The 69,851-nt window shown below is 52.3% G+C and overlaps 2 protein-coding genes across 6 annotated transcripts; both read left to right on the top strand.

Annotated features, from left to right (window-relative positions):
• Positions 1-27,701: 27,701 nt before the first annotated feature.
• On the top strand, positions 27,702-46,395 carry LOC120502261 (potassium voltage-gated channel subfamily A member 3-like). The gene is made up of 2 exons (XM_039709518.1): positions 27,702-31,047; positions 40,543-46,395. Exon 1 carries the CDS (start codon positions 27,766-27,768, stop codon positions 29,518-29,520), a length of 1,755 nt encoding a protein of 584 aa, XP_039565452.1. The 5' UTR covers positions 27,702-27,765; the 3' UTR covers positions 29,521-31,047; positions 40,543-46,395.
• Positions 46,396-55,323: 8,928 nt separating this feature from the next.
• KCNA2 (potassium voltage-gated channel subfamily A member 2) lies at positions 55,324-60,698 on the top strand. Of its 5 annotated transcripts, none has more exons than XM_039709514.1 (4): positions 55,324-55,414; positions 56,300-56,544; positions 57,258-57,645; positions 58,400-60,698. In XM_039709514.1, the coding sequence occupies exon 4, from the start codon at positions 58,482-58,484 to the stop codon at positions 59,979-59,981; it is 1,500 nt and encodes a 499-aa protein (XP_039565448.1). In that variant the 5' UTR covers positions 55,324-55,414; positions 56,300-56,544; positions 57,258-57,645; positions 58,400-58,481; the 3' UTR covers positions 59,982-60,698. The 5 variants fall into 5 exon arrangements, with proteins under 5 accessions (XP_039565448.1, XP_039565445.1, XP_039565444.1 ...); XM_039709511.1 differs by having other exon boundaries at positions 58,289-60,698; XM_039709510.1 differs by having other exon boundaries at positions 58,286-60,698.
• Positions 60,699-69,851: the final 9,153 nt, after the last annotated feature.

Raw genomic sequence — 69,851 nt, 5'->3', positions numbered from 1 at the left:
TATTTATGAGGGAGAAAAATGCATTTTGCTATGAATATTTAATGAAGCATCCCACTCCCCCCTGTTCAATTTTTCCTGCTTGGTTCAGCCAAGTTCAAATGGGCTTCTGGGCAGAAGGAGCCAAACTCACTGCTGTGCCATCTGAAAAAACAGCCCTGACTTACGACCTCCCCTGTCTCAGGGGCTTCACACTTCCCTCAGTGGCTCTTAATTCTTTGATTTTTATTACTGGCACTGTGCAAAGTGTCAGAGCTCCCAGTCTGGTGTGAGAATTCCCTCATCCTGCTCCTGATGCTGCCTCCACATGGTGCTCAGGCACTGTGAGACTGTACAAAATCTCTTTATTCCTGCAGAGACTGAAAATAACTGTTTGAAATCCCATTCCCAGCCTGAGTTTCTGTATCAGTTGGAGCAGGATTGTGGCAACAAGGCCAACAAAAAAGTGGGTCGAGATGCCTTCTACAAGAAGAGGTTCAGCTGGCCCTGGGTGAACCCCAGATTTGCTTCTCTTTTCAATGCCAGGAGAGATTGGAAACCAGCACTCCCTAAACAATTTTTAGTCGAAATGCCTCGAGAAACAATTCTTCTCTTCCTTCCTCCAGACTTTGATTTTTATCCCTTTGGATTTCTGGTGGTGGGTGGAGAAAGCCGCAAGAAATGTCAGGGCAACCCCGCTTGGCTGGAGGCACATCTGGACATTTTGGGATGACAGTGGCCTTTCCTAAGATCCGCTGGCAAAGCAGAGGCGGAGCAGAGCTCCTTGCTTTCCTTCACCCCTGGCAGCCTGGCCTCTGCCACCTGACATCGCAGCAGCCTGGCACTCGGGGGGCATCGGGCTGCTGGGTGCTGATCCAAGCGGAATCAGACCTTGGCCAACGCGGTGGCGGCTCCTTCCTCTGTTTTCCTTTGGCTCCCAAACAAAAGAGAAGAAGCCAGAGGCTGCTGGCAGTCCCAGCCATCAGGGCTGTTCTCCTGCTTCAGTGACAATGTGTTAATTGCCTGCCTGGCCAGTGGCTCTGCTGGCTGGCTGCTGCTGGGGCTCTTTTGTTCTTCCTTTTGGAAATAAAAAATAAATATCTGCAAAGAGCCCTGTGCTTTGCCCCATCCTTCCCAGTGAGAAATGCGGTGTATCAGCTTTGTGCCCAGAGACCAGGAGAACAACTCAGCCCCCTGCACTCCTTCTCTGTGCAACTTGGGGGAGCAGAGGACACAAATTCCCTTTTTGCCAGCTCTCAGGATGCTTCCTTCCCTAGCATCCCCATCTCCCCTTGCTTAACCCTGCAGAACAAACAGGGGCTGGCGCCTCAAGCAGAGTCTTGTAGAAGAGGGATTTTGACTCTGCTGGGCATCTCTTGGTGCACTGAACAGCACAGAGGAGCTCTCTGTGCAACTTGGGGGAGCAGAGGACACAAATTCCCTTTTTGCCAGCTCTGAGGATGCTTCCTTCCCTAGCATCCCCATCTCCCCTTGCTTAACCCTGCAGAACAAACAGGGGCTGGTGCCTCAAGCAGAGTCTTGCAGAAGAGGGATTTGGACTCTGCTGGGCATCTCTTGGTGCACTGAACAGCACTGAGGAGTTCTGAGGAGCAATGAGAAGCACTGAGGAGCATTGAGGAGCAATGAGGAGCATGGAGCAGCACTGAGGAGCAATGTGGAGTACTGAGGAGCAATGTGAAGTACTGAGGAGCAATGAGGAGCACTGAGGAGCACTGAGGAACAATGAGGAGCAATGAGGAGCAGTAAGGAGGGTGGAGCAGCACTGAGGAGCACTGAGGAGCACCAAGGAGCAATGAGGAGCAATGAGAAGTACTGAGGAGCACTGAGGAGCATGGAGCAGCACTGAGGAGCACTGAGCAGCACTCAGTAGCACTGAGGAATGCTGAGGAGCATGGCACGGCACTGAGGAGCACTGAGGAACAATGAGAAGCACTGAGGAGCATGGAGCAGCACTGAGGAGCACTGAGGAGCAATGAGGAGCACTGAGGAGCACTGAGGAATGCTGAGGAGCATGGCACAGCACTGAGGAGCACTGAGCAGCAATGAACAGCTCTGAGCAGCAATGGGCAGCACTGAGGAGCACTGAGCAGCACTCAGTAGCACTGAGGAATGCTGAGGAGCATGGCACAGCACTGAGGAGCACTGAGCAGCAATGAACAGCTCTGAGCAGCAATGGAGCACTGAGGAGCAATGAGGAACAATGAGAAGCAATGAGGAGCATGGAGCAGCAGTGAGGAGCACTGAGGAGCACTGAGGAGCACTGAGGAGCAATGAGGAGCAATGAGGAGCAATAAGGAGGGTGGAGCAGCACTGAGGAGCACTGAGCAGCACTCAGTAGCAGTGAGGAATGCTGAGGAGCATGGCACGGCACTGAGGAGTACTGAGCAGCAATGAACAGCTCTGAGCAGCAATGGGCAGCACTGAGGAGCACTGAGCAGCACTGAGCTCTGTGACTGCATCCCCATGCTGATGCAATGGCCCAGAGCTGGAGCTGTCTCGCCAACCCAGCCAAGCAGGGCCGGCCCTGTGCTCCTGCCTTGGGTGACTGTCACACACAGCAGGCAAGGTTATTACGGGTGACAGCCTTGTCACCCCTCTGAGAAATCACGCACTAGCACAGTATCGGTTGCACTTAAATTCACTGAAACTATAAATGAACCATCTCTCTATTTAGGGTGGGGTGTTTTAATACAGAGAATGGTGTTGCTGTGCAAAATCCTGCCTTGGGAGAGCCTCCTGGCTCCCGAAGCCAGCAGTATCCGGCAGTTTCTCCTCACCTCGGCTGGCAGCATATTTTCCTGCTGCCCTGGAGCCACGGTGAGGCTGGTGGGTGGCTGTGCTCAGCGCTGTGCGGAGGTGGCAGAGCCCTGCTTTGCCCGCAGGCAGCTCTGATGAGGTTTGGCAGCCCAGAAGAGCAGCCTTGACTCCTTGCCAAACATTTCTCTTTCTGCTTCACGTGGTTTGGCTGGATTGTAACCCCAGAGGTGGGGGCAGACTGAGAATGCTTTCAGAGATGGGAGCAAGTGGGGACAGTCTGGGTGTCTCTTCACTCCCGTGTCTCATTTGTGGCTGCACTAAGGTTTAATTTGGCCCTCCAGAGAGGAATTTCCTTTCCCTGTGGCCCTTCCCAAGTGGTGCAAATGACTGCTATTTACTCCTGACATGGGGTTTGGGGTCAGATTCTCATAAAGTGTGGCAGTTCCTGAAATCTAGGGGGAATAATGATGCTCCTTTGGCTGGTCTGAACTCAGAGATTCTCTGTTGCAATGGTTTCTTGTGGGTTTGCAAACCCAGGCACTGTCTGAGGCACAGGAGGACTGTGAGGCAGAAGGCTGAGATCACACCCAAAGCCCACAAAAACCATCAGCTCTTTTCCTGCAGACTCTAATCAGGCAATACCTTTTTGACCCATTTATAGCCTAGTCTAACAGTGAAAACCACCCACCAGGAAGTGGAGGTTCCCAGCCAAAGGGTGTTGAAATTCACCTCTATCAAGGATGGACAAACTTGCTGGAAGAACCTCACTTATAACAGCACCCACCCCAAGCAAGATGAGGTGCTTTTCCAGGTAGTTCTTACCTCCAGGCACCCTATAGATTTCCATAGGGAACACTTGTGTAGCTGTTATTAAAAGGCTGACAAATGTGAGTATGTGAAAGGATGGAAGCCCTCAGTTCCTAGACTTGGATGGGTCTGGATGCTGGACCATGAATTTGAGGATAAATCCTGTATATTCATCCTGGAGAAGAAAACGCTTTGGGGTGACCTAATGGTGGCCTTTCAGTACCTGAAGGGAGCCTGCAAGAAACATGGAGAGAGACTATTTACAGGTGTCTGGAGTGGCAGGCCAAGGGGGAATGGTTTCAAACTGACAGTGAGTATGGTCAGATTAGATATTAGAAAAAATTTTTCCATGTGAGAATGATGAGGCCCTGGCACAGGTTGCCCAGAGAAGCTGTGGCTGAACATTTCACATCCTTGGAAATGTTCAAGACCAGGTTGGATGGGGCTTGGAGCCACCTGGGACAGTGGAAGGTGTCCCTGCCCATGTCAGGAGGTGGGACTGGATGATCTTTAAGTCCCTTCTAACTCAAACCATTCCATGATTCCATGACACTTGTTGTACCAGGGCTTCTACCAGCCTTCCTGAAGCTGACCATAAGTGGTGAGAGGGGCTGTGCAGAATGTGGCTCCATTCCACACCCCACTGGAGTGACCTTCTCCTGTGCCTCTTGATGTGTGACAACGAAGTCCCCAGCAGGAGGAGATGCATTATGGTGTCAAAGCTGAAATGCCAACCTGCTTGGTGCTCCCGTCCTTGTCAGCACTGGCTGCAGGACATGGGGAGACCCCTCCTCCCTCCACCTCCTGTGAGTATGCACTGGGAAGGGTTTCACGTGGCAAATAGAGCAGAAGGAATTGAGCAGAGCATGTGCTCCTTCTAAAGATAGCACGCTGGGGTTTGCATCAAGGATGCTGCCACGCTCGGCATCCACAGCGGCTCTGTCGCCCTCCCTCACGACAGGTCCCCCGGCGCGCTGGAAGCACGCCAGACCCGGAGTTCCTGGGACTTCCCTGCCCTGCTGCAGTGGACTAGAAAACGTACACACAGAGCGTGGAAAGGGGGAGGGGGTGCCTCTGGTGCTCCTGGTGCTGCAGGTGTGGTTTGGGGTCTGCAGCTGCTGCTGTGAGGTGGGGTAGGGCTGTACAGCCACACCTGAGCCCAGCTGTGTCCCCCGCATGACACGGAGCCTCTGCCAGCAGGGAGCAGCAGCCCAGCCCTGTTTTATGGCCTTGACGTTGGCTGGTGGCTCCACACGTCACTTACATCACCTCCAAGGCTACCAGAGTACATCCCCAAGGTGCTCTTACAGGAATTGTGTGATTTCCTGTTTCCTCTCTCCACGCTGGGTATCGGTGTCAGGCCGGGATTCCCCACACGCAGGGAACCCCGCGGAGGCTCCAGCTCCAGGCACTGCTGGGCTGTGGGAGCAGATGTAGGATCTGGGCCCAGGATTTCTATGGGATTGTTCAGCACGTTCAATCCAAGCGTGCTTGCTCGCCTGAAGCTCCTCCATCTGGCACTCTGAGCCTGAGCTCACAGGCTGCTGCTGCTCAGAAGGGGATGGGAGCTGGGAGAGGTGTTTCTGCTCACAGGAAATCTCAGGCCGTGCAGATCTTGGGTTGCAGGTAACTCTGCACCTCTGCAGTGACAACAGTGAGTGCCACAGGGTCCCCTGCAGCCACCCTGCATCCTGGTTTACATTAAAATCTGGAGGGTCTGGGGGTTTTGGTGGATATAATTGTTATTCATGGTGTCCTTAGGATCTGTGGAAATACATAGTCCTCATGACTGGCCCTGTAGTCCTCATACACTGGCCCTATGGGAAAGGTGGGAGCCAGGGCCTGACCCCCTTTTTGCAACTAAAAGGAAGAAATCAGCATCTCATATGTAATTCCTCCTCCCCCACCCCGGTATTGCAGGGCATCCCTTCCAAACATTAGCCCCTTCTGTGAAACAGGATGAGGCTGACAGCATCACAGCCATCAAAAACCAGGAAGAGAGTGGAAAAGACACAACAGTGTACCTGGGGAAAGAAATAACCCTGACAAGTCCCATTAAAGCAAGAGAATCAGCTGCTGCAGGGCTGAGTGGAAAGCACTGTCTGGTGAGGTCTCGTGGGGTTTGACACACGTCCAGCCGTGCCTGCAGAAGGGATTCGTGTTCTCCATGTGGCTGTGGCAGTCCTGGGTGGTGTCAGGCTCTTTCCAGTTTGAGATCTGCAGCATTCTGATGGGAAGGAATGTCCCTGGCTGTGGGTTTCCCTATGGGGGAAGCGCAGGTTGGGATATGGCAGAAAGCAGAGGTGATGGAGGGGACTGGAGACTTCCCTGGGGTCCCTGGTGCATTGGACAAGTTCTTGAATTCCTGCTCAGCAGCAGCAGCTACTGAGCCCTGCTGGATGTCCCCATCCAAGTTTTCCATGTAGGGGTGGGGAAACCCCTTGCTGTATGGCACAGCCTTATCTGAACATATTTCTGGTAGGATTTGGGGCCAGCCCGAGCCAAAACTAAGCCCTCAGACCCTTTTCTCTTTCCATAGAAGGGTGTCAGGGAGTTGAGCATTAAATCACAGCCAATGTAAAAGCAGGAACCCTGGAACCTTCCCTCAACTGCTTCCACTGACCATTAATTCTCCCCTGGGCTCAGTTTTTCTGTTTCCATCAATTGCTGGATTTTAGTGTTTACCATTCCCTGCCCTCCCTGTTGGGATCCAAATATCCTCAACTCTGCTTTTTGTCCAGCTTTTTATGTTTGGTTGTTTTCTCAATCCAAACATGGTGCAGCAAAACTGCACTTATCAGGGATTAGTTGATCTAATCCCATAAATGTGGTTTTACCTGGCAGTCAGGGGCAGGTCAGTGTGCAGGGCTTTCTCCACTGCTGTAGTGGGCCATTTGTAGTTCCCTCCCTGTCAGGAAGACAAGCTTTTCCTTGTTTTTAGGATTATTTTGATGAGGGTTAGGAAAACAGTGGAGATGGCTGCCTGGCCTTGCAGGTTCAATATCCCCTTTTTTCACTTCCCTGTCTCTGGAACCTCAAAAATCACTTCAGGTGTAATGGAGGAATTGTTATTAAAAATAAATACAAGCCCGCTTAACAGCCTGGCGTCAGCCACCGCTGGGCTCAAGGCCCTGTGGACGGGATTTTGGAGTTTCCTGAAGCAGCACTGAAGGTTTATTGTCTGCTTCGCTTTGCCTCTGTACCAATAACCCTCCCAAATTCCAGAGACAAGTATCTGCCAGCCAGGAGGAGCTGGGCACAATGTGTCTGTTCATGGCAGGCTGGCAGGGGCACGTCACTGCCCTCCACGATCCAGCTGCACCTCTGGGTGTGGAACTGGGAAGGGTGGGCAGGAGGACAAACTGGAATGGGGGTGGGAGCTGTCACCTCTGAGCTGGGCACTGGGATCTGCTCTGGCCTGGCACGTGGTGCTCCACATGGGAGTGCTGGAAGTCCCTGTCACCACACACAGGTGACACAGAGAGGGGATGGAGGTTGGCTCCATACTGGGCACTCAAATGTCTCAGCCCTGGGACATCATCAGCTCCCCCATCCCAACCTCTGCTCCACACCATGGGCACCATGGGATGGGATGGGATGGGATGGGATGGGATGGGATGGGATGGGATGGGATGGGATGGGATGGGGTGGATGGGAAGGGAAGGTTGCTTTCTCCCCGTTTCAGTGGTGACGCAGATGAAGATGAGAGCACTGCTCCTACTGCACAGCTGAGTGCGTGGCTGGAGGAACTGTCCCCACCTTCTCCCTGACACTGCGTTCACACCACTGAGCTTCGGGAGAAACAGAGAAACAGCAGTCTCACAGCAGCACCTTAAAATAGAGGTCACACCTCCCTCATCACCTCCCACCTGGTGAGAGGTGTTGGCCCGGCGCTGGGAACTGGGAATAGATCCTGCTGCAGGATGAGCGATGGAAATGGGGAGAACTCCACCATCCCTGTGCTGAGGAAACCGGAATGGGTTGTGGGTCAGGTCCCAGCAGCCTTGTGTGTCTTGTGGGGCTGTGGTTTAGTGGTCACTGAGGGACACTGTGGGAGATCTGGTTGTAGTTTCTGAGCTGCAGGAAACCCTGTGCCTCCCTTTCCCATGTCTGCAGCAAGGTCAGCACTTCCAGCTGGAGCTTTTTGGAACAAAAGTGGCATTTCAGTAGGTGTGTAGGCAGGACCTGACACAGGAGGTGGCAGAGCCTGGTGGGGCTTTTGGATGTCGAGTAGGAGACGCTCTCCTGTTGGGGATCACCAGCATCAACCCACAGATTTGTCCCATTGTGTGCAGGAGTGATGAAAGGCCCACAGGTGTCTCCCAGGGACACACGCTGGATGCTGGAGGTGATGCAGTGCATTCCAGGCTCTCCAGGAAAGCTTCCAGCAGTTATGAGCACCTCTTGTGCTCAGCAGGACACATGGCAAAGGGGGACAGCCTCTCCTTGGTGTGGGATCCATGGCAGGAGCTTGGGATATCTGCTGGAGTCGGTTTGTGCCCTTCAGGGCCTGTCTCCATCCCGGTGCCGGACTCTGCTGAGGGTTGCAGGGTGGGTTGGTTTGTTTGTTTGCTGCCCTTCCATTTCCAGCACTTTCTGGAGAGTTTGCAGGATGTTCTGTGAGTCTGGGAAGGGGTGATTTGGTTTGGGTGGAGACTCTGCCACAGCCAGAGCCTGACGTTGCCTGAGTGTCACAGACACATCGCAGCTGTGGGGAGCAGATCTGAGGCTCGACCTGGGTTTCTGTGTCAGGGCTCTTCAGCTGCATTGCTGAACTTTGCACAAAGGGTTTTCCTCAAAAAAAAAAAAAAAAAGAGCCTGGATCTGTCAGGCTTTTGGGAATGTCAGTTTGAGGCAAGCAGGGCTGGTAATCAACGGTGCCAGATTCAGTTCATTCAACTTGCTTAATGGAATTTCTAATCAATTTTCTTAACAGCCCCGAGTCTGAATGGCCTCCTAAGGACTTAAATTCTGGAAGTGCCAATTCTCCAAGCACCCTAGGAAGAACAAAGGCTTGTCATTCTCCTAGCAGCTTCCTTTGCAAAGCAAAAAACAAACCTCCTTCTCCCAGCTGTGACTATAAAATGAACAAAAAAAACCAAGGTGCAAAACATTTTGTCCTAAATCTTGTTGTTAATGATGTTGGTGGAAATGACAGGCTTTGAATAGATAGAAAAGTGGGTTGTTAGGGTTGGAAGGATGCAGCTGGTGCTTGTACAATGGCAAATGAGCCGGCTGGCAGCGGGCTGGCCGTGGGGTTACCGAGGAGAAATGAAAGATGCTATCAGCTTCCTTCAGTGTTTCCCTATCAGCTGCTGCACAGGGACATGTGCAGTTTAACCAGCTCTAGATAGCACGGAGGTTAAATAGACATTTCTCTTAGATGAGAGCATTCCTCAAATTGCAATTATGCCTGGGAAAGAACAAAGGCTTGTAACTGTCGAATATTTCTGCACTGGAGAGATTTGCATCTGATTTTAATACACACAGCTCTCTGAGAGTCTGGCTGGCAGCTGAAGGTGTCTGGGGGAAGACTTGGTGAAACCTGGGAGGTTTTCTGCCCTATGGAAAACACCTCCATGCTTGTCACCCCTTTCCAGCACGTGAACAGGAGCTGAGTGGTGGTGGGGGTCTGGATGTGGCTCAGGAGGAGGAGGAGGAGGGGCTGTGTGTGGGTGTCTGAGTGCAGGTGAAGGGAGGAGGCTGGGTGTGCTTTCCCAGCCTCCCCAGGGACAGAATTCCCGTTCAGTGAGGCAGAGAGCCAGATCCTGCAGCATCTGTGTTACAGCAGAGCTAATAATCAAGGGCAGCAGGTTTTCTGGCTGAGCTTGTGATGCTTGGCTGAGCTCCAGGGACCTGCAAAGATTGCTCTTCGATCCTCAGTGTAAACCTTCCCACCCCCCAGCAATGGCTAAAAACTGCCTTTTTTCCTTATTATTTCATCCTCATATATTTATGGTTGGGTCAGGCTGAGATGAGGAGCAAAATGCCACCCAGGGGATCCTCAGCTCTTCAATCCTGGCATCGCTCCTGGGTGTCCACCTCTGCCCAGGGACTGGGAGCTGAGGGGACAGTTTTGCCCCCAAACCTCACAGCTCACACAACTGTCAGTCTCCAAAAACAGGAACAAAAGAAAGGAACAGATGAGATTGTGAATGTGAAGCCAGGTTTTTTAACACCTAACTTGCCACAACGGAAAAATTCACAACTTAATCCCAGCTTTCCTAGATGGGGAGAGCAGGAGATTCTGTCTAGCAGGTCAGCAGAGCAATATAAACAGAGAAACATATAGATTGTTAGGTAAAATTGAGAGATTGGGGGATTAGTGAAAGAACCAGAAAGGATTTGGTCACTGCTGAGCTTGCTCTGCTTGGATAATGCACAGAAGCTGCTCCCAAGAAGAGCAGCAGCAGCTTCATGGGATGTATCCAAAGTAATGGGCTCAGCATCCAGCAAAACTGAAAGAGACAAATAGGAACTAAATCAACAGCTTTGTTCTGTCTTTCTGCCACTTGGGCCCAGCTGGTGTTAAAATAGGATAAAAGACAAACTCCTTGTCCTCAGGTGGCCGAGATGAACGGCTGTGTCTGCTCCAGGACGTGCCAATGGCTCTGGTACAGCCTTTCCTTTCCTGGCTCATGGAGATAAAGTTTTCTTCTTAAGAAAAATTGCATTTTTCAGTCAAAGTCTGCATTTCAAAAAGAATTAATACGAAGCTGGGCTAAGCTGTGGGTCTGTATCCGGGAGGCTCAAGTGCTAAAATACTTGGCAGGGAGGTGCTCCTCCTCTTCTCTCCTTTAAATTGTGGCTCTGTTTCCGTCATGTTTTGAGCTGAGGCCCTAAAATTTGCAGTTCAAAGACTGTCTCTCTAAGGGAGTATTTGTAAGATGTAGCAAAATAAACTCAGCCATGGAAAAAAGAGAGAATGGAAAAAGTAATGGAAATTTTGCACTGAGATGAGGTGTAACTTTGAAGGGCTCCTCCAGCTCTGCTGCAAGCCAGGCTTGATGTAGGGATTACAGGGCAAGTTTTCTTATGTTAAACACAGAAGGAAACATTCCTGGTAAATCTGTGTTGTACCGACACCCAGCTAGACAGGGAAGCCCAGAACACTTCCTTAAACTCTTTGTCAAATGAGAGTGGATTTAGTCAGTGCTTAGTGGTCCCAATTTGGGGGACATTTCCCAAAAAATGGCTAAGCCTAGGCTCTTGGTGTTTCAGAGCAGTCTTTTACCAGGGGCGGGAAATTTTTTGTAGCACAAAGCTCTTTTTTTTTTTTTTAAATTATTATTATTTTTGAATAGCAAGTCAGATTTTTAGAGCAGCTCATTGCAGTGCCAAAAAATGTCATCCCTCCCAGTTTAGAGCACCTTCCAGGATGCTCTAACAATGCCCAAGGCACTGCCGTGTGCCCCGGCTGGATCTCCAAACTGTGTCACCTTCTCTCCTTGCTCGGCAGGAGGGAGAGCTGCAAACAAGGTCAGCTCCTTTCCCCAGCAAGGCGGAGGACATCGATTGGTGCAGATGGTGGGGGGATGGAAGGGGAGGGTCTCCTTTAACAGTTGGACTCAATGATCTTGGGTCTTTTCCAGCCCTAATGATTCTCTGATTCCTTAGAAAAGGGTTTTTAATCACTTGCACTTCATTTGCGCGGAACACGTGCAGCTGGGAGTGGCTTCCCTCAAGGACAGGGATTTGGGGAGGACTCACAGTAAATGCTCGGTACCACAAGCAGGAGCTGAAATCTGCCTGAACAGCCAATCTTTAACTCAAAAACCCCAAATCCACGCACTGGGGAGCTGCTGAACACTTCCCTCATCCTTTTCCTTCTGCCTTTCCCAGTGCTGGCATGGCCACAAACTTCTTGTCACAATGAGGGGGTGCAGTGGTGGCACTGCCCACTGTCCCCATCCCTGTGTGTGTGCTGGCACAGCTTGTCACAGACACCTGGGACACACAGGAGCCCGTTCCAGTGCACAGGCTCCAGGTCACGCTGCCTGCCTGGCCCAGCAGGATCCAGAGGCTCAGTGAAGTCGTGTAGAGGCGTGCTGGGTATCCCCGAGTGCAGGATTTGGCCCAGATGATCCATCTGCCAAGGAACACGTGGCAGCTCAGCACTCAGTAAATCAGGAACGCTTCCTCAGCACGGGAGCCTCCCCGGGGGCTGCGTGTCCTACATAGCCATGGAGTGGCAGGAGGAGGTTACGTGACAGCCCAGAAACCTGCTGTCCTGGGTGACTCAGGGCTGCAGCCACAGAGGCACCCACCCCACGCTGCCTGGCCTTGGCTTTCAGCTGGTCTTGGCTCCATGGCCCTGGAACCAGCTCTGTGTCCGTGGAGGACCCAGTTCCTGGGGTCTGGGACAGTGGTGTCCCCCGGATGCATCTTCCAGAATGGTCACAGCAAGCAGCTCACAGTCCGGTCACAAGAGCCCCCTGGAACACTCCAGGCCAGGGGCAGAGAGGCTGGAAAGCTGGAAAAGGACCCCGGGGTGCTGGTGACAGCTGCTGGATGTGAGCCCAGGTGTGCACAGGGGGACAACAAGGCCAGTGACACCTGGCTCGGGTCAGGCCCAGTGTGTCCAGCAGGGCCAGGGCAGTGATTGTCCCTCTGCTCTTGGCACTGCTGAGGCCTCACCTCCAGTCTGGGGTCAGTTTGGGTTTCTCATGACAAGGAGGACATTGAGGGGCTGGAGCGTGTCCAGAGAAGGGAACAGAGCTGGGGAAGGGAATGGAGCAGCAGGAGGGGCTGAGGGAGCTGGGAAGGGGCTCAGCCTGGAGAAAAGGAGGCTCAGGGGGACCTTGTGGCTCTGCACAACCCCTGACAGGAGGGGAGGGCTCTGCTCCCAGGGAACAGGGACAGGAGCAGAGGGAACGGCCTCAGGCTGGGCCAGGGCAGGCTCAGGGTGGGCACAGCAGGAATTTCCCCATGGAGAGGGTGCTCAGGCCTTGGGACTGCCCAGGGAGGTTTGGAGTGCCCATCCCTGGAGTGTCCAGTGGCTGTCTGGACGTGGCACCCCGAGCTCTGGGCTGGTGACAAGGTGGGGATGGGGCACAGGTGGGACTCGAACCCAAAGGTCTTTCCCAACATAAATCATCCTGGGGTCCTGTGATATTAATGAAGAACATCACCAGAGCACATTAATTTCTGGTAAAACACACAGACCACACTTTGCCATGTCCCAGTTATCCCCGAGAACACATGCGGGTGCGCACACACATTCCCTTGCTGGCACAATTAACCAAATTCCCTGTTTTCTATCCCAGCTCTCCAATCTCACCAGAGATGCTCTAAGTCGAGGCTTTTAGACAGACTCCATATTTGCAATAGTTCCCTTAGAGCAGGGCATGACTCAAGTTTGTAATTTCTCATTATTTCCCCTTTTGATTTTTTCACTTCCCCAATTTTCTGGTGGTTTCCTGGGAATTGCATCTTTCTAAATAAATCTATAAGAATTGGCAAACTTGGATACAATTGGAATATTTCATTCTGGTTTTGAGTCCTAGGAAATGTTTTGGGTAGAAGATTTGTGAACACATTTTGGGGAATGAATTTCTCTCATCTTCTGTTGAGTTGTAGCAGATTTTAGAAGAAGCAGAAAAAGCCTGCCTTGAGCACAGAACTGTAGCAGTGTTTTCAGCAAAAAAGGAATAATCTGGGGAAAATGTGAAGACAGAAAGAGCTGATTGTGCACATTTGATGTACAAAACCTTATGGATCCAGCTGGGAGCTGTAGGCAGGACCTAAGCAAGAGAAGCCTTAATTTTGCCAAAATTTTGGGAGGTTGCTGTGACTTCATGACAGCCCATCCCACCAAAATTTTATATTGTCCAAAACAGCACCTGTATAGGCCATGGCACTATTGATATAATACTGAGCAGGGGATATTTAGATGTTTATGTTGGAAAAGAAGCAAAATAATCTTATAAAGGATCTTGTAACTTCACCCCTGCACTTTGCAGAACAAATCCTGAACTTCTAAGAACTTCAGAATTAATTAAAAAAAGATATCTGCCTAATGAAACTTAATGCAATAAGTATTGATTTATCACAACGTGCAAATCTCCATGAATATTTCTGTACTGTTCTAACATGTTTTAAGTGTTCCTGTGCACCACATCCCTCCAGAAATGCCTTTCAGTCAAAGTTATTCCACAGTGACACTGGATGTGACTGTTCTTTTCAATCTCATGCACTGAGTGCTCTGGACACACAAAGCTCTAATTTTTATCTTTTTTTTCAAAGGTCTTAAAAAAAAAAAAAAAGCAAGCTGCTGCTGCACATTCCTAATACCTGCACTGGGTAGCAGCATCAGCAGCAGTGGGAATATCAGAGGATCCCAAATATTTTTCATAATTTACATCATAATAATGATTTTCTGATTTACATTATAATACAGATTAAGGATTGCACTTGCCTTTCAAGAGCTTAGCGACATCCTTTTGTCACCCTATAACAGCAGCTCTAATTCCTCTAACCAGGAATTACTGCAGGGAGCATCACTCGGGTGTGAATCTGCTGGGATGAGCCTTTGGGATGAGCCTGAGTAACTCAAGTGTCTCAGCCAAGGTGGAGTTCCCAGTGCTCCCAGCACCCTCTTGGCTCTGCTGTGTATTTCCAGTTTGGACAGGGCTTGGAGCAACCTGGGACAGTGGAAGGTGTCCCTGCCATGGCTGGGGGTGAGAAGGGATGAGATTTAAGGTCCCTTTTGGCCCAATTCATGATTCCGTGGGATGATTCCATGATGATTCCATGATGATTCCATGGGATGTTTCCATGGGATGATTCCATGGGATGATTCCATGATGATTCCATGGGATGTTTCCATGGGATGATTCCATGATGATTCCATGATGATTCCATGGGATGATTCCATGGGATGATTCCATGGGATGATTCCATGGGATGATTCCATGATGATTCCATGATGATTCCATGGGATGATTCCACCCGTTTAGTCCATGTGATGATTCCATGGGATGATTCCATGATGATTCCATGATGATTCCATGGGATGTTTCCATGATGATTCCATGGGATGATTCCATGGGATGATTCCATGATGATTCCATGATGATTCCATGATGATTCCATGTGATGATTCCATGGGATGATTCTATGATGATTCCATGGGAGGATTCCATGGGATGATTCCATGGGATGATTCCATGATGATTCCATGATGATTCCATGATGATTCCATGATTCTGTTTGTGTGGGGCCTCTCCAGAGGAGCAGGAGCAAACGGCAGGGCCAGCCCAGCGCAGCGCCCTGGGCTCAGCAGCTCTCGGGGCTGGGAGCAGCCTGGTGGGACCTCAGCAGACAGAGGCTGTCAGCCGGAGCCAGCAGTGTCCCAGAAAGCCCAGGTGACCCGTCCTGTGAGGCAGCAGGTTTTATCAGCCAGGGCCTGCGTCCTGGCAAGAGTCTCCTCTCTGCTTTCCCACAGGACATCGTATTAGTCATCCCTAATTATTCAGCTCTACTTGAGCAAAGCCTTGTCTCTTTCTTTCTTTCTATTTTTTTTTTTGCTGTTAGCCTGAAAACGTGTATTTAAATAATAAGGGGTGGGAGGCATATTTAATCCCAGCGTGATAATTCCTAAAATGCACAGAGGTAAATCCTGAGCAGACAATGCTCTGAGAATGTGCTGGTTCATTCCTTGCCTGCCTCAGGCATGTAAAGCCAGGCTTGAGCACAGTTTATGCCAGGATCTGCCCTACTCTGAGTCTCTTGGGCTAGTTCCCTGTCCTTTCTGATGGATTTATGATTTTGGGATGTTTTGAAGCCTTTCTGGGCTTCATTTACACCCCAATCGTGCTGTGGGTAGCTCATACCTCCCACATGACTCCGTGATATGTCTTTCCCCATCTCACTGTTGTAAACAGTAGAACAGTAGAAACTGTGATTTTTCTCACAGCAGAAACTGTGATTTTTCATTTTTGAGGGGTGGGAAATATTTGGGATCAGCAGAGGGGGATGACAGAGCTCCTAGGCCGTGTGGAACAGGGGCTTTTATGGGAGTACTGAGGAGAAGAGCTGGTTGAATTTGGGGCTGTTTCTTCAGTACAAAGATGGGGATGTGATAGAGCCAGGAACACCCAGCAGTGACCACAGAGCAGACCTCACCTCCCTCAGCTGTGAAAGGAGAGTAAAATACTTCTAAAATAAAAAATTACTTCTAAAATACTTCTAAAATATAAAATACGACGTGTGCAGTTCTGGGGTGCCGAGCCCCAGGAGAGGGAGATGCTGGACCCAAAGCCATGAGGGGGCAGTGACAGAGGCTTCCTCCTCCAGCCTCCTCCCACCCCCCTCATCTCCCGTAATTTCTGCTGAGGAGGCTCAGTCTTGCCTTGTAATCTTGATTTGGAGTTTCATTATGAATTACTTGAGTCTCATGTGCCGTTTTAAATGGATTCGTTATGCCAAGTACTTGCCAAACACATAATGAGGGTCTAAATCGGTCCGTATGTAACAAGGCAGCGATTCAATTATTGTGAGCGCTCACACTCTGACAAAAGCCTCGATTATTGCTGTCACTTGCGTTTTGGGACCTTCCCGCACACATCCACAACCCGCCCCATATCCGTCGGAGGCATTTCATGGTTGTGAGCGCCTGCCCCGTTATTTATTGTTATTATAAACGCTGCTATTTTCGGCTGCCTCGAACGCCAGCGCCGGGCTGGGAGTTCGCCCTGCAGGGATTGGTGTTAATGAGAACGGGAGCAGCTCGGGGAGGGAGGAATCGCTGCTCCGTCTCCTCCAATCCATTCACAAAGTCTGTGTGGCAGCTCTTAAAGACCGGCGGCAGAAATGAAAATTAATCAAACGAAGGGGCTATTAAGCCACAGCACATCAAAGAGAGCCCGAAAGTCTTCACACCATCAGCGAAGGGAGCTTTTATCTCTTTCTAACAAATGTTAGAATCCAGACACAGCCCTGATGGGCTGTAAAGATCCATTAGGAGGGTGTGAATAATAATAATTGCCACACCATATCACATCTTTCCTAGATTTCGGGGTACTCCAGGAAGGAATGTCAAGACCTGAAACCCTTTTAAAAACAGATGGGGGGACTGAGGCACCACAGGGCATTGCAGGGCCTTGGTGACAGGGATGGGGGAACATGTGCTTTAGTCCTTTTCCCCCAAATTTTCTGCATCACCTTGGGAAACAGTCCCAGTTGTCTGTTCCATGGACTCAGGAATGATTCCATGGACTGTGGAGTGAATCTATTTCCTGGGCTAAGGAATGATGGGCTGGACTGGATGTGGGCACTGACTCATGGAATCAGGGAATGGGTTGGGCTGAAGGGACCCTAAAGCCCATCCCATGCCACCCCTGCCATGGGCAGGGACACTTTCCACTATCCAAGGTGCTCTGAGCCCCATCCAGCCTGGCCTTGGACACTGCCAGGCATGGGGCAGCCACAGCTGCTCTGGGCACCCTGGCTTGAGCCTCCTGGCATTTTCCTGGCCCTGATTTGCAGTTCAGGTGTCTTTAAATGGTGAAGCAGCCTCAAAATCCAGGTCCAGGACTTCTCCTGTCCCTGCTCTGTGGCTGTATCCCTGTCCTTGAGCTGGGCAGGTGGAGGAGGTGTTTGCATTATTGCTCACATCAATTTTGGGCCATTCCTGCAAACTTTGGGGCTCAACCCATCCAATACCTCTTTGTTTTGGATGCAGATGAGCAGACATCAGTCTCGGGTCCCAGTTCCCTGTCTCCTCCATGCTGCAGAGCTCCTGGTGATGAAATGTCAGCGAGGGGCAGCGCTGTGTCCGTGGTGCTGGGGCTGACACCAGGGCTGGGAGCTACCGTGAATCATTCTCATTAAAAGGCATTTCCAGTTCAGCTGCAGAGACACTTCTCACCCTCTTTGCTGCCATGGCAGAGCTATTAAAAGCTCCTGTGGAAGGCCAGCAGCAGACATGGGCACGGGCAGGTACAGCTGCAGCTCTGTGCAGGAGGCAGCAGGTGAAAAACACATTCTGAGTCATTCCCTGTGCCAGGAGCAGGAGGTGGATCTGCCAGCAGCATCTCAATCTGAAAGGAGATGATTTCTCCACCTGAAAAGAGGTTGTAGCAAGATGGGAGTTGGCTGCTTCTTCCAGGCAATGAGCGACAGGATGAAAGAACACAGCTTCAAGCTGTGCCAGGAAAGGTTCAGGCTGGACATCAGGAGGAATTTCTTCATGGAAAGGGTGTTTGCACATTGGAAGGGGCTGCCCAGGGATCTGGTGGAGTCCCCATCCCTGGAGGTGACCAAGAAATGACTGCATGTGACACTCAGTCCTCTGCACTGGGTGACAAGGTGGAGATCAGGCACAGGTTGGCATCGTTGGCCTTGCAGGTTTTTTCCAAACTTAGTGATTCTGGGATTCTATGATACTGAAGAGCATCACTGGAGCACGTTCATTTCTAAAGAAATACAACAAGGCACAGCAGGAATTTCCCCATGGAGAGGGTGCTCAGGCCTTGGAACTGCCCAGGGAGGTTTGGAGTGCCCACGGAGGTGTCCAAGGAATGTCTGGACGTGGCACTCACAGCTCCAGGCAGTGACAAGGCCACCCTCAGTGTGAGTCTGGGATGACAGGGGGGTTCCTTGCAGGGATGGTGGCACTTGGCCTTCTGGCACAGTGGCTTCTGGAGAGGTGTCTACGGGTGGTGGTTGTCACCCGAAAGGGGGTGAACTGGGAAGAAAGGTGTGTGTAGTGTGTGTCTACGGTCTCTCTGTCCCCCAGCATCTCCCCAGCCCTGCATTATCCCCGTGCCCTGGGCCCTGGCACCGTTGCGTTCCCACAGTGCCAAAGGTGGTTCTGTGTGTTGCAGGAGCAGCAGGGTTTAGCAGGATTTCCCTGTTGAATTCTGGCTTATGACAACTGTTGAGCAAGGAGGGATTTTTGGGTTGATTTTCTCTAACAGGCTCTGCCACCCTCGTGAATTTCCCAGTTGTGAGTCACAACTCATCCTCTGCTTCTCCCCCTCCCTGGCATCTTCAGGCACCTCCTGAGGGTTTGAAGATATTAACAATGATAATATCTTGTGCAGGGTTTTCTCTTGCTCTGTGCTGCATGAGAGCTGGGAATTCACCCTCTGAGTGAAAGAGAAGTTCTTCCATCCCTGCTGGGCGACGGGAGGTGGGAGCAGCACAGGGAGAACCCGGCCACACTCGGCCACATCTGGCAAGGGCAGCATTACTGTGAGTCTGGGGTACCTGATGCTCCTCAGGAGGGACCAAATGGAGGAATCAAATGCTAAAATAAATCCTGGCAATTAAAAAAAGCATCTCCCACTTGAGATTAGGAGGTGTGTCATAGAGTTTTGCTGGCCAGAGGGAAGCTGCCAAAGCATGTCCTGGTTGGGAATTCCATGACATCCCCTCTGCCAGCCACCCCTGGTCCCGCTCCCACCGGCATCTCCATCCTCTGCTTCCACTCTGCTCCCATCACTTGCTGGCCAAAATTACTTTACCAGGAGGAAAAGCTGAGAAAAAGACAAAGTCAAGTGTCTTTCACTTCCCTAGACTGTTCTGGATCTCATTTTGTGCTTCCCCAAGAGAAGAAGGGGAACAAAGCAGCAGAGAAATCACCAGATTTACCCTGAAAAGGAAAGCAAGCAGCAGACAGAAACAGGGTTAAAGGGAAGAGGAGACTTGGCTGTTTTGGGGACAGTTCCTGTTCTAAGAAGGCCTCTCAGGTTTCCTCCCCTCCAGGCTGTTAATCATTCAATGATCTATATTTGCAGCAAACCCTTCCATCTCAAAGTAATCTCTGTGTGCAATGACTCCAGTGAATTAAGAGTGGGCACTGCCTTTGGAACCCAACTGAATTTCATAGTGGAATAGCACTTTGCTAGTGCCTGCTACTTTTATTTTTCTTGTGCGTCCGTTTATAATTAAGTTTTCTTAATTCATTTTTTAAGGGCAGAGGTGAAAGGAAAGGAAGAGCAAGACTTCAGCAGTGCTTTCTGTGAAGAGTGAGCTGCACAAGCGAAGCAGGCAGTGAGTCAGCATCCTCTCCTGCCTCTGCTGGCAGCCGAGCTGTTGCTGGGGTGACTGTCACAGGTGACAGAGCAGATCAGCCTTTCCGGTGTCCCCAAGCCAGCCAGGACATGTTTTCCCGAATATATCAAAGCAAAACCAACGGGCAGGCTGCAGAAATCCTCCATTCCACCCCCCCAAAACCCATCCCCAAATTGGTTATATTGTTATTTAGAGAAAGGGAAAAAAGGAACGTGGTTGTTTTGGAGATTGTGTAAGAAAAGTCGTTTGGGAGAATATTGTGGTAATTGTTTCAGAATGAATTTATTATTGCTGGTTCTTGTTAGAAAGGACCTGGGTCAGCAAAGAGAACCTGACCTGTGGCACTCGTGGGTCACCTCCTGCCTGGACTGTCCCATCACACCCCAGTCCCGACTGGATGATTAAAAAGGTAAAAAATGACTCATCTGCTCCCCCTCACCCCATTTTCAGCCTTGCAAACAGGAGATTTCTGAGTGGGGCTTCAGGGGTTTTCCCCAGAAGTGCTGCAGCTGACAAGCAGGAAATCTGATTAAAAATAAATCACAGGGTTGAGCTGCAGAGCTCAGGTCTCTGAGCCCTTTGCAGACAAATTCTTTTGCTCCAAATTTTTTTTTCAATTTGGGTTTTCCAGCTAGAAATGAAGCCTCTGGGAGCATTTGGGAGCTCCAGCTTTACCTGCAGGCTCTGCAGCTCTACCAGCATCCAGATGTTGCAGCTAAAGCTAAAGTCCCCACCTGTGCTTGCAAATAAATTCATCTTGCCTGCACAAAATGACCCTTCAATAACAGCCTTACAGCTGAGGGAGGGATTTTTGTAACAAACCAGATCCCAGCACTGGTGGTTGAGGGTTAAACTGGCCCTGAAGATGGGGAGGACAGACAGAAGGATCCTGAGGCAGAAGAGAATTTCCTCTGGATTTCCAGCTGGAAGGGGAATGATGACAATATCAGACCTGTGTTCAGGGTGTGGGTTTTTTTCTCTCAAACCACTGCCCAAACATTAATGAACAGAGGCCAAGAAGCTGGGGTTGCACTAATGTGTTTGGTCTGGTGACCTGTGCAGGTTTTAATCTGTGTTTAGTCACTGCCTTTGAGACCAAAAGCCCAAGGACAGAGTTGCTGGGGGTGTGTGTGGAATCCAGTCCTCAGGAGCATCCTGGTCTCTGTTGTGGCTCTCTCATTGCAGCCAGGCAGAGTCACTCTGTTTCTTTCCATGATTTCATCAAACTCTAATGGAAGTCTGATGGCTTCAGGGTAATTCTACCACAGTGACTTTGCTCCTGTGTGTGTTAGAAGGAATAAAAATGTGAACTACAAAAGAGGATTTTCTCTCCCTGCTCAGTTTCCTCTCCCTGAGTGTTTCCTGCTTTAACCACCAGCAGTTTCACATCATGCAAAACCTGCTGTGTGATTTTGGTGAAGGCAGAGGTCCCTCAGTTTGGTTTTTTGGGTTTCATAGTTGCAGTGGGGCTGGGGGTACCCAGAGCTGCCCAACCCTGTTCACCCTTCGAGATCTGGGGTGCTCTGGAGAACGAGCCTTGCTCCCCAAGGGCTGGTTTGTCTCCAAGCTCAAGGTGTTGAAGCCACGGAGAAGCTGTGGCTGCCCCATCCAGGCCAGGTTGGATGGTGCTTGGAGCAACTTGGGATAATGGCAGGTGTCCCTTCCCATGGCAGGGATGGAATGGGATGGGATTTAAGGTCCCTTCCCACCCAAACCACTCTGGGATTCTGTCATTCAATAAATGATGGCTCTTCTCCATCAACATCTGACTGAGGGACCAAGTGTCCCACTGGGGCACACCATGATGGCAATGCCTCACCCCTCATTGTTTGCTCCTGGGCTGTGCCAGTCCAACTCCTGCAGCCTCAGATTCCATCTCACTCCTTTCTAACACAATGTTCACTGAACGAGCAAACGAAAAGTCACAGAAAAATTGGGAGCATTGTGGAAAGGCGGAAAAATCCAAGAGACAAAGCAGGGTTTGAAGGTCCTTGACAGCTGCCAGGCGTCCTTGTGGCTGTCACCAGGATCTGTGCTCGGCTGAGACAGCTCCCTGCCCTCCAAACGTCTCCTCCTCGCCCTGCTCCCACGGATCTCATTGCTCAGAGGCTCTGGTGGCTGGTGCCAGGCACAGGAGGGTCGAGGATGGCTCCAGCCCAGCTGCCCAACATGGCAAAAATTGCTTCATTTCTCTGATGCAATTTATTTTTCTGAATAAAACTGGCTGAAGAGTGGGGAAAAGGTGGAGAGGGCGTGTTTCAAAAATAAACTTCTGAGCCTGCACAAGGGATGCTTTGTGGCACGGCGGTGACTTACAGATTCCCTGGGTTGTCTATGGAAGGCAAAACCTTTTCCCTTAAAAACAGAGTTGTTTGTGCAGCTGGAGTTAGGCACCAAATCACCCAGAACGTCTTGAACATCCTCTGAAAATTCAGCTTAAAATACTCTTGGAAAGAGACTGAGCCCATATTTTAATGAAAATTTTTCCAACCACATTGATTTAGGGAGAGATCAGTTGCTGGTTTTTGCTGTAGGGGCTGACACCAAGAGCTTTCCCTGCTGTGGGATGGCGTTGCTGTGCTTAGGGGGGCTGTGAGGGCTTGTGTCACCTCACTGAGTGATTGTCACCAATCACAACCACAAGTGACATCCATGGAATAAATTATTCAGGGACCAGACAGTCCCCCCTGGCCCACATGATGCTTTTTACTGCCAGAAATTGGGGGCTTCACATCTTTGCGCTGTCTGGCTCAGCACTGGTGCTCTTCCAGCATCACCTTGAGCCGCTGAGGTGTCCCTGATTTTCCTGCTCCCCTCTCTGAAATGCAGCTCATCTTCCCCTGCTGCGGACACTGGTAATGAAAACACTGTTGTCTCCCAGGATTTGTGGTTAAATTGCTTTGTCAATGTAATCTTAGACCTTAATGACCAAATAATGCCCTGCAACAGGAGTCATTGGGTATCATTTTGCTGTCATTGTGGAGGCCTCGGAATGTGATCCTCATTGCAGTGGAATTTGCATTAACATTGTTTGGCCATCATAATCCCACCCTGTTAATCACATTTTTAGGATATTGAAATAGGTCTAGCTCCATCCTGAGCTGTAACCCCTGGATCCCCAAAGGTTGGATGGGATTTAGCTCCATTAAAGCCAATGGATGACGGTGATGCTGAGTAATTTGACTGATCTTTTTTAGCCACTGGAACTTGTTCTTCACTTCCCAAGAAATACTCTTGCTCAATCCTCAGCTTTGTGGGAAAAAAAAAACCCCATGAAAAATAGCTGCTGTCCACAATCCCCAGCTTTGTGGGAAAAAAAAAAAAAACCATGAAAAATAGCTGCTGTCCATGCTCGGTTACTTTGGGGTATCAGTTCAATTTTCACTTCCCCTCCCTCCCCCCTGCCTGTTCTTTGAAGGCGTCCAGCAGTCGGAGAGGATCCCGGGGTGTTTGGGGCCCTGCTGTGCCTGGAGCTAAATGTCCTGTGTGAGAGAGGCATCTCCAGTGCTCCCTGGGGAGTCCCAGTGATGCTTTCCACCTGTGCTCAGCAAGCTGCAGGGTTTACACAGCGCTGGATTTTCCTCCCTCTTCCATATTTCAGTATCTTTCTCAAGTGAGAAAGGAGGACCAACTCTGCAACTGGGAGTGCAGTGAAAAGTTTCTGGTGTAGGATTGAAATAGACTCCAGGTGGGAGGTGAGAAATACTCCCTCCATGTACAGATGAGAAACTGAGGCACACAGGGATTGAAGGATTCACTCCACGGCTGAGCTATACCTGGAGTCTGACTAAGACAGTGACAGGAATAGGAATGGTGTGCTCCAGAGTTAGAGCTCTAAATCCATCCTGGGAAACCAAGACTCGGTTCCCATCCTTCCCACTGTCTCCTGGACGGCGTTGGTGGAGAATTTGTCTTACCCCAGACAGGGAACCCTCACTGGATGCTTTTGTGGCTCGGTGAGGAGATGAGATAGGATCCCTGATTTCTGGGAATGAGATGGCCCCATCTGGGAGCACACTGGGAATTGCACCCCAGTTCTTCTGGAAGGGTGTGAGCTCACAGACTGCGGGGATGCTCCCACCTCCTGTGTCCACAAGGGAGAAGGTGAGGATGGCAGGACTGGCCAGTCTGGAGCCAGAGGTTGTGTTGTTCTTACTCCCTGATTGCTGAGAGTCAGGACAAGGGGAAATGGCCTCAAGTTGTGCTGGTGAGGTTCAGGTTGGATATTAGGGGAAATTTCTTTCCCAAGATGTGGCACTATCACAGTCTCACAGGGCAGTGGTGGAGTCCCCATCCCTGGAGGGATTTAAAAGACACATGGATGTGGCACCTGGGGACATGGTCTAGTGGTTGCCTTGGCAGTTAGGTGGACAGTTGGACACCATCACCTTAGAGAGCTTTTCCAACCTAAACAACTCCATGATTCTGTGATTCTGTGATTGCTCCAAGTTCATCTCAGAAGGTTGGGTTGATGCTGAACTGTGTTTGCTGCCAGCAGTCCCTGCATCCTGCCTGTGATTGGTGACCTGAGTGACAACCTTGAGGCTTTCCCGAGCACGTTTGTCCCTTCTGAGCAGCACAGGAGGGCTCGAGTTCCCAAGAGAGAAACCTGGAGGGAGTTAAAGCTGCACTGCCTGGCTGGAGCAGTTGGGGCTTTGCTGTGGGAGGACAGACAATGCATTTGCAGTGCATTAAGGTATTATTGTAACTGTGCATGCTGAGAGGTTTCTGATCCTGCAAAGTAAAGATGAGCAGATTTGTCCCAGATTTATCAATGGAAGCAGAGCTCCCATTGAAACAGGAGGGACGAGAGGAGGGGGGTGAGATCCTGCTCGCAGCCAGGCTGGATTCTGTACACATTTCCTGGCTGCTGATGCTACCAAGGGGAGCTTTGGGGGGAGAAGGACAACCCCAGAATGCTGCTTGAGAGGCATTGGGATTCATCAAGAAGGAAGGAAAAATTCAAGGTGGAAGCAGGATGCCAAGGCAGCCCCATGGCTGGGAGTAACTGAGAGCTGGGGTGAAGGTCCCACATGTTTTGTGCAGCCCTTATCCCTGGGGGAGGGATGCTGGGGGAATTCCCCTCATGGTCTGGGTCTGGCTGTGAGAAAGAGGGAAGTTGTTCATCCCCTCTGCTTGGAAATGGGCCCTGAGAAGGCCATTAAGGGAGGAAAAGAGCAATGCTAGCTCTGAACCCTCACAGAAACTGCATGTGTTGTTCCAGGGCAGCCTGTGGACCATTGCACAGGGGGATTTCTCAAATGGCCGTTAGGAACAAAATCAAATTTGTTGAGACCAGATGCAGCAGAAGAGATGGATGAAAAAGCAGAAGGAAATTTGCAGAGGGAACACTGGGACATCTTGCATTAGACAGCAGACCACAGCCTAGAGGAGATGGTTTGGTGCTGCACGAGCTCCCAGTTTATGGCAAAGCTTTGGCCAGGTCGGACACCAGGGAGATGCCCCTTCCCCTGGACTTTTATCCCCTTCCCTTGTGCTCAGACCTCCAGGCTTTGAAGCCTGACCTAGAACCACCTCTGTTTCTGCTTGGAAAATGCAAACCCCTGCAGAGAGGGCGTGTGAGACTGCCAGGGAGCTCACAGGGGAGGTGATGCTGCTGCTGCATCCCCGATGCTGCCCCAAGGCTCGGCTGGAGAGCCAGGGGAGGGCAGGAGCTGCGGGGAAGGGCTGGGGAGGATCTGCCCCTCGGCTGCTCTGCCTGCAGCGCTGCTGCTCGCCTGGCACAGCCTAATTGGCTTTGATAGGATTACAGGGAAGCAGGAGGAGTAAACAGGGCCAGGAGGCCACGGCCAGCTCCGGCAGAAATCCCAGCGCGACGCCCGGCCAAAGCCACCGGAGCTCAAGGGTTAATGTCTGCTGCTGTGCTGCAGCTGTGGGGTAAGGGCTTAATCCTGCTGCTCTTACAGGAAAGGCTTTTCCAAGCAGCATCCCAAAGGTCTGTGGCTCTCTCGGTAATTCCTGATGGGTTTGCCCCTGACAGATGCGGAGTAAATTATTGCAATTATGGAAGTTACACCTTGTGCCTCGAGCCTTGTGTCCTCAATAAATGTTTATGGTTTGAGGCAGCCTCATTTGTTTGCCTTAAACCAGACAACACTGATTTATTGGCAAAAATCCTAGCAGGGAAAAGGGATGAGCCAGACAACTTTTTAGCTGCTACACATATATATGTGGTGAAGGGATGATGTTATTTCATTTTCATGAAAATAAAGCCTCAGACTTGTGCATGAACTGTTGCTTACAAGAATTCTCCCCAGCCTACAGGCAATAAGGGGAGCTCAAGGGTTAATGGTGCTCCAGGGCTTTGCTTCCTGCCTTGTCTGGGTTTTGGGGTGTCTGGAAGATGCTGTGGGATGGGAGGGAGGAGTGGATGCTCTCACTGGGAGCATGGTGCTGGTTAGCACCACAAACTGCTGCAGGAATGGTGGGGGACCAACTTTCCAAGTCCCTTCTCCCAGGAGACCCACACCATCAAGAAAAACGTGTTAAAATTGGGGCTTAAAGCCAAGGACGGAAGTGGAAACAAGGGACTTGTGTCCAAGTCTGGGGTGGGGTGACATGGCCTGGAGACAACTCTCCTTGTGTGGGGGCATGGGTGAGCATCCACCTTTCCATGCACACCTTGCTGGGACCCATTTCCTCAGGAATTGTCCCGGGTTTCTGGTGGCAGAGGGTGTTTCCCCTCTGTCAGCAAAGAGCTGGGTGGGCTCAGCTCAGCCAGGCTCCATCCTCACTCTTCATCTGCCAGAGTCTGGAGTCGGCTCTTGCACCAATATTTATTGTCATTCCCTTCCCAGATCTGGGTATTTTGGACAGCTTGTTTCTGTTTTAAAGTATAAATAAGTTTGATCTTTTCATCTGTTGTTCTCCCTACCTTCTGGAGGCTGTGCTGGCTAAAAATAACTGGGTTGATGAGCTCAAGTGGGGATGGTGGAGGGTTTTTAACCCCCGTCATGGCAGGACATCCATCTGGCTCTGGATGTGAACATAGGCTCTCTCCTGTCCTCTCCCCAGCCCTCATGACTGAGCCTTTGGTCCCGTACAAGGTGGAATGGGATGAGCTTTAAAATCCCTTTCAACCCAAACCATTCCATTACTTTTTTTCCCAAGCTGGGAGCTCCCTGAATTGCCTAAACCCCCATGTCTGGGGGTTAAAGCATTTCAGCTATTGCAGGGGATTGGAAAAATGGGGATCAGGGGGAAAGCTGGGAGTGCCGAGATCAGAGGTTGTCCCTGATGCTCATCTCCTGGGGATGGGGTGTTTTCCAGCCCTGGGCTCCTGCAGAGGAGGTTTTTGCCTGCAAAAGTCCCTTTTGCTCACAATTGGACTATTTGCTAAATACAAGTTGAAGACAGAAAGAAAGAAAGAAAGAAAGAGAAATATAAGGGTTTTGGCTTTCTTGATGGAAAGTCTGAAATGCAGGTTTGGGTTCAGCCTGGAACCTCCTTGGCAGAGGGCTGGCTCAGCTTTGCTTCTGGGTTTATTTTGGTGGGGGAAGCACACGCACACACACACGTGTGCACCCACACTCATGGACACACACACATGCACACGCTCTCCTAGACAGAGAAAAACAATCCCAGCCTAACCCAGACGCTGATTCAAAACAACTGTTGGGTCTGGCCACGCTGTCGGCTTTCCACTGCCCACAGCCTCCCACCGTGTGAAACCGTAGCTGAAAACCAACAGGCAGACGCCAAAATCACAGTCAAAATTGCATTCCACCTGGGGAAGGGCAGAAAAACTCTTTCTAGGCAGCGGTTCTGCCAGGAAAAGCCCCTCTCCCCGCCTGCAGCCCGCGGAGCAGCAGAGGATGCTCCCGGGAGGAGACTGAAGCCCCTCGGCGCTGCCTGGGGGTGGATGGGGCTCCCCCAAGCAGGGGCAGGGGAGGGGGTGCCCGAGGCTGGCGGGGGGCTGCGGGGCAGGGCCGGGGGGCTGGTGGGTGTCTCCGGGAGCGGTGACTGAGCGAGGCGGTGCCAGGGCTGGGGGCGGATTTTTTGAGAAGAGCCTCAGCTCTTCAGAGCAGCGGCAGCCGCTGGAGGAGTTGGGCGGCTGTTGCTCCCTCTCCGCCCGGAGGAGGAGGAAGAGGAGGAAGAAGAGGCTTCGGCTGCCGCCTCTCGGATCCCCCCCTCCCCCCCCTTCCCCTTCCGCCCCACACCTTTATGGACGAGCGCCGGAGCTTGCTCTACTCTCCGGCCGCCTCCTCCGCCGGCCGGCAGCCGCGGGGCGGCTCGAGCAGCAGCCACCACAACCTGGGCTACACCGAGCAGCTGCCCCCCGCCGCCCCCCAGCCGGGCCCCGAGCAGCACGAGGAAGAGGGCGAAGAAGGCGAGGAAGGCAGCATGACCGTGGTGGGAGGCGGCGGCGGCGGAGACCCTTTGCTGGAGGAGCCCCAGCATCCTCCTGCGCTGCTCGGCGGGGAGCGCTACGATCAGCCCCCGGCGCCGGCCCTGCCCGCCGGGCAGCCCGCGGGCGCTGGGGAGCACGAGTGCTGCGAGCGCGTGGTGATCAACATCTCGGGGCTGCGCTTCGAGACCCAGCTCAAGACCCTGGCACAGTTCCCCGAGACGCTGCTGGGGGACCCCCGCAAGAGGATGCGCTACTTCGACCCCCTCCGCAATGAGTATTTTTTCGACCGTAACCGTCCCAGCTTCGACGCCATCCTCTACTACTACCAGTCGGGCGGGCGCATCCGGCGTCCCGTCAATGTCCCCATCGACATCTTCTCCGAGGAGATCCGCTTCTACCAGCTGGGGGAGGAGGCCATGGAGAAGTTTCGGGAGGATGAGGGTTTCATTCGGGAGGAGCAGCGGCCGCTTCCCGAGAAGGAGTTTCAGCGCCAGGTGTGGCTCCTCTTCGAGTACCCCGAGAGCTCTGGGCCGGCCCGAGGCATTGCCATTGTCTCTGTCCTGGTCATCCTTATCTCTATTGTCATCTTCTGTCTGGAAACCCTGCCTGAATTCAGGGATGATCATGACTATGAGGGAACTGGGGGGACCTTCGGGACAGGCAGCGGCCCTCTCCCACCTGATGTCTTCACCAACTCCTCATCCTCGCCTACTTCCATGGTGTCATCCTTTACCGACCCTTTCTTTGTGGTGGAGACTTTGTGCATCATCTGGTTCTCCTTTGAGCTGCTGGTCCGTTTCTTTGCCTGCCCCAGCAAGGCCACCTTCTCCAAGAACATCATGAACATCATTGACATTGTGGCCATCATCCCCTACTTCATCACCCTGGGCACGGAGCTGGCTGAGCGGCAAGGCAACGGCCAGCAAGCCATGTCCTTGGCCATCCTCAGAGTCATCCGCCTCGTCAGGGTCTTCCGCATCTTCAAGCTCTCCCGGCACTCCAAGGGGCTGCAGATCCTGGGGCAGACCCTCAAGGCCAGCATGAGGGAGCTGGGCTTGCTCATCTTCTTCCTCTTCATCGGCGTCATCCTCTTCTCCAGCGCCGTTTACTTCGCGGAAGCCGACGACCCCAGCTCGGGGTTCAGTAGCATCCCCGATGCCTTCTGGTGGGCCGTGGTCACCATGACCACCGTGGGCTATGGGGACATGCACCCCATCACCATTGGGGGCAAGATCGTGGGGTCTCTGTGCGCCATCGCGGGGGTGCTGACCATCGCCCTGCCCGTGCCCGTCATCGTCTCCAACTTCAACTACTTCTACCACCGGGAGACGGAGGGTGAGGAACAAGCCCAGTACATGCACGTCGGGAGCTGCCAGCACCTCTCGTCCAGCGAGGAGATGAAGAAGGCTCGCAGCAATTCCACCCTCAGCAAGTCCGAGTACATGGTGATTGAGGAAGGGGGGATCAATCACAGTGCATTCAAACAGGCTGCCTTTAAAGCAGGCAACTGCACGACCACAAACAATCCCAACTGTGTGAACATCAAAAAGATCTTTACGGATGTTTAAAACAAACCCAAACCAAACGAACAGCAACCAAACCCGAGGATGCGGTAAAACAATACCAATAACAATACCAATAATGATGCAAAGTGACTGTGTGTCGGTGTTGTGTGGAACATGCACCATCGTCGGTCCTGTGTGTGCCCTCGTTTTTATACCTTTATTTTTTTAGATCCTTCCTTTCTAAAGATCCAAAAGTAAAAGGATTTAAAATTCTCTGAAGAAGAGGACAGCTAAAGGGTAAAGAGAAGGAAGATGAAGACAAACCACACTCACTGTCAAAACAGGTGTTTGTTCTGCAACGTGTTGCAGGGCTGCTTTGCTTTTTGGGCTTTTGGGGAACCTCTTGCTTTGCTCCTGAATTTCCCCCTCTTTCCCTAAGGGCAGTGTGTAGCCAATCTCCCTTCCATCACATAAAATTACTTGTTGGATTAACGAACTCGGACTGGGTGGAGGAGCGAGGAAAACATGAGGCAGAATGTGCTGGGAGGGGGCTGGGAGGAAATAACCATTTAATTCTGCAGAGAGTCTCTGTTACCACATCGTTAAATGATGCTTAATATTGAAACATGTGATGTGCCATTACGGGCACATCCCAGATTCCCTTTTTCTCCCCATTAGATCATTTATGAAATTCTAATCTGGTCAGAGACCGAGAGCAATCAATGCTGATTTATATAGAACAAAACCTCCCTAAGCCTTCGTTTTCTATTCTGAACTCCCTTCCCCTGTAACCTGATGGAATTATTTCCTCCAATGTCACGCCTGTGGCCGTGCAGCAGGGATGTGTGCGGGAGGAGGGAGAGGAGAGGCAGACGGGAATATTTTCGGGAGCCGCCGGCGCAGGGAGCGATGTCGGCTCGGAGCAGGATCCACGCCGGGCTCCTCCTGTGGCTGGGAGCCTCCAACCCGCCCAGCCGCAGACAAAGGGATATTTCCTCCTCGTTTTGCAATGCCTTTGGAGGAGATGCAGCCGCTTATCACCAGAAGATTAAAGTGGCGAACACGCCTTCCAGCGGAAGTCACTAATTCCGACCGGAGTGATGCAGTTGCCATGGTGACCATGGTTTCCTGGGAAACCCCCAAAGGTTGTCATGGCATCCCTTCTCTCTCCCATCCCCCTTGGTCCTTGCTCATCCCGCAAAAATCCTTTCCAGATGGTTCCAGCTCCTCCATCCCACAAGGCATCGTGGCTCTGCACCCCCTTCGTGGTTCCTGTCCCGCTGCTCCTCCCGTGTGCCCAACAAAGCATCCACAGGCAATAAGCACCCCCAGATCCACCTGTCCCTCACCTTGGCAGTGAAATCTGGGGATGGAGGTTCATCCTGCTCCACCGAGAACGACCCCAAACCCAGTGGGAACTGGCACCAAGCAGCTGCCGGGAAGCTTAGCCAGGGAACCTCGGCAGCTTTGTGAAATAAGGGGGACAGTGAAAAATCAGGATTGAAAAATAACCAAAAATCCAGCTGGGAAAAATCACCGGCTTCATCTTCACGTGTATGCCAGGGGCCATGGGACATCTGACGGGATCAGGTGAGCTCTGCACGGGGGAGACTTCAATGGAGTCAGTGTTGGTTTTTTTTAGACAAACCCCATGCTTTCCACTGCTTTCTTTTATTCTCCAGCTTATCCTGCCACTCTCGGGTATTTTTATACACGTTAGATAAAGTGGGATCACATCCTAGAGCTCCTCTGATTGTATTTGCTTTTTCGTACTGTGGGAGGAGGAAAACCCTGCTGCTTCTCTGCAGCTGGATTGCTTCACTTCTGTGCTAAAAAGGTGATTTCAGTGGTTTAGTGCTCCTATCCAGCCCCTGCCACTGACACAGGCCAAAAGCAGCTTGGCCTCGAGAGCTTTGGCTCCAGCTCTGCTCAGTGTTGCTGGATTTTGGGTTAAAAAAAAAGCCAAATTCCTCTGAGGTAGCACATGGAACAGGCATGCTGTTAAAAACCTACAGCAAAGAGAAATTTGGCCCTGACCTGTGCAAGTCACACCTTTCCCAAGGCTGTGGAGAGGGGGCCTTGTCCTGAGAGATGCTGGCCATGCCAAAATTGCAGTTTAGCTGGGATTTTTCCCTGACTCAGAAGGATCTAGATGGTTTGTAGCACCCTCCCTTAGCCACAGTCAATAAACCCAAGAAAAATATCAGAGCCCCTCCTTGGCTGCTGGGGTGTGATGGTTTTATTGGAGCTACCAGAGTTTTCATAGCTGAGGGTGCAAGAGGTGATCTTTATAAGGGAGATGCTCTGGAACATCATGGGAAGTTACAAACCTGAGATTCCTTGTCCAGGACAAGTGGGATTCCTTGTCTGGGGTAACTGGGAACACCTCAGTGTGCCTTTTCACCAGGCTGCCAGTGGGCTGAAGTGTCATTTCTGCCTACAAGCTCTTACTTTTTATTGTAATTCTCTTTTATTGTTATTAAATTTTATAGTTATTAAAGCTTTCCTACATGCCTATTCCTAAAAGGGGGGTCTGAGTTGAAGAGCAGTGGAAACATGGCACCCTGGAGAGTTTGCAGATGAGTGCTGGGTTGGTGATTTCCCCGTGGCAGCTGCACAGGGTAGGGAAGCCACATGTTCTTGAAATGGCACAGAACAATTTTCAGTTTCTCTGTCTTCTAAAATAAGCAGAGACCTTGCAGGCTGTTGGTTTGTTTTCCTGACTCCTCCCTGACTGATTTTATAGGGACAGAGTAGTTTCAAAGGGATTTTACTGACAGTAAAAGATGCTTTGTGGGAGAGGTGACAAGGTGACTTTGTGGGAGAGGTGAGTAAAAGGCAGTTTGGCTCTGGTAAAAATCCAGAATGGTTTGGGTGGGAAGAGACCTTAAGGACCATCCAGTCCCACCCCTGCCATGGGCAGGGACACCTTCCACTCTCCCAGGTTGCTCCAAGCTCTGTCCAGCCTAGCCTTGGACACTTCCAGGGATCCAGGGCCAGCCACAGCTGCTCTGAGCAAAAAATATCTAACCTAAACTTCCCCTTTTTCATGTTCAGAAAAATACTTTTCAGTACTGAGTGGTATCACTGAAAGACAACAATTCTCTGCTGCTGCCTTTTAGATACATCCCCAAAAGTGAAAGTGGAAAATTGGGCACATCCTTTGGATGTTCTGCCCTCTCTGCTGTCTCGTGGGTGCCATTCAGTGAGAGAAAAGGAGGCACCTGGGCCACCTGCTCCAGTGGAAGGTGTCCCATGGCAGGGAAGGGATTTTACTGACAGTAAAAGATGCTTTATGGGAGAGGTGACAAGGAAACCTCTTCACCCACTGGGGTAAAAGGCAGTTTGGCTCTGGTAAAAATCCAGAATGGTTTGGGTGGGAAGAGACCTTAAGGACCATCCAGTCCCACCCCTGCCATGGGCAGGGACACCTTCCACTCTCCCAGGTTGCTCCAAGCTCTGTCCAGCCTAGCCTTGGACACTTCCAGGGATCCAGGGCCAGCCACAGCTGCTCTGAGCAAAAAATATCTAACCTAAACTTCCCCTTTTTCATGTTCAGAAAAATACTTTTCAGTACTGAGTGGTATCACTGAAAGACAACAATTCTCTGCTGCTGCTTTTTAGATACACCCCCAAAGTGGAAGTGGAAAATTGGGAACATCCTTTGGATGTTCTGCCCTCTCTGCTGTCTCGTGGGTGCCATTCAGTGAGAGAAAAGGAGGCACCTGGGCCACCTGCTCCAGTGGAAGGTGTCCCATGGCAGGGAGCTGGAACTGGATGATCTTTAAGATCCGTTCCAACCCAAACCATTCAGTGACTGATAAATGCCTTCTGTTCCGTGGTCTGACAGCTCCTCTGGCACTGGCTGCTGCACACGTTGTGCCAGGAATTGGAGAGATCCCTGAAAGCCTGGGCTCTCCACAGCCAGCTGTTGTTCAAGTGGCTCTGCTCGCCTGCTGTGTGCTCCACTAGGACAAGGCAGAGTTCCAGCAGCCACTGGGGAGCTCCAGAGGAGCCTGGGCTGTGCTGGGCTGGCCTGTCCCTAATGTGCTCAGAGGGGCAGCGTTAGGGGATTAGCATCAGCGTGAGGCCAAGGGCTCGCCCAGACCCGGCTGATTACATTAAATGGAGGAAAGGGCATTACCACGGGCTCTGGCTGATGCTTCCCAGCACCCCCAGAGCAGGGTCCCTGCAGCTCTGGGCAATCCCTGGTCTCCACAGCAATGTCCTCCCCACCCCTGTCCTTTGTGCCTGTCACCCGAGAGACGCAGTGACACTGAGGGATGGGAGTGAGGATGGAAGAGGCAGCTCCCACCCCTGGGAGGCTGGAGCTGCCCGTGGATGCCTTCAGTTTATCACAGAGTCACAGAAAGGCTGGGGTTGAAAACAACCCTAAAGAACGTCTTGTTCCACCCCCCACACAGGGCGCTGGGTGCTGTAGAGCCTTGCACCTCCTGTTTTCTCTTTTCACAGATTGCTGTCAGTCTCCCTGCCCCTCTGCCTGTATTTTAGGACCTGCTCCCCTGTTTCAGCTCTGTTTCAGCCCTGGATGCCTCCTTGAGACACATCCCTGGTGCTGGGGGGTGCAGCAGCCGCAACCCTGGCCGCTCCACTTGGTGCTTTGACACCATCACCTTTTTCTCCTGCTTCTTTGCCTTCTTTTTTTGTGTGTTTTTAGGCCTGAACGCCTTCAAAAGGTTCTGTTGTTCTGCAGCACAATAGATGCCCTTCGGGTGCCTGGGGTGGCCTGAGCAGAGCAGTATCCATCCCACCCCACGTGTGGACACAGACAAGCGCTGGAGAGATCTCTTTCCTCCAGGAGGGTTAAATTTCCTCCCAGGCAATTGTTCCTGCTCCATCCCTTGACAAAATAAGTAGTTTTTGTTTTTAATCCCCCGTTTATGGACAATTAAGCAGCGGCAAAGGGCAGACAAGTTCTTTCCCGGCAGGAGGAAGGAGCCAGCCGGGGTCATTGCTCCCAAGGGGTCTCCTGCAGGGATGCAGCACAAGGAAAGGGTGTTTGGCAGTGCTTGGCGTGTACGGGGAGTGTTGTGTGTAAAATCTGTTTAATTGTGTAGTTTGGAGCCCTCTCCTGCCAAGCTTTTAAAATATGCATATCTTGGTGCGAGCACACGGAGGCTCCACCGCCGCCGGAGGGAAGCAGGGCTCGGTTTTCCCTGTTTTTAAACGCTTTAGCAAACGATCTCTGGGCAGGCTGCAAACCTGGGAGTTCAAACAGTAAAAGATGCAGTCATTCAGGGCCTCAAATAGGGTTTAACTGTGCCTTATTTTGCCCTTTAGCCTCAGTTCTGTGTGTACCTGAAGGAGAGCTCAGTGCTCCGGCATCCCCCCTGCAAGGGCACTCATGGGAGCAGGGAAAGAAGGGATTTCAGGATATTATGTGATCTTTGTCATGGATCGCCTTTAAGGTCCCTTCCAACCCAAAGCATGTGATGATTCGATGGTTACAGGGTGCTGTAGGCAGGGCCATACCCCTGGAATTCTCACTCCTCCGGAGCTGCTGCTGCTCCCCTGCGCCCTCCCTGCTCTGGGTCCCACCCTCAGCACGGCTGGGCCCTCGGCTCGGCTTTGGGGTCTTGTTCAGCTGCGGGATGTGTTAAGGGCGGGATGGTGATGCCTTTCCCCGTTTCCCTGGGTGCTGTTTGCATGGCTGAGTGCAGGCCATGATGGGGGCAGGGTGGCATCAGCCCTCTCCCCGTGCCAGAGGCGGGCATCGAGCATGGAGGGATGGAGCTCTGTGCTTCTTTATCTTGGAAACATTCCTGGGGCCGTGGCCATCACCACTTTGAGGAGGACACTTGGGGGATATTTTGGGTGCCCTGAGGTGCCTCATCCCAGCTGGGAATCACTTGTCCAGCAGTGGAGGGTGTTTGACCCATTTCAGGGGGTGGTGACTGGGGGTGTCTTAGGTCAGAAATGAGACTGGCACCAGGAGGAGGGTCCAGTCCCAGCTGTGCCTTAGGGCAGAGCCATCCCCTGGCAGGGACACAGCAGTGCCAGGGGATCCTGCAGAGGGGTCTCAGCCCCGGGGGATCCCTGCAGAGGGGTCCCAGCCCCAGGGGATCCCTGCAGAGGGGTCCCAGCCCCAGGGGATCCCTGCCAAAGGACCCCAGCCCCAGGGGATCTCTGCAGAGCAGCCCCAGCCCCATCTCCCAGCCCCTTCCAGCTCTTGCTCCAGGTAAAACTCTGCTGGCCCCGCTGTGGTCGGGCCTGGGTGCAATGGAGAGCTGTCACTCCGTGCCTGGTGCAGGCCGGTGGGTGATGGTGCCCTGTCCCAGGGGTGTTTGTCCCTGCCTGTTGGCTGTTCCTGCTGGGAAGGCGTCGGGGCTCCTGCTCTTTGTCACTCGGTGAATCCAGTTTGTGCTCCTGAAAACCATCGTGTGTGTGGAAGAGGGATGTGTGTGCGGGGTGGAGCCCTTTTATCCCCGATTCTGGCAGAACTCACCACAAACACAAACCCCGTGAGCCTCTCTGTGCTTTTCCTTGCACGACTGACGTGCTGCTCTGGCACCCGCAGGGCTCAGGCTCTGTCTGTGTCTCATCACCGCTCAGAGCCTGAATTTTCAGTGCTGAGGATGCTCGGCAGCAGGGCAGGGAAACCTCCCCGCATGAACATCCCCGCAGGGCACCGTCACTTTTCTCCTCCTTATGAACCAAGACACGCTCAAATAAATTAGAACATGTCTCCCATCTCCTTCAGCTCCTCACTGGAGCCGGGAGGAGCTGGAATGCTCCCTGCTCCCTGCTCCTGCCTGTTCCCTGATGGCTCTGCACACTCATTGGGAGAGCCCCGGCTCAGCCGCACCGACGGCAGCAGGCGCTGCTGGGTTTGTTTAGGAATGATTCATTTCCTTGCGACTTGTGATTCCGATGCTTTTCTGAGCGTGCTGGAGCTCTGCTGCTTTGCTCCAGTGGTTGCACTTCATTTTTAGCTCTCTGAACATCCTGGCTGGGCGGGCTGGGCTTGGATGTGTGGCTTGTGGAGGAGATGAGCCCGGCCCCAGGACTGCTTCCAACCCCCTCTTCTCGCCCCAGCAAGGCTGCAAGGTGCAGCCAGGTTTATTTTGAGGCTGGCCAGCGCAGCTGCTTTGCTTTGCTTCCTGCAAAGCACAACCGTGGATAGAGGAGGAAAATCCTTTGGGATTTGATCACGGTTTGCTCAGTGGTGGCAGCAGGATCAGGGCTTGCAGCAGGGTCTGCCTTGGGGTGTTGCTCCACGGGAAGCTAAAGGCTGGGAGGGAGGATGGAGGGGATGAACACACACTTTGTAAAGTGTTTTCTGCGTGTGCACAGGGCTCAGTTTGCTCTTGGGCTTGGTGCGAGGGAGGAGCTGTGCACAGAGAGGGTGGTGGGTGATGCTGTGCACTTCAGGGGCTCTGGGTTGGTACTCCAGGGAAATGTGTCCCTCTCCCACTGTGAGCACTGTGGGATTTGCTCCCTGGCTTTGGGCTCCTCCGTGCCTCAGTTTCCCCATCTGTAAATGGCACCGAGCAGCTTCAGGAGGTGTTTGCAATGAAACTCCTGGGGAAGGAAGAGGCAGTTTTGAAACGTGGAACAAGAAGTGAGGACTCCTCCAAAGGTTTTGTGGGATTCAGCTTCCTTGAGGCTGGGAAAGCCTGCAGACCCTGCCCTGGGTACACCAATAGTATCAATTCTTTCCCTTGGCTAGAGGGAAGCCTGAGGTTTCACTCAGCTTCCCAAGCTGCCAGCTCTGCCTTCAGCTCCCCATCAATGTCTCCTCTCCTGTGATTTCTTCACTCTTCATCTTCCCTTTCCCACCCTTCTGGCCCATTTCTCCTGAAATCTCTGTGAATTTAGGGCTGAGAACCCTCTTCTTCCTCCTTGCTGGTCTCTGCTTGGAGCTGCCACTGTGTCTCTGTAACAATTTAACTGTTGCATTGGTCAGAAACCAGACATAAGAAATTTGGGCTTAAAAATGGCCCTGGCTGTCTGGAATTTGAGTTTTCAGGAGGGCTGAGGAAGGAGCTGCTGTGAACTGGATGTAGCATTGAAGGCTTGAGGGCTTTTCTACCTCTGCTTGTGCCTTGGTGGGTGCAGGTGCCTGAATGAATTCCACACTTTAAATCCCTCAGAATTAAGGCAGGAAATCTTTCTGCAGCATCAGAAACAAGCCTGGGCTGTTCACTCCCAGGGCTGGACATTTCCAGGGATGTCTCTCCCATCCTGTTTGTAAGATGCTCTGAGAAAGCAAAGGGAGCCCAAGGAGTAGCGAGTGGAGGATGTGATCTGGGTTCCTCACTTGAGACATCTCCTGGGAATTTTGCTTTATTGCTCTGTTTTCTTGCCCAACAGCCATGCAATTCCCTTGCAGGAGAGAATTACACAAGCACCTTTATCAGCCAAGTGTGAGACTCAGTCAGAGATATCAGTTAATTTGATAAGATCTGTTTTCTTAACAGAAAACCTGTGTTGATTAGCATCAATTAAATCTTCCTCTTTAATTCTGTATTAAGACTCTCAGCCATTCCAGCATATTGCTTGGGATCAGTGGCAGATGGCCAGACCCATCATTTTTGCAGGTCACTTTGTTTATCCCTTAAAAAATTGTCCCAAACAGGAGCTGTTTTCCAGTCTCCTGGAAGGACTCAGGAGATGCTCAGTACTTGCACTCCCAGGAGCTGTTTTGCCAGCTCTGAGTGTTTAGATGGAAGTTATTTGGCTCAGTCAATTTAAAAACATCTAATTTTTATGGCTTCTGTTTAATATCCTCTATTTCTCTTGGGATGGAGAGGATTTCCTCACCCCTGTACAATAGAAAGACATCTGGATCCCTTCAGGAGCTGGAGCAGTGATAGCTCCTGAATGCTCCTGACTTCTCACTCCCACTCACTGGATCCAGAGCAATAACACCATTGTTAGGCTCAGGATTTGGTGTTTCTTTCTTCACTGGCAAGGATACAGCTTGGATGGGCTCCAGGGTACCCCAAAGCACTGGACTATTTGCCTGGTGGGAATTAAAATTGTTATTTACCACTTCATCTGCAGAGCCCCAATTCCACCACCACCTTCTTGCCCAGTGGCATTTCCTGGGCTGAAGGTTCTGCTTGGGTCTAAGTTGTGTATTTATTTATTTATTTGCTGAGTGTGTAATGCTCCAGTGATCCTTGAGGATCCCGGCAGTTTGGAGCCCTTCCCAGCTGGCAGGTGGGAGGGGTTTAATCCCCCAGCAAGCCCAGTCCAATAAAGCAGAAAGCCCCTTTAGCTCTAAGCCCAGGAATGGCCCTGCTGGCACTTCAGGATAAGCTGGTGCTCCAACAACTGCCTGGGCTGAGATCCTTGCTCAGAGCACTGAGCCCCTCTGGAAGCTCATTCCCCAGTGCTGCACTGCCTCGCAGGGATCTTTGCTCCTGGCAGGAATTCCCATCTCTTTCCTTTCTCTGCTGGATTTTGGCATCCCTGCAGCATCATTCCTACATCCCCACATCCTCATCATCCCTGCACATGCATCCTCAGCCTCGCCATCATCATCATCCCTGCATCCTCATCTCCCCTGCAACTTCATCTCTGCAATTTCATCATAGCTGCATCATCATCCCTGCATCCTCATCATCCCTGCAACATTATCCCTGCAACTTCATCATAGCTACATCCTCATCATCCCTGCAACATCACCATCCCTACATCCTCATCATCCCTGCAACATCACCATCCCTACATCCTCATCATCCCTGCAACATCACCATCCCTACATCCTCATCATCCCTGCAAATGCATGCTCATCAACCCTGCAATCCCTGCATCCTCATTATCCCTACAACTTCATCCCTGTAACTTCAATTGCAATTTCATCACAGCTGCAACATCATTCTCCCTGCAGCCTTATCATCCCTGCAGCCTTATCATCCCTGCAACATCAGCCCTGCAACATGATTATCCCTGCATCCCCATTGTCCCTGCAACGTCTTCAGCCCTGCAACATCATCATTCCTGCATCCCCATTGTCCCTGCAACATCTTCCCTGCATCCTCGTTATCCCTGCATCCTCGTTATCCCTGCAACTTCATTCCCACATCCTCATTATTGCTGCAACTTCATCTCTGCCACATCTCCATCCCTGCGCCCTGATGCCCGCAGCATCCAGAGGGAGGCTCTCTCCCTCCTCAGTGCATGGATCCCCCCTGGCACATCTCTACCCTGCCTCTCCCTTTGGGGAGCACAGGCTGATTTTGGGGCTGAGCTGGGACCAGGCAGGCCCTGGTGCCTTAGGCGGGCTCTGGGCTGGGACTGCAGCTCCTCCCAACCTTTCCCTCATCACCAGCTGCCAGTGAAGCACCCGGCTCAGACATCTCACCTGGGCAGCTGGGCTGCTCCAGCTGCTGTGGTGTGAAGTAAAGGCAGAACACAGATTTTTTGGTAGATGTGAGGGTTAAAAACAGTTGCATGAAATTTCTAGAAATTTCAGTGTCTCAAAGGCCGAGCAGAGCATCTCACTGTATTAAAACAGGAATCAGTCCCTGGAGTGTAGAGCTATGGATGCAATCCTGGCACTGCAGAAATTGGGGTTTTTTGAGCCCTTTGCTGGACACCCCCATCCCCACATCAAAATGGGATTTTGGGTTTGTGCTCTGTGGGAGTGACTCCACAGTCCAAGCTCTGGGAGTGGGATCAGCCCTGGCTCCTCCCAGCACCTGGACTGGATTTATAAAATCAACCAGTTGCTCAATATCTCATGAATTACATCAGCTCAGAACAAACTCAACTTGATTAAGATAAAAATCATGAGGAAAACCCACTTGGCACTAATTATTCTGGGTTTGGAACTTGCCATTAATGTAAGATAACAGTTAATAACACGAATATTTTTAATGAATGTTTTCCCTATCTTTAGCTCAGTTTAGACTATGTGGCATCTAGTCCATTAAAGAATTTAATTAGCAAATTTTCATTTTTTATTTGTGGGAAATGAAGTTGGGAATTTGTCAGGAGGGACCAATATGCAACTTCTCTTCCACTTTACTTGCAAAAAATAGAACCTGTTGTTGTTTCTCAAAGCTGTTTTTGTTATTAAAAAAAATAAAAGAGGCTCTTTGCTTTGCTCCACAGATCACAGAAGAAGTTTTGAAATTAAGATCTTCAGGACTGTGTTGAGAAATAAAACATCTCCAAGGAAAGGACAAACATCCCCAACATCCCAACACAGCGACCGACGCTGCCGTGGACCCCACTGACAGAGGGCCTGTCCTTCCCAGCTAAACCCAGCCCATATTTCATATATATATTTATATATGGGATATTCCCCACTTTGTCTGTGTCCTCGAACAAGTGCATTATGTAGAAGGGAACATCTTTGGAGCCAGATTATCTTCAACTCATGTGCAATATAACAGGACTGAGCAAAGCCAGGAGAAAGGAGGAGGAGATGTAGAAGTCACTTGGACATTATTTCAGTGTTTTTTAATACTATTTTAAAAAATCTCTTGAAAGATGAAGCAACCAGAAGGAAATGTTAAGCAGAGCTGCTAAAACTCAGTCCAAGTGTTTTCTCGGGGTGGGAGGGAGTGGGGGGGATTTGGTTGCTGTCTCTGTTCCCTGGTGAAGGCCACGGGCTGTTCTCAGCTCTTGGAGAATCATTCCTGTTCCATTTTTCTCACTTTCCTGGAAATGCCCTTTATAAGTAGCTCTGTGCTGTACCAAAGGCTGTGATTTACTTTAAGTCCTTATTTAGAAAGAAACATCTCTGCTGGTGCTGAGGAAAAGGGTGTCGAACAGTTGTGCCTTGCTATCAGGATCATTCCACAAAAAACTAAGGGAAAATTGAATTTCCAGGCTAGAAAAAGTCTAAAAACCCAGTTCCTGGCTGACCATGCTCCTGCTCCCTTTCATGAGAGCCTCTCTGCCTTGGTCTGCACTTCCACAGTACCCCAGTCTTGTGGGAATTTGATAGTGCTGCCTTGCTAATTCTGTAATAATTGGGAATTCCATCCCTCCTTTGTCCATTGCTGTTTCATTTTGCACACTGAGGGTTTTGGTGGCAGATTTAGAGCCGTGGGTTACCCATATTGGGCTGGGAAGCTCTTAAAGCTGGGCTTTCTGTAACCTCACTGTGTTTCCTAGGACTGCACGGATCAATATTGTTCTGGTGCCACAAGATAAATGGTCTGCAAAGGGATAAGTGATGTGCAAAGGGATAAATGCAAATGGCAGAGGGGTTGATGGTCTCTCCTGCTTCTGGCTCCCCCTTTTCCCCCTCCCCAGCCTCATCCACCCACTCATGCTGCCTCCATCCCAGCCTGGGGACTGAAACCCTCCCAGCTCAGCCTCCATCAGAGTGAAACTTGGAACAGCGTTGGATTTAAGGGTGAAAATAATGCTGGAGAGATTCAGATGAGCACAGGAACCTCTTTGTCTGCATGGCAATAATTCCTGGGAATGGTTTGGGAATGTTTATTTGGACTGGACAGAACCAAGGGAGCTGGAGATTCCTCTGAAGCAGAGGCTGCTCAAGGAGAGGTAACAGGAACCAAAATTATTGTGTGTGAAACAGACCCTTGAGCTGATGCTGCTGATTGTCTTTGGTGCCCAAGGACCAGCCTCGAGGTCCTCACCAGGTACCTGCAAAGTGGAGCAAGGACCACTCATCCAGAGGGAAGCACCAAAACCTGGATCCTTCCCCCCCAGAGGAGCTGTTTGCCTGCATTTCACACAGAACATCCACAGGAGACACGAGGGGGATGCCTGGAGGCACAGCCCCAGGGAGGATGCACTGAAACCACCCCCTGGAAGCAAGGCTGGAGATGGGAAAACTCGGGAATGTACAAGGCAAAGCAGCCAGCTGTCTGCACCACGTTTCTTGCAGAAGGGCTTTGAAGATGAATGAGAGCCTTGCAGAAAAACTTCAGCTGAATTTCGGGTTGAGAGATTCTCTTAATGCTGGGGAATGATGTGACTCTTACAAGGAACGTGTCAGCTTTGGTGAGGTCGTGTTTATTTTGCTTGTTTTTTAAACATGGATAATTTCTTGGCTGGAATTCCTCCTCCTGCCACGGCAGGTGCACCTCTGCTGGTGGAGACTTTGTTCCTAGCAGAAGGGCTTGGGGGGCCCAAGCACAGAGATCTCCAGGGCTCTGCACAGGTGCAGGTTGGGCAGAATGGGCTGAGAGGGTGAAAAGAAGCAAAAGTGTTAAACCCAGCAGTTTTTGTCAATTTAATCATTTGGGGAATGAAGAGCAAGTATGGATCTGGCTCTCAGCAGGACATTGCTCCTCTTGCATTTATTCTCAGCATGGAAGGAACCCCGTGGCTGCTGAAGCTGTGGGTAAATGGAGGAGACACGGCTGCTGCTGCTGGCACCTGGATTTACCACGGCTTTAACAGCACAGGGAGATTGGGATCGGGGACCGGGATTGCTGGAAGGTCTCATGGAGCAGGTCCCTGAGCCCACGGGGATGAGCAGGGGGTGCCGGGGATCCGCGGAGGTGAAACAACGCGCGGTGCGAAAGCCGCCAGCACAAATTGCAGCTAATTAGAGCAGTGGCTCTCATTAACTTGGTTTGGCCGTGCCCTGCCCGGGGGACAGCCCGTGGTGGGGGCGGGCACAGGGAGCTTCTCCACGGGATCTTCCAGCAAATTGCTCCTGAGATGCCCTGGCTGTGGCAGCGGCCGGGACCGCAGCGTTGGTGCCCTCCGGGTGTCCCCCTGTCCCGCAAGAGGAGCTGTGTCCCCTGCCTGCCTCACCCCAGCACTGAAATGAATTATTGCTCGGGCCATCAAATCTCAGAGGCCTTAAATGACCCCTTTAAAAAGACCAGGAAAAGTGCCCGGTGTTTGGGGTGAGGGCTGGAATTCCCGAGCGCTCCTCCCCATTGCCGCGGAGGGAGCTGCTGGCAGGCTGGGGGAGATGGAGCTGGCCCTTTTTTGGGACATCTCACCTCCCAAACCCCTAAGGAGCTGTGAAACACATTTGTTTGCAGCCTCCCTGCAGCGTGACAGGTTCTCCGCGTGCTCCTGAGCCTGCAAAGGAGACTGAACAAAGCTTTAGCAGCTCAGAAATGGTGAGAGACTGACCCCAAACCCATTTTCCACCGCCCTGATGGGTTTGGGCTGCCAACAGCCAAACCCCCACGAAAGGAGGGGGACCCCAGGCTGCCCACACAGGTAAGAGCACATTAACAGGAGGAGAATTGATTTTCTGGATTGAAGCACAGACTGGATCTTGGGAAGCCCTGGTCCCAAAGGTGTTATATTTAGTTTCTTTTGGAACATGATCTAGTAGCCCTTAAAATGGGGGATAGAATGTATCAGTACTAAAGTTATTTTTATTTTTCACCAGTCTTACAGAGAGCTTTTTTATGGGGTGTGTGTGTGTATGTGTGTGTGTGTCTGTAACATAATTATACCTCGTCTGTTTTCAGTAGCCACTTGTTACGGCATCTCTCTGTTAGGGCTCAAAACTGTATTTTGATTATTAAAGTGGTGGGAAAACCCGTCCCCACCTCCCAACCATCTCACACTGATGACAATCTTGCCAAATGCCACCTCTCCTCGGTGTTGTATGTTCTGGCGCTGACGTCGCTCCGTGCTCTCGGGTTCCTCGTGCTTGGTCGCTGAGCCAGCTGGGTGTCAATGTGCTTTTCCACAATAATTGAGAGTTTGGTAGTCTCTAGCTGTCAGTCCAGTGTATCAATCTGTGTTGCCACCACCCTGAGCCCAGCCTGGTGCGTGTTGCTGATAACCATCGTGCCGGGACAGCCATGGCAGCGGGAGCGCAGGGCCGCGCTTGGCAAGGGAAGACAAATTAAAAATGTATCCAGTCGATTAAAAAAACAAAAAAAGGGAGCGATTTAATGATGGCTGACATCAAGAGAAGATCCAAAAAATAGCGTGCTTTGATTCCCATAATCATCCCAAGGCAGGCTGCTCATCTTTATTCATAGCCCTTCAAAGCTGTGCTCCGAGACGCCGGAGCAGCTCGGAGCTGTCGTGCTCAGACAGAGCTCTTTAGACGCTGAACACGCACCAACCCTTCCCCTTTTAATTTTAGGGTGCAATTAAAGTGATGAGAGCTCTGCTGTGGGCTCCGTGCTGGCAGAGAGGCAGGAAAAGCGGATCTGGGGAGCTGGGCTGGCGTGGGGTCACGTAAAGCCGCTTCTTTAATGACATGTTTTAAGCTGGTTTAAGAAGGCAGCAAAATTAGAAAGCAAAAGATCTCCAAAAGTGTTTTAGGACACTAACGAAGGCTCAGGGGACACAGCACAGGGACAGGGCTTAGCAGTGAGGCTGGAATGGGCTGTTGGAGGCACTGAGGGGATACTGGGAAGCTGCTCTGCCTGCTGGATTTGGGGGAAAAGTCAGGATTTGGTGAGGCCCTGGCACAGGGTGCCCCATCCCTGGCAGTGTCCAAGGCCAGGCTGGATGGAGCTTGGAGTATGGGATAGTGGAAGGTGTCCCTGCCCATGGAAACAGGATGAGCTGCCCTTTCCAACACAAAGCACTCTGGGATTCTATTAGTTTGTGATTCTGTGATTCCTGCAGTCCCACCGCAGCCTCCAGCCCCTTTCCACAGGCAAACCCCTGCAGGACTGACATCTCAGAACCCAGCCTCGAGCATGCTGGAGGCTTCATTACCTCACACACTTGGGTGTTTTCTGAGCCAGCTGTTCAAATGCTGTTATTGCTACTGAATCTTTTCAAAATTAAGGAATTTCTGAGATGGAGTTTTTCTTCCCTGAGTGCTCCCCTCTCTCCTGCATTGCACAAATCCAGCTGGAAGTCTGTCTCTCAACCTGAGATTAAAGCCAAGTAGCAGCTCTGGGTGAATTAAATTGCACATTCTAATCTCCATATTTCCCACCAGCCTCTGATACAGGTAAATTATTGTTTTTTTCCCATTTTTCCTGCTTGGTCCACAATGATGCCATCAGTGCACCAGTAAAGGGAATGGCCTGAGATTGTTCTGACTGGTGTTGTCCATAACACATCTCCGACCATTGCAAGGCCAGGCACTGCTGCTGGGTTTTAATGCAGAATTCCTATTCCAGAGGAGGATTTCACAGCAGGGACAATTTGCCTGGCAACACCCGAGTCATGGATAGAGCTGGAATGGTGAATCAAAAGGTGTTAAGTGGAAATGTAGTCAGGAAGTGCCTGAAATATTGGAATTTTAATGGAAAACTCTGTTGGCTGCCATTGGTGCACTGAAGTTAGACCTGATTTTCCCAAGTGCTCAGGTGTTGCAGGAAAATCACCCTTGTTGCTGGAGGTCAGGGACTCCATGGCTGAACTTGGCACCTTGCAAGGAGAACAGGCTCTTAATTCATCACCTGAGACCAAAATGTGGCAAAAGGGAGGCTTTGCATCGTCCTCCAGCACAGCAGCAGCTCGTGTTTCTTAATTTCCCATCCTTTACTATGCAACTGATTTTCATGGAATCTTCCCAGGATGGAGATGGCTGGATATAGTTTTGACTTTGCTTTCCTTCCTTCACATGTGCAAGTGGGTAATGCAGAAATGTTTCCATGACTGTCTCACCTGGGGCATGCACCGGGTCTATGAACAGTGAAATATTGGGAAATTCTGTGTCAGTCTGAACTTGTCTGTAAATCTTGACTAATCAGTGCCACAGGAGTGATGCAATTTTGAACTGGAGATGTTAATACAGTCTTGTTACTCTGAGTTCATTTTAAATTCTGGTTTTGCCAGTGAGCTGTGTTGCAACTGTTTAAAACTTGGTTTTTTTATACCAGTCTGATGCTAAAACCAGCTGCTGCATCCCCTTGTCCTGGTGACTCCACCATGGTGTGGGCCTTGTGTTCAATTTCTGGTTAAAAAAAAGTGATTTTTTTTCAGTTGCGTGATTTTTTTTTACCTGATGTTGAATTTATTTTTAAATTTTTTTCTCTCATTAGAACTTGAAACTGTTCTTTCATACGCAAAGTTCAATAAAACGGCTGAACTGCAGCGTGGTGGTGTGTGATACTGAAGGGGGTGAACAGGAGATGTTGGGATGGAAAGGGTGGTGTGAGGATGAGGTTTGAGGAGTGTCCCCTAACGTCAACTCATTTTTCAGGATTAAATAATCTGAAATTTAATGCCATTCACCGGAGTCAAATTTACCCTGTTAGAGAAATAAAATCCTGGGTTAAACCTGCACATTCCCAGCATCCCACCCAGCCACCTGGACTGAGGAAGCTCCAGGCAAAGCCTTAAAATTTTGATGATGTGTCACAAGAAGGGACATCACCGATGGTGCTTGGGCACACGAGTGCAGGAGGAGGGGTTTGACCCATCTGCTCTGATCCCAGGTGGGAATCCTGCAAAAGGACATCAGAAGCTCATTTGAAAGCCTTGTTCTTGGCTTCAAACCACATCTGTGAGCTTTATCCAAAAGTGAATGTGGCCAAAGAGTGCAAAAGTTTTGGTTTAGGTTTTTGGTTGCCTTAGAAATATTGAAGTTGTTTCTCCTGTGTTGCCTGGAGAAGCTGCGACTGCCCCATCCAAGGCCAGGCTGGTGGAAGGTGATTTCACCCATGGCAGAGGGTGAAAGATGAGGAGATTAAAGGTCTCTCCCTACCCAAACCATTCCAAGATTCCATGGTTGATGATTCCATGATAAAATGACTTGAGCTGTGCCTCCAAGTGCTGCCCTGCTGTGTCCCAGGGCCAGAGGTCCCAGGCTGCTGCAAGGGGATTTTATTTTTGTGCTCACTGAGCCAGGAGCACGGACTGTTATCCAAAGTGACTTGGCTATTTTTGCAAATCCCAGTTCTGGGACTGAAATCCAGTAGGAAATCCTGCAAGAGGCTTCAGGTGCTGAGCTGGGGGCTCAGGACTGGGAGCAGGGCAGCACCACGTGTGCCCAGAGCCACCCTGGACAGGATCACACCAGGGGAATTCAGCAGCCTCCAGAGATGGAGAACCTCAAATTCCTGAACTGTACAAATCCTGTCGGCCTCGGGAATTGTGATAGGGGCAGAGAAGTTCCTAGAAAAGCAGCACTGAGAGCTGGAACTGATCTGTGTGGTTTCTGCTCTCCAGATTGCTGTGGGCACCAGCTCTGCTGGGGGAAGGTGATCCGTGGTGAGCAAAGTCTGCTCCAGCTCAGGAACTCCCAAATGCTCTCAGTGTGGCTGTGCTGGATGGTCCCACAGAAGCTCCTGGCTGCTGTGGGTGGCAGGGCAGGTTTGGGGCTGGCTCAGGGGCTCTCTGAGGTGGGTTTTAGCAGCTCTTGCTGCTTCATCCTCTGCTGTGACCTTGATCAGCTGCCTGAAGGGTCCTGGTGTCTCCAGCCGCAGGTTCTGGTAGATGTGTGGTTACCTGGGGGTGCTGAACATCTGGGATGAACCAGGGTGTGGCAAACCCTGAGATGCAGCTGGGGCACGAATGGCACCAGCCAAAACCAGCCCCAGGCAGAAAGGCCAGGCCTGGCACGTGGGATTGCCGGAGGAGCCACAGGAAACCTCCCGCACCACACTGCTGAGTGGAGGGCAGTGATCCCACCCCATCCAGGAGGAACCTTGGCCTCCCAGCCCCTGTGGGCTCTGCAGGGTGTCCAGCCCGTTCCTGGGGTGATCAGTGTGTGCACTGATGGAGCTGCAAGGGGCCAGGGCGTGGTCAGGGCCAGCAGCTCCTCTGCCCAGAGCTGGGCTGTATTTGCCTGTTTGAGAGGGAAGAGAGGCTGCTGGGGCACGGTGTGATTCCAGGGTGGGTGTATCCTGCTGTTTCCTGCTGTTTCCTGCAGTTTTCTGCTGCATGTCCACAGGTTACAAAGGGTAAATGGCCCCTGGGCAGTCCCACAGTGTGGGTGCTCAGAGCCACCCCTGGAGCCAGCCCTGCTGCTGCCGGGGTTAATCACAGAGAAATTCAGCTTAAATGAGGCTCTGGAGGAACCTGGCTGTGCAAGCATGCTCTCTGCTGCCCTTTAGCTCCTGCTTTGCTGTGGCAGAGTGTGGGCATCCCCTGGGAGGGCTGGTGGCTGTGGCAGCTCCAGCAGCACATCCCTGCACAGCGGCGGAGCCGTGCTGTAAATCCTCCCCTTGCTGCCTTGGAATTTCCTGCTTGGGAATGTCCCTGGGAGCCATTTGCTCCCTGCATGATGAAGAAATATCGATTCATCCTTCCCTGCTCAGCACCTCAGCAGGGTTTTAATGACCTGTGTCCTGTCCCTCTTTCCAAGCCAGAGCATCCGGATCTTCCAAGTGTGACGTTTCCAGGATGCTGCAGAGGGGCTCTTCCAGCTTGGAGCCAGGCTCCTACAGGTATTTCCTGCTCCCCAAACCACACCTTGCTGAGCAGCCCATCTTGGATACTTCACTTCCCACCTTTTTAGTGGATAGTAATATCCAAGGATCTTCCTTTGTGTTCCAACCAGGCCTGGCATTTTCTACAATGGGTGTTTGTCCATCCCTCTGCTCTCACTTTTATCCATGAGAATGCTAAGGTTAAAATTTCCCCTATGGAATTCTCCTTTACTTAACAGCTCCTTGTCCAGGCCATTTGTTATTATTCAATTTATTGATAGATTCCTGATTTTGTCTTCCCAGTGCTGCATTTCCAGCCCCTCACTTCACCACGCTGGTCCACAAGCAGCCCCAATCCTGAGGATTTGGGCCATTTGTTATTATTCAATTTATTGATAGATTCCTGATTTTGTCTTCCCAGTGCTGCATTTCCAGCCCCTCAGGTCCACAAGCAGCCCCGATCCTGAGGATTTGGGTGGTGTTTCTGCCCTGCTGATATTTGGGAAGGGTGGAAGAGACTTTATTTCCTGTTCTGTATTACAGTCACCTCTGGATTTATCCTGACAGCAGGAAAGGAAATATTCCTCTGGCTTCCCAGCGCTGTGGAATCACAGGGGGTGACAGGGACAGTCATTCCAAGAGTGAAGGGATTTTGGGTGCTCCCAGGACCTTCCCTCAAACACCAGCATTTTAATATTCCACATCCCCAGAGGGTTTGAGCACAAATCGAGGGAACCCTCAGGATCTGAAGCTGCTCTTGCCCCAGCCAAGGCACCAGAACTGGGGGTGATTCCACGGCTCCCAGGGGCGCCTGGTGGGTGCTGCTTGTCTGGGAAAACGTGAGCTGGAAGCAGAGTGTGGGGAGGGGGAGAAGGGGAAGCCGTGCCTTAAAATAGCTCTTTTTGAAAGAAAGGGATGAAAACCTCTTTGAAGAAATGAGGGGAGAGGGGGAGTGTTTCCATGGAAACGGGGAAGTCTGTCTCTTCCCAAAAGAGGGGGTGGGAGATGAAGAAATAGTAAATACAGCAGAGGAATGACGGGGAAGAGGATGCTGCCTGTCAGTGGCATTCCCTTGGATCCCAGTAGCATTCCCTTGGATCCCAGTAGCATTCCCTTGGATCCCATGGCATTCCCTTGGATCCCATGGCATTCCCTCGGATCCCATGGCATTCCCTTGGATCCCAGTGGCATTCCCTTGGATCCCCATGGCATTCCCTTGGATCCCATGGCATTCCCTTGGATCCCATGGCATTCCCATGGATCCCAGTGACATTCCCTTGGATCCCATGGCATGGATCCCAGTGACATTCCCTTGGTTCCCAGTGGCATTCCCATGGATCCCAGTGGCATTGCCCATGGGTTCTGGGCAGGGGGCTCTGGGTCCTGGTGGGAGCTGATGGGGCTCTGGCATTGCCTGCCCACACAGCCTTGGAAGTGTCGCTTTGCATCCTCCCTGTGCCACCTGCACCCCGGACCTGTCACCTGCCCAGGTGACCAGAGGGAGCAGTGACCCAGAGCTGCTGGGGACACCTTCCCAGGGCCAGGCCAGTGCCACCACTGTGGGGCATCTCCAGCTGCTCCTGGCAGGGACAATAAATAATGAGTGTCCTCCAAATGCTTTGGAAATGTACATCAAATCTTGGCTCTTTTCTTCCAGGAATTTTCCACCATGGCACGGCCATTTCCAGGGCAGGCTGCAGGGAAGGGAGCTCTGCTGGGCAGCAGAGATATGGGGGGCTTGGCCACAGGGTGAGGGCAGCTGGGGGCTTTTGGTGACACTGAGGGCAGGCAGAGTGGGCTGGCCTGGCATTTGGCACAGCTCCCAAACTGGCACCATCCACACTTTGGCTGGTGTGGCTCACAGCTTGGCACAGCTCGTGGTTTGGCACGGCTCAGAATCTGGCACAGGCCAGGTTGGGCACAACCCAGGATTTTAACTAAAAGGGTTCGATTTAAATTTGATACAAGGAAGAAATTCCTCCCTGTGAGGGTGGGGAGGACCTGGCACAGGGTGCCCAGAGCAGCTGGGGCTGCCCCTGGATCCCTGGAAGTGTCCAAGGCCGGGCTGGACAGGGCTTGGAGCACGCTGGGGCAGTGGAAGGTGTCCCTGCCATGGCAGGGGGTGGAAGTGGATGGTCTTTAAGCTCCCTACCACCCCAAACCATTCTGGGATTTCATGATTTGGCACGGCCATGGGGCTGGCATGTCCTGTAAGAGCCCAGGACTTTGGCCAACTCTGTGGCCATCCCACTCATGTCTGACTGCCCCAGTGCCACCATGCCCACAGTGCCACCGTGCCCACAGTGCCACCGTGCCCAAGCCATGGGGAAGGCACTGCCAGCCTCAGCCCTTGGCTTCTCCTCCCTGCAGCAGCTCTGTGTGGGAGGAGAAGAAGAAGGAACTCATCCTCTCAAAGCATTTTTCCTCCCAGCTTGTTTGCAGTCCTGCAGCTCCCTGGGGAGGGATGAAAGTTTGGGGTGATGGGAACATCTCATCCCACTGCGTGGCTCAGATCTGGCCCCCTCCCAGCACCACCAGACACTGAGACCCACAGGCTCCAAAAATAGTGTCTGCAGGGCTGCTCATCCCATCTGTGCCGTGAGGGAGATGTTTCCACCCTGGCCATCACCTGCATGGGGAGCCAGTCCCAGGGCTGAGGGCTGGAGGGAGTTGTGTCCCAGCAGGGCAGTGCAGAGGGGACCCCGAGGTCACCTACAGCTGCCCCAGGCACAGGAAATCTGTCTGCAGACACTGCTCATCTCCAGCTGAGCTTTGGCCATTTCCAGCAGTGCCATCTCCCCTGCAAGTTTCTTCCATTTCCCCTCAGTCTTCTCTTCCCTAATCTCAAAAACCAGGTTTCATCTTTCGGCCCATCTCCCTGCTCCTCAGTGAGGATTGCTTCCTCACCCAACCCCTGGAGTGAGAGGAAAGCCCCCCACAACTGGAGGAAGGAGGATGCTCCATCAGGAGATGGGCATGGGCTGGCCCAGACCTGAGGAAGAAGGAATCAAGGTGTTCATCAGCTCCCCCTCGTCTGGAGGTGCCCCAGCCAGCCCTGGCTTGGCAGAGCAGGCGTTTGATTGGCATCTTGAGGAGAGGTTTGGGCACATTTGGAGCCCTGAAGCTACTCTGCTCTTGGTCCCTTTGGAGCAGGAGGACTGGGAGGCCAGGGGGACGTGGCTGGGTCCCCTTGGTGAGGACGTGGTGGCCCAGACCAGCTCAGGTGACACCTGCAATAAAGCCCCAGGGGTGCTGGGGGGTCCATCAGGGTGATAGGCCTGTGAGCCCTGGCTCCTTCCAGAGCTGCAAGTCCTCACCCCTGGCTGGAAGGAGCCTTCTGATTCCTTTTCCCTTCCTGAATTTGTGAAACCAAGAGGCTTTGGGAGCCTTTTAGCCGGCGTGGCAGGAGCAGCCCCGGTGGGAGACACCCTCCAGGCCAACACCCACCCCAGGCCAGCCCAGCCCCATCAGGGGCAGCCTGGCAGGAAATATTCACTGCCACCCCCAGGACTGAAGCTCTCTGCCTTGTTTTGGTTGGCTACAAGACTTGTATTTAACAAACAGGGTTTTTTTCTATTTAACAAACAGCTCCTCTCCAGACCTGCTCTCCAGGCTGCTGGAGCACCTTTGGAGGCAAAGTGACAACTCAGCTTTCCTGCCCAAAGGAGAGCTCAGACTGGAGCCCACAGGAGCTGTTTTTAAAATAATTGGATATTTTATTACCAAAAACACCTTGGACAATTACAGAGGGATATGTTTACTGTTACCTTTGCAGAGAGGTGATTTTTGCTGTTTTCCCTTCAGCAGTTGTGCCTTTCCAGGGACCAGGAGAACCACAGAGGACCCAGGAGGATCTCCCAGGGATCAAGAGATCTCTTCAGAAACCAGGATATTCTCCCAGGGTTTAGGACATCCTTACAGGATCCAGGAGATCCTCCCAGGATCCAAGAGATTCTCCCAGGATCCAGGAGATTCTCCTGAGGTCCAGGAGGTTCTCCCAGGGACAAGGAGCCCTGCCCAGTGTCTCCTTTTGCTCTGCTCCTCCTTTCCCACATCCCTCCAGGCAAAGCCCGTCCCTTTCCCCATCTCCCAGCGTCAGGGAAGCCTCTCTGACCCATCTCACCAGGGTGATTTGGGGCTCACCAGCAGCACCTGCCATGGCAGGGCAGAGCTGGCTCTGTGGCTCCGTGTCACCGTGTTCCTGTGACATTTTTAGATGTCTCCTGGCACCCCCTCCTCTTGCCACCGCCCCCTGAGGGGGGTGAGGGGGTGCTGGGGGTCCAGGAGCTCCATCGCTGCCGTCAGCAGCGGGTGGGAGGTCGGATGCTTTCCCTGCAGGGTGAATCACAGCCCTGGGAACTCACTCACAGCTTTCACAGCTCCTAAAACGACACAAGGCCCAGTTCTGTCAACACCTCCAGCTGGAAAGCCGTGGCTCACATGGAGATGGGGCTCGGTGCTCTGCCCTGCCCGGCCCCTCGGCCGGGCAGTGCTTGGTCCAGCTTGGATCCCCTTCCCACAATGGCTGTGGGCATTGCCTCCAGCCCTCCAAGCCCCTCTGGCTTTGCAGGAGGGGGCACGGGGTGCCCAGGAGGGACAGCAGAGAGCTGCCAGTCTGCGGCTGTGCAGGAGGTGTGAAGGTGCTGGCACAGGCTCTGTCCTCTTTGGGGAGCTTGTCCCACCCCTCCCCTGGCTTGGCACATGCAGGTGCCCACCCCGGGTGCCCTGAGCAGGGGCTGGCTGTGGGCTGGGCTTTCCAGAGACCCTGGGACTTGAATTCAGCTGCTCTGGATGAGGCCAGGCCTGGGGACAGCCCTGCCCTGTGGCTTTCATCCCTCCCCACAGCACCACTTCTCGGAGCATCTCCCAGACCCACTGCCAGCAGGACACAGGGGCAAAAAGGGGTGAAAACACGTTTTTTGCTATTTGTATTTTGTTATTTTTTGCTATTTGTGTGGCAAACCCACAGAGGGTTGGAACAGCCATTGGGGCATCCCTGGGGATAAAGGAAACAAGGAGAGGTCACCCTGGACACAGGATCTCCTGGCTCCTGGAACATCCTCCCACCAAGTGCTTTTCCCAGCACCACACACGCAGACGGGGCACGAATTCCAGTTTGGGTGTCTATAAAACCCATTGAGACGAGAGAAATAATTCAGGAGGAAATTATTATTTAATAATAACACCGAGCAAAGGCGTCATCTTGTTAAATCCTTGTGAAACAGCCAAGTGGGTGCAGAGCTCAGCTCTTGTGGTTCTCCGAGAGGCTGGGATCCGTCTGGAGCTGTCAGCGCGGCTGGGGGAGGCGGGTGCAGACACAGGGATGATAATAATAGCTCACAATTAGGGTAGTAAATCAGGAGAGAGCGTCACTCAATTCAGAGAAATTCCCCTGATTTGCTGGAGACGGGAGTTTGGCTCTTTGCACGGAGCTGGTGCTGTTTGGATGACAGATCCCCCTGGTTCTGCAGAACCTTCACAAGGCGTCAGCAGGAGGAGCACGTTGGAAATTCAGCTCCACTTGAATTGTTCCATGCCCAGCCTCAGTTTCTACATATTGCATAAGGATCAGCCTCGGGCACATCATTTTCTGCATTCAACCCACCCTGGCATGGCAGATCTGCCTCCAGAAAAGGCTAAAATGGTGCAGCTGACATTAAAAACCCTCAGCCAGGGTATCCTCCTGCCCAAGGAAACCCACAGTGCAAGGGCTGGTCGTGAAGGATTCCCAGTTTTCCTGTAGGGTTTGACATTAATTTTCAATATTGGGATCTGGCTGGGGCTTGGGAAAATGTAATTTTTGTTTCCAGGTGAAGAGGGGTGTCAGGAGGAGCAGCAGGCTCACATCCCCCAGTGCTGCACCCGCTGTCTGTCTGTGCCACCCCCTGCTCCAGGCACCTCGGGGAGCTAAAATTCTGTGATTTATCCCTACCATGTCTCCACATCCCTCTGGATGACTGGGCACCAGATCTACCGATTTTCTCAGGTGTTCAGGGTGTTCCAGGCCCTCCATCCTGCCTCAGGGTGTCCCTGGAGAGATCGGTGTTGGCTCTGGTAACTCCATGCAAACCTGACTGCTGCACATGGAAATGGAAATATTTCCCACTGCCCCCTCCGGCACTTGTGCCTGGGGTGCCAGGAGCCTTGTGGGACTTGTTGCTTCCTTGGTGCTCCTTGTGGGGCCATGGGGGGATGGCAGAGTGGGCCAAACCTCGTGCCTGAAGGCAGGGATTGATCCATAGGTCTTGTGTGTTGGTATGAGCTTGGCCATCTCCTTCTCCTCATGAAGGGACCTCAGTGAATGCAAAGTGATATAAAATGATTGCTTTTCACATCCTCACCCCAGCCAAGGGCAGCTCCTGCACGTCCAGTCCTGCCCCCTCTCCTTCCCCAGAGCTGCAGGGTGTTTCTCCAGCCCCCAGATCTCCCCGAGCAGACCCAGGCTGTTACCAAGAGCTTGGGATGGGTTGGAGCAGCACGAGAGGCAGCACCGTGTATCCAGGGATGTGATTATTCCCCAGTGGTTGAAATCTAGGTCTCCTGCTTGGGAGGAGGGCTGCGGGGGGAGCGGGGCGAAGACGCTCATATTAATCTTATGAATATTCATGGGGGAGCAGAGCTGCCTTCGGAGGTCGGCTCCGGGGTACGAGTTCGGGGGGCTGTAGGTGAGAGGTGCCGGCAGCGGCGGGAGCGGAGCAGCTGCTTGTGCATTCTCCGCATGCCTGACTGCAGAGCCCAGTGTAAGTTGGTGCCTTTTTCTCTCCCCCCCACCCCATCCCTGCATCCTTCCCCCTGTTCGCGCTGCTCCCCTGCTCGCACGCAGCCTGGCCGGGAGCGGTGCAAAGCGGGGGAGTGGTGCTTCAGTCGCAAACACGACCCCAAATCCTGTGACTCCCGCCCGCAGTGCTCAGTGCGGGCGGAGAGCAAACTGAGGGGCTTTGGGCAAATCCTCACCTCCTCCATCCCCCCCTTCAGCCCCCAAATTTGCATGGATTAACCCTAAAGATGCTTGAGGGCGGGCGGAGGTTGTTTGCCAGGACAAGCAGCGATGGGAAGAGAGTAGGAGAAACTGAGTGTTGGGATGGGTGATGTCAAGTGAGACGATGCCGTAAAACCCTCCCCGCCAAGCACCGAGCATCAGCGCTTGGATTTGGAGTCGGAGGAAGAAGCCCAGAGCCCGTGCCAAATAAAAATCAACATGTTAAATAAAAACAAAGTAAATTTCTGTGCTGTTAAACAAATCTGGGGTGTTTGGGGAAGGGAGAAAGGGGAGGAGAGAGTCTACGGGCAGGAGGAAAACGGCATGTTTATTAAAAAAAAACCCAAAACATTGAAGGTTGGTTGATCTTTGGTGAGATGGAGGTTTGTGGCTGCCAGATCTTTCCTGCAGCAGCAGGAGGATGTTGTTTGTGGTGTTCTGGCGTGATGCTCGGAGGAGGCAGGGAAGGTCAAATCCAGCTGAACTCCTTGGTGAGTCGCTGGGGAGCGAGTGGTGGGGAGAAAATGCAGGAAAAGGATAAAAACTGGGACAAACGCGACCTCCTCTCCTCTGGGCCTGGCAGAAAAGGGTTAAGAGAAGCGGTTGAATGCTGCAAGCCTCGTCAGGGTTGTACTATTTTTTCTAGTGCATAAGGAGAAGGGAGAGGAGGGTTGCACGGAAAAGGGAAATTTCCAAGAAAAGAGGGATCTGCGGCAATATCTGCACCTCGGGGGATGAAGAGAGGAACCAACAGGCATAAATGGCCTGGAGATGGCTGAAATCTTTGCCGAGGAGATTGGGACCGCGGGGATATTTTCCACCTGCCTCCCCTGCCCGGTTCTGTAATCCTGGCTCAAAGTAGACAAGTCGAGTTGGAGCTGAAGAAGGGAGGTTAGAGGGGTTTTTATTTCATTTGGGAGGGGGGAAAAAAAGAGACAAAAAATGAGGGGCTGGTTGGCCCTCTCCGGGCTGAGCATCTCCACGGTGCGAGGCAATGCAGGATGATCCAGGGCAGCGCTCGTCGGGAGCAGGGATGCTGAGGACCCGGCGCCCACCGGGGACATGAGCCTCAACATCCCCAGCAGAAATTTCACCCACCGGAGTCCAGTTCCCGCGGGGGTGGGTCGGCCGGGGGGCTGGCTCTCGGGAGCATGGGGAGGGTGGATGCAGGTCCCGCTGCTCGGAGCACCGCCGGGGGCTGGTGGCCTTGGCGGGGGCGCAGCCGGGGACCGGCGGGGGGCTCGCTCCGGTGGCTGAACCTCCTGAGCCACCGGGGGACGCGACGCAATGGCCGCGGCTGCTGTGCCCGGTGGGTGCCACCGACTCGGGGACCTTCGGTGGCTTTGCAGAGCCTCGGCTGCCGGGGGGGCTGCGTCGCTGCCCCCCCGCTCGTCCGGCTGGCACGGGCTCGGCGGGCCCCGCCGGGCTGAGCGGGGCGCAGGGACGCGGCGCTCGGGTTTTTTCCGCCCTCGCCTCGCTGGTGTTGCAGTGCGGGCTGGGCGGGCGGCTGGCGGCCGGGGAGCGCGGTGCCCCGAGCAGCCGCGGCTTTGCGGATGCTCCTTGCGAGCCCCCGCAGCTTGCTACCTTCTCGGTGTTTTTTCCAGGCGATGCCACACCTCCCGAGGACACTGGGGACATCGGGTTTTGCTGAGCTTAGCAGCTTTTCGCCGTCTTACCGAAGGCATCAGACAGACGCTCATCTGCCCTGAAGTGCAGATCTGCAACAGCTCCCGGGAAGACTCTGTCTCTCTGTCTCTCTGTCTCTCTTTCTCTCTCTCTCCAGTCCAAACCATTACAAGACCTGACTTCCACCATCTGGGAATCTAACCCCTCTTATGCCCCTTCTCCTCTTTCTGCGATGACTCACCATTATTTTTAACTTTGAAGAGAGAGGAAATTATGGGGATCTTGGAAGCCTGTATTTCTCTCTAGGATTTCCCCAGGGTCAGATAATCGGTGTTACTAAGAGACACTAAGATTTGGCTTCTCCAGGTAATGTGATTTGTTTTCTGTGTGCCATGGTGGTTTGCAGAGAATGACAGGAGCCGGGACAGCAGCGCTCGAGGAGGGGGACTGCGGTGGTCCGCGGGGCAGCTGCAGCCGCCGGCTCCACATTCCGGCAGCCGCAGAGCTCGGCTGCAGGCAGGGAGGGCAGCATGTCACCAGGGAAAAAGGATTGGGAAGGTGTTAAACTTAAAAGCGGAGCTGGAGCTCTCCTGGAGGGTAGATTGCCTGAGATCGCACGGTTAAATATTAATTAACCCTTAGCTGCATGCCTGGAAATGAGCTGAGCCCGGCACCCCGCGGGGTCCTCTCTCCACTTCAGGGCTGGATGGGGTTATTTTTCTTCCTTCCTTTCTCTTCCCTTCCCCCTCTTTATTTTTTTTAACCGGAATTTTTATTTTTAGCCAAAAATAAAGCCCTGGTTTACCAATGCCAGTTTTTCCACGCTGGTTTTGAACAGGTGATGGTTCCTCAGGTGTTTCCTCTGTTCCACCTAACGGGTTTAGATGGGAGTTGTTGAACTCTGTCCCAAGGAAGGCAAATTAACCCCTCCAGGAAGGGGATAGACGTGCTAGAGAAGGGATCTGCTCTCCTCCCACCAACTTTATTCCATCTCTCTCTTTCTCAGCAGGGGCGATTTTCTTTCTTCTTCTTCTTTTTTTTTTTTTTTTTCTCTATTTTTATCTCATCCCTTCGCCTTTTCATGAGACTCTTCCAAACCTACGTACCTGTCCTTCTGCAGGATAGTAGCCCTGCCCTGAACCCGATCCCACCACCGGGCGCTGGGAAGAGTTTAGCATAAGGATTTCTTTTAAAGCCCAATAATGACAGTTGCCACCGGAGATCCTGCAGATGAAGCTGCAGCTCTTCCCGGTCACCCGCAGGACACGTACAACCCTGAGACCGACCATGAGTGCTGTGAGAGGGTGGTCATTAACATCTCGGGGCTGCGCTTCGAGACGCAGCTCAAGACACTCGCCCAGTTTCCAGAGACCTTGCTAGGGGATCCTAAAAAGAGGATGAGATATTTCGACCCTCTCCGGAACGAGTATTTCTTTGACCGGAACAGGCCCAGCTTCGATGCCATTTTGTACTATTACCAGTCCGGGGGCAGGTTGCGGCGGCCGGTGAACGTGCCCTTGGACATCTTCTCCGAAGAGATCCGCTTCTATGAACTGGGGGAAGAGGCCATGGAGATGTTTCGGGAGGATGAAGGCTACATCAAGGAAGAGGAGAGGCCGCTGCCTGAGAACGAGTTTCAGAGACAAGTGTGGTTGCTCTTCGAGTACCCCGAGAGCTCAGGCCCTGCCAGGATTATAGCTATTGTCTCTGTCATGGTGATTTTAATCTCCATCGTCAGCTTTTGCCTGGAAACGTTGCCCATTTTTCGGGATGAGAACGAAGACATGCACGGCAGCGGGCTGAGCCATCCCCCCTACTCCAACAGCAGCATGGGGTACCAGCAGTCCACTTCTTTCACAGACCCCTTCTTCATCGTGGAGACACTTTGCATCATCTGGTTCTCCTTCGAGTTCTTGGTGAGGTTTTTCGCCTGCCCCAGCAAGGCTGGTTTTTTTACCAACATCATGAACATTATAGACATTGTAGCCATCATTCCCTATTTCATCACCTTAGGGACGGAGCTGGCCGAGAAGCCAGAGGATGGCCAGCAGGGCCAGCAAGCCATGTCCTTGGCCATCCTCAGAGTCATCCGCTTGGTGCGGGTCTTCAGGATCTTCAAGCTCTCCCGGCACTCCAAGGGGCTGCAGATCCTGGGACAGACTCTCAAGGCCAGCATGCGGGAGCTGGGCCTCTTGATATTTTTCCTCTTCATCGGCGTCATCCTCTTCTCCAGCGCCGTCTACTTTGCCGAGGCCGACGAGAGCGAGTCCCAGTTCCCGAGCATCCCCGATGCCTTCTGGTGGGCTGTGGTTTCCATGACGACTGTTGGCTACGGAGACATGGTCCCCACCACCATCGGGGGGAAAATAGTGGGTTCCTTGTGTGCCATCGCTGGCGTATTAACGATTGCCTTACCAGTGCCCGTCATAGTGTCTAACTTCAATTACTTCTACCACCGGGAGACCGAGGGAGAGGAGCAGGCTCAATATTTGCAAGTAACCAGCTGCCCAAAGATCCCCTCTTCCCCTGACCTAAAGAAAAGCAGAAGTGCCTCTACTATTAGTAAGTCTGATTATATGGAGATCCAGGAAGGTGTAAACAATAGCAATGAGGATTTTAGGGAGGAGAACTTGAAGACAGCCAATTGCACCCTAGCTAACACAAACTATGTGAATATCACCAAAATGCTAACCGATGTCTAGTCGCTAAAATCTAGTCCCGTATTTAAAGCTGAAGTGGAACAATTGCAGATATTGAGTGCTGCTCTGCATTGTAGTTAATACAGTATTTTCTACGGTGTATATTTGGTTCTGCATGGGAAGCAATAGCTGTGTAAGTGACTTTTAACCTTTGATTTCTGCACCGAATAAGCGTCCGTGCAAAAAAAACCAACAAATCCAAACCATTTTGTTGCACTTCTCCCATCCCAGGCTCGTGGGTTTCCAAAGATACGGAGGGGACGGGCACTTCCAGCAGCGGGATGGGGATGGAAGGGGCAAACCCTGGTCCCTGCCCTGGGTGACAGCCAGCTCCCGGGCACAGGGAACAGCTGGCAAAGGTCAGGCAGGACCTCCTGGAGGGCGGCTGCAGGCGTGGGGCCGGGCTGCTGGAGGGCTCCGTGCCTGCCCCGGGGAAGCCGAGCGCGAACGCGGCGCCCGGCTCGTGTTTCATAACTGAAAATGCTGCATGCTGCAACAGTTTCAGCCACTGCAGTGTGCCAGTGTGAGGCCCAGGGGAGGGATAATTAGTGTGACGGCACATTATTTATTAAGTCTTAAATTTTCTATGCCAGGCATCGGGAGGGACGAGTAAATAAATCAAGAGCTTGGAATTTATTTATTTATTTAGGTGACACTTCCATCATCAATATTTCCAGGATCACCAAAGACACCTCCACTGACACATTGAAAATGAGTTGGAAAAAGCATCTTTTTTTATATCTATATATAAAACTGGAGCAACTATGCTGTGGCCTATAATATATTTATACTGCAGTGAAATTTAACCAGTAATACAGTACAGCTGCATGGATATTCGTTGCATGAATCTGAATATTTAATACACACACAAATATATATTTTCTTAGTAGACTATACAGTATTCATGTTTATAGTGTTTATAGATTCTCCGGTGGCTCAAAGGAGATTCATGGGAATTCAAAAATCTCCATTATAGTTAAAAACCGGATGGGGAAGGCGTGTGCTGACAACAGTTGGATAGATAACAGTGCAAAGCCTGAGAGATAACGAGGCAAAGCCTGAGTGTCCGAGCATCCAGACACGAGAGCTGACGAATGCAAGCCAGGGAAGGTGAGCTGAAAGTTAAACACCTGCGCTCATTATGGGGCGAGTAATTAGTCATTAATCGTGGTGTCAGGAGCAGAAACCACGGCGGATCGGAGAGGGCGCGAGGAGCAGGTGGAATAGCAGGTTCCAGCCCTCCTGACTTGTTTGTTCAGCAGTTTTCAGCCGTTCCCGTAGAATTCCTGTGTGTGTGTGTGTATAGATATTTGGAGAGCGACTGCAGGGCCGAATCCTCAGCAAACAGAGCTCCTGGTGTGTCAAGGGTGTCCCAGCTCAGGGCTGCTGGGATGGTGGGACATGGGCTGGAGCAGGGTGGCCTGGAGCCCGTGGGGTCACCAGGGCAAGGTGTGTTTTGGGCTTGAAAGCTCCTTTTCAACCCCCTCAGGGCTGGGTTTATTCCTTTGTGATGGAGTGGGCCGGTGCTGAGGTGGCCTGGATCTGAGCTGGCACCTCTGAGCCTTTGCTTTGCCTTCTTCAGGGTGTTAAGAGCAGTGGGTCAAGGTGCAGAGAGCCTGAGGTTCTCTCTCTTCTTCATCCCTGGTTGTTTGGGGATGGGAGAGAGCTGTTGGTCCGTGGGGAATCTCACCTGCTTTCCCCATCCCTGTGTGGGTTTGTTTGTGTTTTCCCCATCGCTGACAATCCTCAGGGAGAGGTGCCTTGTTCCTCTTCCAGGCCAGGGGAGATGGAGGAAAATCTCTGCCAAGGTCACGGCTGAGCAAAGCCTCCCTGAGCAGTGGAGCAGGGTTCAGTCAGGGTGAATTTGGGCTGAACTGGGGCGTGATCAGCCCTGAAACATTGCATGAAGGATGAGCACAAGGAGCCTGGGGAGGGCTCAGCCAGACCCTTCCTTCCTCAGAGAGGAAACCCCTGCTCCTGACAATAATCCAACTGGTGCTAAAGTATCTACAGCAATGGCTCCAAATGCCACTCCAGAGCAGCATCCATCTTGTGCTGATGGGGCTCCACTTGGCCAGGTGGAATCACTCCTCAGTTTATTTGATTGATTGATTGATTGATTGATTGATTGAGGTTTGGCTGTAATTAATTCCAAGTGTCCATGGAGCTCCTGTGAAACCCTTTTACAAAATGTTATCGTTTATCATACTCAATTTGAAAGGATTCCCTGTCTTTATCAGGTGTTAATGTCAGAGAATCACAGAACCAACTGGGTTGTAAGAGATCTCTGAGATCATTCCATCAAGCTTTGGCCCAAACACCACCTTGCCAACCAGAGCAGCATCCATCTTGTGCTGATGGGGCTCCACTTGGCCAGGTGGAATCACTCCTCAGTTTATTTGATTGATTGATTGATTGAATTTTGGCTATAATGAATTCCAAGTGTCCATGATTGTGCATGGCAGTCCCTGCTCCTGCGTGGGCAGAGGACCAGCAGCATCCCAGTTCTGATCCCTGTTCAGGGGTGCTCAGGTCCCCAGCCTGTCTTTAACTGGATCTCGTTATACTGGGAGTCCTGCACTCCACTTTGCTGAGGCAGCCTGGGAATGGGAGACCCTGAGGCCTCTTCATGCACACACACAAAAAAGCCAACACAACCAAAAGCAATAAATCCTGAGTTCTGAAGCTCATCCTGTTGGATGGGACAGGGCTGGTGAGAGTCCCTGGCTCGGGCACCATTCCCAGGGTGCTCAGCCACCTTCCATGGACCCGGCTCCTGGTGGCTCTGTGGGGACAGGGGCTGGCACAGGGGAGCTGCCTGCTGTGCTGGGATCCTCTGGGTGCCCTTAGCACCATTCCTGGTCAGGGCTGAGGTGTTTTGCTGGTGGTTTTGCTGCAGGTTCTTTGGAGGATGCTGGCACTTGGTGGGACTTTGAGAAGTGTCTGGTTGTTGAACACCCACCGTGGGCTTGGGATGGTTTGGAGCAGTGCTGGCCAAAGCTTTGGGTGTGTCTTGTGGTGGTTTGGTGAGGAGGAAGGTGAGGTTTTCCTTTGGTCATGTGGGATTTTGGGCTCCTGGGGGCTTTCCAGGGCCAGGCAGGAGAGGAGAGCGGATCTGTGAGCAGGATCCAAACATCCAAACCCAATCTCCAGCCTGGGGAGTCCTGCCTGCCTTGGGAAGCTCCACAGCCACCCAGCAGGGCCAAATGGGGATGAAGAGCAAGAGGCCACGCTGCTGTTGTCAGTGACGTGAGGTGATGAGTGTCCCCACGGCAGGGCCAGCACAGCCAGTCCCTTCCTTGGGACAGACCCGGCACCTCCTGCCCCGACCCTGGCAGATGTTCCTGGGGAAATGAGCCCTGGTGGGAGAGCTCTGGGCTGCCCTTGTGTGGGGCACAGGGAAAACACCCAGGCTCAGTGCTCAGCTGCTGGGCTCAGGGTGGGTGAAGGCCATGGCTCAGAGGGATCCGTGGCTGCACACAGCAGAGGGGTCCAGACTTCTGCCTCGCACAGAAATGGTTCCCCTACAGCTTTTAATGGGATTTGTGCCTGCAGGTCGGAGCTCTAGTGCTATTTCTAGCTTTGCTTCTGACTCACTGATGTGATCTTGAACCAGTTTTTCAGGAGGAGACTGTGATATTTTTTCTCTTTTTTTAAAAATATTTTTTTTCTTAAGGAATGTGGTTTGAGAGAGTCTGGGCCTGTTTCTGTGGAGATGCTGAGCATCCCCATCTCCTCCTGACTCTGAAAGGTGCAAAAATGAGCTGCAAAGTGGCTCAGACTGAGGATGCTAAATTAGGGATTGGGAAAGGGGATGGTCCCATAACTGTGTTAGAGTTTATCAGGCCCCTAAACAGAGGTAGTCTGGGTCCTTTCCTCCTCCTGAGGAGCCATTTCCCTCCCTCCAGGCCTGGAATGGAAGCCTGGAGCTCTCTGGTCTGTGGAGGTGCTCCTGCCTTGGCACCCGGAGGAGGCAGCGCCTCTATTTTAGTTTGAGCCACTGTGCCACGGTTCTGGAGAGATGGAAAGCTGTGATTGCAGAGCGGGCTGTCTTCTAACACCCAACCTCGTGCCCAAGCCTGCAGGCAGCCCATCAGCCCTTTCAAATCTTCCAGAATATCTGCTGGGGGCAATGGGGTGAGGCTCGTGTACCAGCTGGATGCTACCAAGTGATTAGGAAAAAATGATCTCTCTGGAGCACGATGTTTTATTGGGAAAATTAATCCCTGCAGTGACTGTGTCAAAGTCCTACAGATCTGAATGCTGAGCTATAAGAAGAAAAGGATCTCTGGACTGGCATTATGAGAGTGTGGCACGTGGGTGTATAAATATGGGCATATTTGTGCATAAATACACAGAAGGAGAGAAAAAGACAGAGGAGGAGGAGGTATTTCAGGAAGGACCTTGCTTTGTTATTAGATAATTCCTGGGTCAGCCCTTGAAACTGCTGCCAAAGCCTTGTAGCTTTTCCAGAGCTTGCAATATCCTTGGGGATGGATCCAAGGGAAGGAGATCTGGATCTTGCCTTGGGAGTGGAAGCATCCTGAGGGGCTGGTGGCAGCCAGCTCCTCACACCCCTCTGCACACAGCAGCTTTGCAGTGTCTCTGTTCCCAGCCCCAAGTCCCAGCTGTGCCAGGCACAACCATCTCTGTGACTGGGCCGGGAACGCCCAGCAGGGTTGAAGGGATTTGGTTGAGATGCAGGTGCTGTGCTGCACCGAGTGGCCTTTGGGGTTATTCTTTGTAATGGTTGGGGTTTAAGTCTCCTAAACTCTGGTGACTTTTGGTCCCAGTGTGGTGGCTGCTACTCTGGAGCCAGGGTGGTGTTATCACAGAATCCTGGAATTATCACAGAATCCTGGAGTTATCACAGAATCCTGGAATGGTTTGGGTTGGAGGGACCTCAAAGCTCACCTTGTTCCACCCCCTGCCATGGACAGGCACACTTTCCACTAGAGCAGGCTGCTCCAAGCCCTCTCCAGCCTGGCCTTGGAACCTTTTCTCAAGACCTTTCCCCTGAGACCTCATCCCGAGGTCTACATCCTTGGGGGTGGTTGTCCATGGGCGTTATCCATGGTGGGTCACTCATGGGAGCTGCTCAGTCTGCTGCAGGGGTGAAGTGGGCCGAGGAAAGAAGGAGTCAGCCCCAAACCATTTTGGTTTGCACCCAAATGAAGGCTGTGGCTCTTTCCTCAGCCCCCTGGCAGCATTTGACCTTCTGCACGTGGCACATCCCTTGGTCTCTCCTGTTGGGGACCAGCTGCTGCCCCTGCCAGGAGCCCCAAGGGCGGACAAGGGTTGCCCCCAAGCACTGGCCACTGCTCTGCCCCTCCCCAGCCCTGTCAGCACCCCTGGCCTCGGTGTCCCCGTGATGTTTCTGTATTTGGCTGCCCAAAATTCACCCCCTGCTCAGAAATGGGTGCTCCATCCTGCTGCCATCACGAGGAGAGGGCCCAGCCCAGGGGTGAAGCAGCCTGGGAGCACAGCACTGATTTACACCCGGGGACAGGATCCCCCAGCCCAGTTATGCATGATGAGAGATAAATCCCTAATTCATGTTTTTCCTCCAGAGAGGGGATGGTTTGGCTTCTAGGAGCTGCTGGACATTGTGTAACCACGCCAGGTCCACGCACATGGACACACCACATCCTCTCCCCAGCCCTGCCTGGCTGTCCTGAGCTTGGGGTTGGTCTTCTGGGGTTTGTTTCTTTGATTATTATTATTTTTTAATTTTTTCTGCTGCCTATAAGATGTAATTATCCATTTGCACTTGCTCCCTCACTGTTTGAGACTGTGCTCTTGTCCTCCAATGTCGTCCTCGAAGCACAAGGGGAAAAAATGGGTATTGGATCAACCCTGCATGTGGTGCCTAATTTGAGCAAATCAATGGGAAGAGGAAATCCAAGAAGGACTCATCCTAAGGATGCTGGAGCTGAACCTTTTGTTTCCATGGTTACGGGAGAAATGGGACCAGGAATGGAGAGAGGCCTATAAACTGTTAAAGGAGGACTCGTGGGAATTTCAAGTCATTTAACCATGCATTTGCTAGACACAACTTTAGACACCAGCTGGATCTGAATTGCACAGTGTTTATAGAAACTCCTGCTTTATTGACGGCTGGGGGGGCGTGGGGAGGGGCTGGGGGCCCCCCAGTCAATAAGGCTGCCCGTTGTAAATAGGTATACAGAGCTGTGTACATACACATCCAAATGAGCATTTGCTGTCTGGTTTATCATCAGTGTATATAATTTATTCTTCACAGAGTACCACAATTTTTGTAAATATCGGCACTAATTAAGAGAAAATAAATATGTATATTATTGAGGAGTTCTTTTGATATCAGTTCTGTGGACGGTGGGAGAGGAAAAGGACAAGTAATTCTGTTTTTCAGGTGTTTTTTTCTACAACTAAACCCTCTGTGAGAAGAGAAAGAAACAGCCTGTACCAGGGGAAATCAGTTTGTGCTCCACCAGCCTGCAGGGGCAGAGTCCCAAAAACCCCTGGGAGGAGGAGCTGATGGGTCTTGGTAATGTTTACAGCATTCCTAAGGGATTTGCTCCAAAAAAGTTCCAGCAGCGACGCCAGCAGAGGGGAAGGAGCTGGAACCTGGGCCAAGCTCACGTTCCCCGTGGCTCCCCACTCCTCCAGCCTGGATATCTGGCACATCCGTGCAGGTAACAGGGCCTGGGTGGGGTGGGGGTCAGACGGCTCTTGGAGAGCTTGTGGGCACCCAGTGGATGGTTTTGGAAAGCAGGTGATCCCTGTGGGAAGGGGGAGAAGCAAACGGGCAGGGACGGTGCTGGCAGCACAGCATCTGTGGGGTGGAATCCGTGGAGATGTGTCCTGCTAGGATCTCTGGGAGGAAATGGGATGGGATCCCTGGGATGGCTTCAGCTGTCCTTGCAGAGGTTCCTCCATCCCCAGGGAACAACTGCAACAATATTTTCTCTTGCTGTTTCGAGCTCTTTGGGGCAGGGAAGGTGCTTGGGGCACTTGGTTCTTGTGGTTTGGGGTTTTCTTGGTGGCTTTCACAGCTGTGACTGCTCTGGGCTTCCCTCCTCATGGGCAAGAACCCACTCTGTGTGCAGAGGATGGGGGGCAAACACAAGGAGAGCAAAGAGATTCTCCTTCTGCCATGATGGGGAGGCCCTGCTCGGCTTGGGGATGTGGCACCACCTGGCAACCCAAGGGTTAGTGCCAAACCTCCTTCTCAACCACCCCACACTGCTCCTACTGCTCATGGAGGAGCCCCTGTGTGGGCTCAGGGCCAAGCCTTGGCTTCAAGTGTCACCAAGGGGGTGTCATGTCCCATTCCGTGCCTCAGTTTCCCTGTCTGTAACACAGTTTGCTAAGCTGGACCCAAAAAATTGCAAATGTTAATTTGATATTAGTGAAAATGCAGAAATGTGTGGCTGAACCCACGGATGGCTCTTGTTGGGGGCAGAAGAGGTGCTCAGGAGCAGCCAATTATGAACATTTACCTGTGGAAAACCACTGGAGTGCACAAAAAGCGACAGGAGTGCTTATGAGCAATGCACCCTGAGGGAAGTGCCACACCATTTGCTGCGGAGCTGAGTGGAAGCAATCCCCAAACTGGGCCACTCTGTGCTCCTCAGCCCCCTCTCCAAGCCCCGCAGAGGCTCCAGCTGGCTCTGGCAGATGCCAAACCCTTCCCTTATGGGTGTCCTGTTGGCCTGTGGGCTCATAAATACCTAAACACGAAGCGGCAGCAGGAGTTTGCAGCAGAGGCTGCTCTGCACGGGCTCTGGAGGCGATGGCAGCGGAGGCTGCGGGGCAGACTCGGTAATTATTTTAAATTGCCGGGCTGTCAGCGTGCGGCACCGGCCCCGCCGCGCTCCGAGGAGGCAGGAGATGCCATCAGGGCGGTGCATCCCCGTCCAGCCGAGCTGCTCAGGCTTTTACACAGCTCAAAGAGGCCCGGAGAGGCTGGGAGATCACCCAGGCAAGGTGGAGAGCTCCCCTCTCAGGGCAGCTCTTTGTCCCTGGATCGGAGCCTCCCCGCCCGCGGTCCCGGCTGCTGCGAGCAGGGCCCAGCCTGGGCTCTGCTGTGCTCACTGACCTACTTTCTGACACTTTCCTTGCTGAGTGTCGCCTCTCTGGCAGCAAAATTCCCACGAAACCTCTCCTGGATCCAGTCCGGAGCTCGCAGAGATGCCCAAGATGGGCATGGTGGTGCTCCCCATCGCGCAAGGACCACACCACACAATTTGCAGGGGCTCCTCTCCCTGCCGAGGGGCTCAAGCTCTCCAAATCCTCCTCATTTCCATCGAGGAAGGAGAGGGATTCAAGTGCCAGCAAAGCACTACCTCTGCTGTTCTCCTGGAAAGCTCGGGATGCTCAGACCCCATTACAGCCCATCGTGTGTGCCTCGGGGACCAGCAGGAATTTTTAGCCCTCCTGACTGCCCGTCAGCAAATCTGCTTCCATTTGGCAAAGTGGGCACTCGGATCCTGAAAGCACTTCCTGGGCTGGAGCTGGAGGAGGCCATTAACTGAGAGGCTGAGATGGGAAAGGGAAAATGATGCCAGAGCCAGGGGTGCTGCCGCCCTCCCGGTGGTGCCTTGTGCCCTTCTGGGGTGCTGGGCTTGGGTGGGAGCTGGTGCTGAGTGGGACCAGCCCTGCTGCAGTACTGGTGATTCCAAAGAGCCTCAACCAGGCAGCTGGGTGCAAAACATTCGCAAGGGTGGGCGTGTGAAGTGGGGCCCCCACAATCTATCTTTAGGTAACCTCTAGGCAAAGGTTTGGAGCTTGCACAGCTCTGAGATGAACATTTATCCTGCAGCTCTGGAAATCAGGCCAGGTCTCTCTTGCTCCTTCCCACTTCCTCCTTGTTCCTTCTCCCTCCTTTGCATTTGTGCTGGGTGTTGAAAAACCTATTCCTGGGAGCAGCTCTCTCATCTGCACCTCAGCACATGTCCAGGGTGGGAGAAAGGGGGTTTAGGCAAAGGACAGCAATGTTTGGATTTATTAATTATGAATCTGTGCTTTTACAGAGTGAGAATTGAGTCTGCTGAGGCCCCACATCCACAAAGCATTAGGGCAGACAAATAAGATCCAAGAACCAAAGCCAGCTGTGCCCAACTATTCAAACTCTGCCAGTGCTGGGGCCCCTTGCTCCAGTGTCACACAATCTCTTGGAGAAGGCACTTGGTGCCTTCCCCAGACTGGAGTTCCAAGGTCCTGCTTGGACATCTCGGTGCCCTGAGCCTCCCTGTGCTGGGGACAAGCCACAGTGAGACTGCCTCAGCTTTTTCATCTCAAAATATAGTGGGACAATCTGGGCCGGGGGATCTGGGAAGTTTTTCCCAAAGGCTCAGCAGAAGGGTTGCCCCTCTCCTGCTCTCTGTGGCTGCTGGGAAAGGCTCACTCACCTCCCTGGGTGGACCCAGCAGCTGTGGGTGTTGATCCATCCCAGAATCCCACGACGTTCCACAGAGGAGTCTTTGGGAGGTTGTTGGTTTAAAGGATGCCTTGCTGAGTTCACAGGAACCCAAGGGGCCAGGGCTGCAGCCCCCGGCTTTGCAGACACACCCCGGGGCTGGCGAGGGCTCAGAGTTTGTTTTGCTGCTGCTTTAATGCAGCTGAAACCTGCTCCTGGCAAGAGCTGTGCCGGGGTCTGGGGAGCTGGGGATGCCAAGGTCACCCTGCTCCTCACATCCCCTGGAGCCAGCCTGGCACAGCCCAGCGCAGCTGCCATGCCCTGCTGCCCCCAGCGCCTCTCGGGGCCACGGGCACGGAGCAGGGCCAGGCCCCAGGGATGTGGTTTTACCCAGAGAGAGGTGAAGGTTTGGAGCGGGCAAGGGAAGCAGAACAAATCTCTTCTGCCAGGCACCTGCTCCCTGCCTCGGCAGA

The sequence above is a fragment of the Passer montanus genome, unplaced genomic scaffold (genome assembly GCF_014805655.1).
Source record: "Passer montanus isolate IOZ18808 unplaced genomic scaffold, ASM1480565v1 scaffold211, whole genome shotgun sequence".
NCBI classification, from domain to species: Eukaryota; Metazoa; Chordata; class Aves; order Passeriformes; family Passeridae; genus Passer; species Passer montanus.
Note: the sequence above shows the minus strand (reverse complement) of the source record. Positions and strands in the feature narration are given on the sequence as shown.

Bases quoted from the DNA above. Each gene is read 5' to 3' on its own strand.
- LOC120502261 (XM_039709518.1), top strand. From the start codon at position 27,766: ATGGACGAGCGCCGGAGCTTGCTCTACTCTCCGGCCGCCTCCTCCGCC.
- KCNA2 (XM_039709514.1), top strand. From the start codon at position 58,482: ATGACAGTTGCCACCGGAGATCCTGCAGATGAAGCTGCAGCTCTTCCC.